This window comes from Triticum aestivum, chromosome 3A (genome assembly GCF_018294505.1).
Source record: "Triticum aestivum cultivar Chinese Spring chromosome 3A, IWGSC CS RefSeq v2.1, whole genome shotgun sequence".
In the NCBI taxonomy this organism is placed as follows: domain Eukaryota; kingdom Viridiplantae; phylum Streptophyta; class Magnoliopsida; order Poales; family Poaceae; genus Triticum; species Triticum aestivum.
Window position 1 is genome coordinate 44,790,472 of NC_057800.1, and position 72,089 is coordinate 44,862,560.

At 45.8% G+C, this 72,089-nt stretch overlaps 2 protein-coding genes and 1 long non-coding RNA gene across 3 annotated transcripts; all 3 read left to right on the forward strand.

Annotated features, from left to right (window-relative positions):
* The first annotated feature begins 21,118 nt into the window (after window positions 1–21,118).
* On the forward strand, window positions 21,119–23,457 carry LOC123060127 (uncharacterized). Its single transcript, XM_044482700.1, has 3 exons — window positions 21,119–22,343; window positions 22,497–22,640; window positions 22,739–23,457. The coding sequence occupies exons 1-3, from the start codon at window positions 21,261–21,263 to the stop codon at window positions 23,171–23,173; spliced, it is 1,662 nt and encodes a 553-aa protein (XP_044338635.1). The 5' UTR covers window positions 21,119–21,260; the 3' UTR covers window positions 23,174–23,457.
* Window positions 23,458–25,278: 1,821 nt separating this feature from the next.
* LOC123056728 (uncharacterized) lies at window positions 25,279–28,166 on the forward strand. The gene is made up of 4 exons (XM_044480020.1): window positions 25,279–25,300; window positions 26,084–26,463; window positions 27,014–27,128; window positions 28,138–28,166. The coding sequence occupies exons 1-4, from the start codon at window positions 25,279–25,281 to the stop codon at window positions 28,164–28,166; spliced, it is 546 nt and encodes a 181-aa protein (XP_044335955.1).
* Window positions 28,167–51,477: 23,311 nt separating this feature from the next.
* LOC123060128 (uncharacterized) lies at window positions 51,478–54,925 on the forward strand. The gene is made up of 3 exons (XR_006427794.1): window positions 51,478–51,602; window positions 51,712–51,865; window positions 52,151–54,925. It is a non-coding gene; the product is annotated as an uncharacterized lncRNA (long non-coding RNA).
* Window positions 54,926–72,089: the final 17,164 nt, after the last annotated feature.

Below are 72,089 nucleotides of genomic sequence, written 5' to 3' on the forward strand. Positions count from 1 at the left end.
GAAATCATCGCCATCATCATCACCAACGCTCCTCTCATCGGGAGAGGGCAATCTCCATCAACATCTTCACCAGCACCATCTCATCTCAAAACCCTAGTTCATCTCTTGTATCCAATTCTTATCTCCAAGTCCGGGATTGGTACTAGTAGGTTGCTAGTAGTGTTGATTACTCCTTGTAGTTGATGCTAGTTGGTTTACTTGGTGGAAGATCATATGTTCATATCCTTTATGCATATTATTACCCCTTTGATTATGAACATGAATATGCTTTGTGAGTAGTTACGTTTGTTCCTGAGGACATGGGAGAAGTCTTGCTATTAGTAGTCATGTGAATTTGGTATTCGTTCGATATTTTGATGAGATGTATGTTGTCTAGCCTCTAGTGGTGTTATGTGAACATCGACTACATAACACTTCACCATTATTTGGGCCTAGAGGAAGGCATTGGGAAGTAATAAGTAGATGATGGGTTGCTAGAGTGACAGAAGCTTAAACCCTAGTTTATGCGTTGCTTCGTAAGGGGCTGATTTGGATCCACATGTTTCATGCTATGGTTAGGTTTACCTTAATACTTTTGTTGTAGTTGCGGATGCTTGCAATAGAGGTTAATCATAAGTGGGATGCTTGTTCAAGTAAGAACAGCACCCAAGCACCGGTCCACCCACATATCAAATTATCAAAGTACCGAACGCGAATCATATGAACGTGATGAAAACTAGCTTGATGATACTCCCATGTGTCCTCGGGAGCGCTTTTCCTTATATAAGAGTTTGTCCAGGCTTGTCCTTTGCTACAAAAAGGATTGGGCCACCTTGCTGCACTTTATTTACTTTTGTTACTTGTTTCTCGTTACAAATTATCTTATCACAAAACTATCTGTTACCACTTATTTCAGTACTTGCAGAGAATACCTTGCTGAAAACCGCTTATCATTTCCTTCTGCTCCTCGTTGGGTTCGACACTCTTACTTATCGAAAGGACTATGATAGATCCCCTATACTTGTGGGTCATCAAGACTCTTTTCTGGCACCGTTGCCGGGGAGTGAAGTGCCTTTGGTAGGTGGAATTTGGTAAGGAAAAATTTATATAGTGTGCTGAAATTTACTGTCACTTGTTACTATGGAAAGTAATCCTCTGAGGGGCTTGTTCGGGGTATCTTCACCCCGACCAGTAGAGCAAAGACTTGCTCCTCAACCTACTGAACCTATTAAAAATGAAATTATTCCCTTTGAAGTTCCTTCGGCTATGATGGAAAAACTGCTAGCTAATGCTTTTACAGGAGATGGAACAAAGCATCCTGATTAACATCTACTCTATGTGGATGAAGTTTGTGGATTATTTAAGCTTGCAGGTATACCCGATGATGTTTGCTACCTCTTGAGCTTGCGTTGGATTTCCCCAAAGAGGAGAGGATGATGCAGCAAAGTAGCGTAAGTATTTCCCTCAGTTTTTGAGAACCAAGGTATCAATCCAGTAGGAGGCTACGCGCGAGTCCCTCGTACCTACACAAAAACAATAGCTCAACGCAACCAACGCGATTAGGGGTTGTCAATCCCTTCACGGTCACTTACTAGAGTGAGATCTGATAGAGATGATAGATAATATTTTTGGTATATTTGGTATAAAGATGCAAAGTAAAATAAAAGGCAAAGTAAAAAAGCAAAGCAGTAATAAAGTGATTGGAGATTGATATGATGAGAATAGACCCGGGGGCCATAGGTTTCACTAGTGGCTTCTCTCAAGAGCATAAGTATTTCTATGGTGGGTGAACAAATTAATGTTGAGCAATTGACAGAATTGAGCATAGTTATGAGAATATCTAGGTATGATCATGTATATAGGCATCACGTCCGAGACAAGTAGACAGACTCCTGCCTGCATCTACTACTATTACTCCACTCATCGACCGCTATCCATCATGCATCTAGAGTATTAAGTTAATGAAAACAGAGTAACGCCTTAAGCAAGATGACATGATGTAGAGGAATAAACTCATGCAATATGATAAATACCCTACCCCATCTTGTTATCCTCGATGGCAACAATACAATACGTGCCTTGCTGCCCCTTCTGTCACTGGGTAAGGACACCGCAAGATTGAACCCAAAGCTAAGCACTTCTCCCATTGCAAGAAAAACCAATCTAGTAGGCCAAACCAAACTGATAATTCAAGAGACTTGCAAAGATAACCAATCATACATAAAAGAATTCAGAGAAGATTCAAATATTGTTCATAGATAATCTTGATCATAAACCCACAATTCATCGGTCTCAACAAACACAGCGCAAAAAGAAGATTACATCGAATAGATCTCCACGAGAGAGGGGGCGAACATTGTATTGAGATCCAAAAAGAGAGAAGAAGCCATCTAGCTACTAACTATGGATCCGAAGGTCTGAGGTAAACTACTCACACTTCATCGGAGAGGCTATGATGATGATGTAGAAGCCCTTCATGATGGATGCCCCCTCCGGTGGAGCTCCGGAACAGGCCCCAAGATGGGATCTCGTGGATACAGAAAGTTGCGGCGGTGGAATTAGGTTTTTGGCTCCGTATATGATCATTTGGGGGTACGTAGGTATATATAGGAGGAAGGAGTACGTCGGTGGAGCTTCGAGGGGCCCACGAGGCAGGGGGGCATGCCCTAGGGGGGGCGCGCCCTCCACCCTCATGACCGCCTCGTGGCTTTCTTGACAGAGGGTCCAAGTCTCCTGGATCATATCTGATGAGAAAATCACGTTCCCGAAGGTTTCATTCCGTTTGGACTCCGTTTGAATTCCGTTTCTTCAAAACACTGAAATAGGCAAAAAAACAGCAATTCTGGGCTGGGCCTCCGGTTAATAGGTTAGTCCCAAAAGTAATATAAAAGTGGAAAATAAAGCCCAATATAGTCCAAAACAGTAGATAATATAGCATGGAGCAACCAAAAATTATAGATACGTTGGAGACGTATCAGGCATCCCCAAGCTTAATTCCTGCTCGTCCTCGAGTAGGTAAATGATAAAAAGAGAATTTTTTATGCGGAGTGCTACTTGGCATAATTTCAATGTAAATCTTCTTAATTGTGGTATGAATATTCAGATCTGAAAGATTCAAGACAAAAGTTCATATTGACATAAAAATAATAATACTTCAAGCATACTAACAAAGCAATTATGTGTTCTCAAAATAACATGGCCAAAGAAAGTTTATCCTTACAAAATCATATAGTCTGGCTATGCTCTATCTTCACCACACAAAGTATTTAAATCATGCACAACCCCGATGACAAGCCAAGCAATTGTTTCATACTTTAACATTTTTCAAAACTTTTTCAATCTTCACGCAATACATGAGCGTGAGCCATGGATATAGCACTATATGTCGAATAGAATGGTGGTTGTGGAGAAGACAAAAAGAGGGGAAGATAGTCTCACATCAACTAGGCGTATCAACGGGCTATGGAGATGCCCATCAATAGATATCAATGTGAGTGAGTAGGGATTGCCATGCAACGGATGCACTAGATCTATAAGTATATGAAAGCTCAACAAAAGAAACTAAGTGGGTGTGCATCCAATTCGCTTGCTCACGAAGACCTAGGGCATTTTGAGGAAGCCCATCATTGGAATATACAAGCCAAGTTCTATAATGAAAAATTCCCACTAGTATATGAAAGTGACAAAATGAGAGACTCTCTATCATGAAGATCATGGTGCTACTTTGAAGCACAAGTGTGGTAAAAGGATAGTAACATTGCCCCTTCTCTCTTTTTCTCTCATTTTTTTTATTTGGGCCTTTTCTCTTTTTTTATGGCCTCTTTTTTTCTCTTTTTTTTCCGTCCGGAGTCTCATCCCGACTTGTGGGGGAATCTTAGTCTCCATCATCCTTTCCTCACTTGGGACAATGCTCTAAAAATGATGATCATCACAGTTTTATTTTTCTTACAACTCAACAATTATAAGTCAATACTTAGAACAAAATATGACTCTATATGAATGCCTCCGACGGTGTACCAGGATATGCAATGAATCAAGAGTGACATGTATGAAAGAATTATGAACGGTGGCTTTGCCACAAATACGATGTCAACTACATGATCATGCTAGCAATATGACAATGGTGGAGTGTGTCATAATAAACGGAACGGTGGAAAGTTGCATGGCAATATATCTCGGAATGGCTATGGAAATGCCATGATAGGTAGGTATGGTGGCTGTTTTGAGGAAGGTATATGGTGGGTGTATGATACCGGCGAAAGGTGCGTGGTATTAGAGAGGCTAGCAATGGTTGAAGGATGGGAAAAGTGCGTATAATCCATGGACTCAACATTAGTCATAAAGAACTCATATACTTATTGCAAAAATCTAGAAGTTATCAAAGCAAAGTATTACGCACATGCTCCTAGGGGGATAGATTGGTAGGAAAAGACAATCGCTCGTCCCTGACCGCCACTCATAAGGAAGACAATCAATAAATAAATCATGCTGCGACTTCATCACATAACGGTTCACCATGCATGCATGCTACAGGAATCACAAACTTTAACACAAGTATTTCTCAAATTCACAACTACTCAACTAGCATGACTCTAATATCACCATCTTCATATCTCAAAACAATTATCAAGAATCAAACTTTTCTTAGTATTCAACGCACTCAAAAGAAACTTTTACAAATCTTGAATACCAAGCATATTATTATTAAGCAATTTACCATGCTATTTAAGACTCTCAAAATAATCTAAGTGAAGCATGAGAGATCAATAGTTTCTTTAAAACAAATCCACCACCGTGCTCTGAAAGATCTAAGTGAAGCACATAGAGCAAAATTATAAAGCTCAAAAGATATAAGTGAAGCACTAGAGCAAAACTATATAGCTCAAAAGGTATAAGTGAAGCACATAGAGTATTCTATCAAATTCCAATTCATGTATGGCTCTCTCAAAAGGTTTGTACAGCAAGGATGATTGTGGTAAACTAAAAAGCAAATACTCAAATAATACGAGACGTCCAAGCAAAACACATATTATGTGGTGAATAAAAATATAGCTCCAAGTAAAATTACCGATGGAAGTAGACGAAAGAGGGGATGCCTTCCAGGGCATCCCCAAGCTTTGACTTTTTGGTGTCCTTGGATTATCTTGGGGGTGCCATGGGCATCCCCAAGCTTAGGCTCTTGCCACTCCTTGTTCCATAATCCATCAAAAGATTTCACCCAAAACTTGAAAACTTCACAACACAAAACTCAACAGAAATCTCGTGAGCTCCGTTAGCGAAAGAAAACAAGAGACCACTTCAAGGTACTGTAATTAAATCATTCTTTATTTATATTGGTGTTAAACCTACTTTATTCCAACTTATCTATGGATTATAAAGTATTTTACTAGCCATAGATTCATCAAAATAAGCAAACAACACACGAAAAACAGAATCTGTCAAAAACAGAACAGTCTGTAGTAATATGTAACTAACACAAACTTCTGGAACTCCAAAAAATCAGCCAAAATAGGAAGACCTAGGCAATTTGTTTATTGATCAGAAGCAATTGGAATAAGTATTTTATCACTTTCTGATGATTTTTAATAATTGTTTTCGTGAACAGAAAGTTTCTGGAAATTACAGCAAGATCAAATAACTATCATCCAAGAAGATCCTATAGGTTTAATTTGGCACAAACACTAATTAAAAGATAAAACCACATCTAAACAGAAGGTAGATGGGTTATTTATTCCTAAACAGAAGCAAAAACAAAAAAACAAAAATAAAATTGGGTTGCCTCCCAACAAGCGCTATCGTTTAACGCCCCTAGCTAGGCATCAAAGTAAGGATAGATCTAGGTATTGCCATCTTTGGTAGGCAATTCTTCAATGAGGCATCTACCTTTCTTAGAGATTTCTTTCTTTCTAGTAATTATCAAACTTTTAGGCACAAGATCGAAAAACTCATTTGTAGCAAATGGTTCCTTATTGATAGCAAAAAGATTGAGATGAATACTTATAGATTTAAGATCCGTGGTTTCCTTACTAGAGGATTCACCCTTATTTTTAGGAACATACATAACCTTGGCAATTTTAGTAGGAGGACTTGGAGTATTCTTTACGGAAGAAAAAGCGGTTCCCAAGTTTGTAATGATACCCTCAAGTTTATCGATTGTAGTGGAATCTAGATTTATTTTCTCATCAACTATGGGTTCCTTTTCCTTAATATTTTTCAAAGTCATTCCTACCTTAGATCCATATTGGCTAATTTGATTGTGGATCTTTTTATCTAGATTTTCAATTAATTCAATGGTAACGACTTTATTTTCAATAATTTCAAGTCTTTGCATAACATGCTCCAAAGTTAACATAGTTCCATTAACCAAAAGAGGTGGTGAGCCAAATAAATCTATCATAGCATTATAAGAATCAAAAGTATGGCTACCCAAGAAATTCCCTCCGGTAATGGTATCAAGGATATATCTATACCAAGGATTAGCACCTACATAAAAATTGCGAATAAGAACTGAAGTAGATTGCTTCCTGGTAGATCTATTTTGCGCATTGCAAATTCTATACCAAGCATCTTTTAGATTTTCTCCCTCCCTTTGCTAAAATTTAGAACTTCATTCTCGGGAGACAACGGAGAAGATATAAGACTAGCCATGACGACAAGGCAAGCGAGGAAAAGGCAAACGGAAAAGAGAGGGCAAATAAAACGACAAGGGTGAAGTGGGGGAGAGGAAAACAAGAGGCAAATGGCAAATAATGTAGTGCGAGAGATAGGGATTGTGATGGGTACTTGGTATGTTGACTTTTGCGTAGACTCCCCGGCAACGGCGCCAGAAATTCTTCTTGCTACCTCTTGAGCTTGCGTTGGATTTCCTCGAAGAGGAGAGGATGATGCATCAAAGTAGCGTAAGTATTTCCCTCAGTTTTTGAGAACCAAGGTATCAATCCAGTAGGAGGCTACGCGCGAGTCCCTACACAAAAACAATAGCTCAACGCAACCAACGCGATTAGGGGTTGTCAACACGGTCACTTACGAGAGTGAGATCTGATAGAGATGATAGATAATATTTTTGGTATTTTTGGTATAAATATGCAAAGTAAAATAAAAGGCAAAGTAAAAAAAAAGCAAAGCAATAATAAAGTGATTGGAGATTGATATGATGAGAATAGACTCGGGGGCCATAGGTTTCACTAGTGGCTTCTCTCAAGAGCATAAGTATTTCTACGGTGGGTGAACAAATTACTGTTGAGCAATTGACAGAATTGAGCATAGTTATGATAATATCTAGGTATGATCATGTATATAGGCATCACGTCCGAGACAAGTAGACCGACTCCTGGCTGCATCTACTACTATTACTCCACTCATCGACCGCTATCCAGCATGCATCTAGAGTATTAAGTTAATGAAAACAGAGTAACGCCTTAAGCAAGATGACATGATGTAGAGGAATAAATTCATGCAATATGATAAATACCCCATCTTGTTATCCTCGATGGCAACAATACAATACATGCCTTGCTGCCCCTTCTGTCACTGGGTAAGGACACCGCAAGATTGAACCCAAAGCTAAGCACTTCTCCCATTGCTAGAAAAACCAATCTAGTAGGCCAAACCAAAATGATAATTCGAAGAGACTTGCAAAGATAACCAATCATGCATAAAAGAATTCAGAGAAGATTCAAATATTGTTCATAGATAATCTTGATCATAAACCCACAATTCATCGGTCTCAACAAACACACCGCAAAAAGAAGATTACATCGAATAGATCTCCACGAGAGAGGGGGGGACATTGTATGGAGATCCAAAAAGAGAGAAGAAGCCATCTAGCTACTAACTATGGACCCGAAGGTCTGAGGTAAACTACTCACACTTCATCAAAGAGGCTCTGAGGTAAACTTTCTTGATGGAGTGTTCCGTTTGGACTCCGTTTGATATTCCGTTTCTTTGAAACACTGAAATAGGCAAAAAACAACAATTTTCGCTTGCGGAAATCCTCCAAGCTGCGCCTCTCATTTTCCAAGGTAATGGCCTTATCCACTAGCGTTTTGAAATCTGGAAAAGTGTGCACAACCAGCTGGCATTTAAGTGCGGGCGCCAGACCGTCTAGGAATTTCTCCATCTTCTTGCTTTCAGTCATACGTTCTTCATTGGCGTAGCGAGACAATAGAGTAAACTGACCGTTGTAGTCTGACACCGTCATGGTCCTTTGTTTGAGGTCATCAAACTCTCTCTTCTTGATTTTCATAATACTTTTAGGAATGTGTGCCCCACGAAAACCTTCCTTGAAGTCCTCCCAGGTTATATCATTTTCGTTGGGGTGCATGTGCAGGAAATTCTCCCACCATGATGCAGCTGCTCCTGTGAGATAGTGCGGAGCATATAGTACTTTCTCGGGGTCTGAACATTTTGCAATAATTAATTTTCTTTCCATGTCTTGAAGCCAGTCCTCGGCCTCAAGAGGTTTGTCAGTATGTGAAAATGTTTGGGGACGCGTCTTCTGTAGTTCAGATAACTTGGATTGCTGCTGGTACTGTCCATGGTGATTTCTCATATTGATGACTTGGTTCATCATTTCCTGATGTTGTTGCTGAGTTTACTCATAAAGGCGGCACATTTGGGAAAATGTTGTTTCACTGTCCTGTTGGCTCGACTGTCCTTGTGTGAAATTGTTGCCCGGTTGAGTGCCATAATTTTCCTCTGGCGGAGTTGGCATGGAGCGCGTCCAAGGACGAGACATTTTTCACTCTGGGGATATATTTTGTAAAACTCATAAGAAAAGGAATTGAGTCGAAAAAATCAATAAACGCACAAAGATGGGAAACAAACTAAGTGCTTCAGGATTTCTCAAGAAAACAAACTGATTGCGCATGGAGAAGGACTGCTCATTACATATCTTACACGCAGGCGGTAATTATACAATACATCACTCAGGATATGCGTACATATTCCTGACATGTTATTTAGGCTAGTGCACTTCTCCCAGTTCCTACATGATGCGCAAACAAGCTACTCCTCACAACTTATGTACATATAAACATATCGTACAAAGCAGTACATCGCATGGCGGCTAAGCGTACTCAGTCGGAGATGTTGACGATCTCCTTTGCCCTGCCGAGGGTGAGGCGCGGTGAGGCTGGGGACTCGACCTCCTCCTCGCTAATAGGCTCCAGACGTGTAGTGCTGCGCCGAGTAGATGGAGCGGGTGCCAGAGGCGGAGCAACACGAACAGGAGTGGGCGCAAAGGGTGGTGCAGTGCAGGCTGGAGTGGGCGCAATGACTTGGTTGAACTCTTCGGTGGTAGGCAGGCGACGAGCAGTGGCGAGAGTGGTAGGTGCATAAGATGCTGAGGACGAGACGAAAGTCAATGGCGGTGCGGTGTGCAGGAGCTCCCTCCTGTTGGCGGCACAGCCATGGACTGAGTCCATGCGGGCAGCCACGAAGTCGTCCACCAGGTTGTCGAAGGCTGCCTCCAGAGCCCGGAGGTACTCAATAAGCATCTCAAAAGCCTCGTCTCGTTCTCCTCTGGGGCAAGAGAACGTGTAGTGACAGGTGTATGGCACATGGCATGGAAGGTAGCGGTAACGACGAGTCTTCATCAAGGGAAGGACATCCCTGAGACGAGCTATCGCCTCGCGGGCTGCCATCTGCATAGCATGCTTCTCCGTAGGCATGGCTCTTCCCAAGTACCAGAAGCGGCGTAACTCAACACGCCCTCCCTTGAATTGCACCGTGGCCTGGTGCATGGTCAGACTGTCGTTGACCTTCTGCTGGTAGAGTGTGAAGACTGGGCGCATAGATGGCCCCATCACGACCTGAACGATGAAGGTGAGGAGCTTGACGAACCCATCGGGCACGTTGGCGAACATCTGAGACTCGCAGCTGTTGTCAGCCATCTACAAAAGTAGGCAAAAATTCTGAATGGTCAGATCATAAATTTATGCTGACTGTCAGAAAAATGACTACATTTGCAAAAATATGAATTAGCTCTATTATGCTAATAACCGATTAGCGATCGCACCTAGTGGCTTCCTACAGTCAGCCTGGCTCTGGTACCAAGCTTGTCACGACCGGTTTTCCAATAAAAATGTTTATTGAGAAACTGATCTTTTGAGTCCAGTATGAGGAAAATCCTCCTTACTGGTAGACAAAATTCTTGATACAGTAAGCCAGTAGCATATAATATATTACAGGGTTGAGCTAAGGCTGCTCAACAAATTATTACAAGCACGCCAATAATTATACATAATGGCGGATATGACACAATGGTGTGGTGGTATACTACTGACTCGAGACAATACTGGTGGTCAAATATCACAGTGGAGTGGATAACACGACTCCTAAACTGGCAGCTCATCGAGCGTCAAGGTGAGGCTCGATGAATTTATTCGAGTAGCGGAAGCGGATATAATACAGAGACCAAATCCAGGGTCGCACGAGACTGACTGGGACTCGTCTAGGCATCGGACTCGCTATCGAACTCTTCATCCATGAGATCGCCTTCGTCAACATCTGGCCAAATCAACAAGCCAGGTGAGTACTTTGAAAGTACTCGCAAGATAGTTCGGACATAAGATATAACAAATGCATGCATGAGTGCGTCATGAGTGATTATTAATGCACATTCAAATTAATAAATATTGGCACAACATGGTAAGTAAAAAGGGAGTCGGGTGGTAGTCTTCCCGAAATCCCAACAAAATAACTGAAAACCGATCGGGTGTCTGGAGCGACGCCTCGAAGGGTGAACAAATAAATAATCATGCCGCAGTCGGGCGTCTAAGCAACACCACGTAAAGGGCTTATATTGAAAAGAAAATGACATGCGTGCCACAGTCGGACGTCTGAGCGACGTCGCAGAAAGGGCTTATATCGAAAGTAAATAACAAGCGTGCCACAGTCGGACGTCTGAGCGACATCACAGAAAGGGCTTATATCAAAAGTAAAGAACAAGTGTGCCACAGTCGGACGTCTGAGCGACATCACAGAAAGGGCTTAAATTTCATTATTCATATCTGTTAAACTCACAAAGGTATAATACTCATAGGAAATATTCAACACATAATAATAAACGGGTTAGTCCATCCACAGGAATAAACATTTAACCGGACTTAACACTCATGTGGTTCACCGGAGTTTTTGTCACTGAGACTGACATTTGACAAGATAAATTGAACACAGTACTTGGACATGGATAAGATGATTCAAGGATTTTTGACTCTGTAGAGTTTGTACTAAAATTTCCCACAGCCAACGGATTTCCGTAGTCACGAAGGACTAGTTCCGTTTACGGTATTTTGGAAGAAACACATCTATCCAGTACACACCCATCCCACCTCACAATGTCAGGAATCACCCTAGACAGCGTTCAAGAAAAACTTTGAGACGGGGAGATCACAATCTCGAATAGCATGGGATCAAATTTATATACGCGCGCTCTAAGGGGTGCCCCCCTCTCGGTCCCAACCGGAAACACCCATGGCCCCTGACCGGATGACTGGCTTTAATCCAGGGACATGGAACCATCATCATGGCCTCTCGATTTGGTGTGTACCAGGAAAGCGGTTTGCAACTTACTAAGCCATATTCCTTGCGGAAAACATGTGGTAGTACAGGAAGGGAAAACGGATGGAAACTGGACTGATTCATGTTGACACTAGAGTCAATTGTCTGGCATAAGACTGGCATGCTACAACACTGCCATCTTACCCATTCTCATGCCAACACATGGCCATGCAAACTCACATCCAACAACTTATGGATTTTCGAAACTCACTTGCCTCAACTTTGCATGTAATATGACATTCATCGATATGCTCATAAACATGCCATGAAACTACTTAATGCAAACATGCCAATGACACTCATCATATCAAAAGTTCAAACATGCTTGCCTGGTTCAGAGTAGTCGGAGCCTAGCTCGGTGAAGTTCGCGGTTCCGTCACCTCCTTCGGTATCTACGGTATAAGGAAACATACGTGCTGACGTAAATACCGTGAGGTGCACAAAAATATTCCAAATATTTTTCAAATAAATCTGATAAAAAAAACTAGACAAAATTTTAAAGAGGACAGAAAAAGAATCAATCAAAAATCATTCTCTGTTTAAAAGTTATAAGGGTTTTAATCCAGGGACCTTTCTGTAATGAAACAGAAACTTCTCAGGGGGCTAAGCAGAATAGTTCAGAAAACGGTTCAGACTGGAAGGCGCATTTGCTAGAATACGCTTTCAGAAAACGGTTCGTTTAATAGAACAGAGAGGCTGACAGGCGGGTCCCACCCGTCAGGTTTGAAAATTCAAACGGGCAGGCAGAGCTCGTCGGCGCCCGAGAGCTGCGGTGGTCGCTGGCAGCGATCCACGGCGAGGCAGGGGGATCGGGTGGTACCTCCGAGCTCAGCGTGTCCTTCCGCGTCGGTGGGTGGTGGTGGTGGTCGCCGACGAGCTCTTCGTCGACGGCGGCCCTTGCTCTGGCAGACGGCGGCTCGGGTGGAGCGGGATCTCGTCGGGGAGGGCTGCGAAGGTCAAATTGACGCTGGGGTTAGCTCACTGGGTGCTAGAGGAGGCTATTGACGAGATTTGGGCGCCGGGGACGGCCTCACCGAAGCGATTCGAGCTGGTGGCCGAGGCGGATCGGGGCGGCCGGAGTTGGGGGAGGAGACCTCCTCGAGGTCCTCCTGGTGGCTTGGCGGGGTCCTGGAGAGGTGCAGTGATGGTGTGTGCTCGTGAGCGAGCTCGGGGCTCCTTTTTATAGGTGATCCGAGGTGGTGGCTGAGAACGGAGATCTCCGGCGATGGTTACGGCGGCGCAGAGCTTGGTCAGGGAGTTTAGGGAGTTGGGCGTCAGCGTGGAGTTCCTCTGGTTCCATTTAGGTGCTAACCAAGCTTGGATTAGGGGCTTTGGGTGGCTTCGACGGAACGGGGCGGCGCAGGCCCGTCGGCGGCAGAGGGCGCGCCCTGTGCTTGTCGGGCCACGGCGACGGTGCTGCGGGGTGCGCTGGCGTGCATGAGGCCATGCGGAGGGCTAGGGAGCGTTGGGCGGCGCCGAACGGTGTTGCGAGCTGGCACGGGCTCCCGCTGGCCGCCACGGGTGGCTTTGCCACCGCAGAAGCTGCCAACTCCGGCGATGCTCGCCGCCACTGACACCTGTGCCCATCCAAGGGGGCGTGCGGTGCTCTGGCCAGGGAGGAGAGGTTGTGCGCAACGCGCCAGGGGGCACTGGTGATGGATGACAAGCCACTGACGAAAAACGACACCGACTGAATTCTGAAACTCTGAATTTTTCTGAAAGTCTACAGAAACAGTGTCGGCCAAGTGTTCAATGAAATGATTTTGGCATGTGGAGAATTTTCCTTGAGCTGATTTTTGGTGGGGTGGCCTCTCATTGCATCTGGGGGCTGCTTGAATTTTGGTAGAATTTTTGGAGAAGAGAAGATATGAATTTCACCAAATTTGACAAATCTGGTCCAAACTTGCAGAGGCTAAAACTTGAAAATTTTGAAAAGAAGAAGAGTGGATCTTGATGGATCTAGGTTGGGGGTGCTAAGGACTATCCAGAGGAGTTGGTTTGAGATCAAAACTCAAAGGAAATTAGGTACTTCCTTTGTAAATCATCTAGGCTTAAAATAATTGACAGAATTGTCTTGGGAAGTAAAAATAAATGAAATAAAATCCAAAAATGGTTTGGACTTGTTGCAGCAGGAAGTTTGAATTGCCCCAAGGTGGTGGGAGGGGTTTTGGGAAGATTTATCACAAGAGGCAAGATAAAACCATGAGTGGTTTCAAAATGAGAGAAGTCCCAAAACTCCTAGGGTTCCCTTTTTAAAAGAAACTAAAACCCAAAAATAAAATTTGGGAAGGGAACAAACAGAAAAAGGTTTTGAAAATAACCAAGCACCAAGGCTGAAGAAGATACCAAAATAAAATCCTTGCCAAGGGGGAAAAGTTTTGAGAGAGAGGTTTTTGGAAGAATTTAAATGACCTTCTTCAAAACCAACAAAGCTTTTGTTGAAAATTAAATAAATTTTTTTTGGAGTGTCACATTACCTTTTTTATCGATTAAATTCTAGAAAGATTATGCAAACATACACACTACTGCTTTCTAGATGGTTATTCTGATTTCTCTCAAATACCTGTGTCGGCTAAAGATCAATCAAAGACTACTTTTACATGCCTTTTTGGTACTTTTGCTTATAGACGTATGCCTTTTGGTTTATGTAATGCACCTGCTACCTTTCAAAGATGCATGATGGCTATATTCTCTGACTTTTGTGAAAAGATTTGTGAGGTTTTCATGGATGACTTTTCCGTCTATGGATCTTCTTTTGATGATTACTTGAGCAATCTTGATCGAGTTTGCAGAGATGTGAAGAAACTAATCTTGTCTTGAATTGGGAAAAGTGCCACTTTATGGTTAATGAAGGTATTGTCTTGGGGCATAATGTTTCTGAAAGAGGTATTGAAGTTGATAAAGCCAAGGTCGATGCTATTGAAAAGATGTCGTGTCCCAAGGACATCAAAGGTATAAGAAGTTTCCTTGGTCACGCCGGTTTTTATAGGAGGTTCATTAAGGACTTCTCAAAAATTTCTCGGCCTCTAACTAGTTTATTACAAAAATATATACCATTTGTCTTTGATGATGATTGTGTATAAGCATTTGAAATACTTAAGAAAGCATTGATTTCTGCACCTATTGTTCAGCCACCTGATTGGAATTTACCCTTTGAAATTACGTGTGATGCTAGTGATTATGATGTAGGTGCTGTTCTAGGGCAAAGAGTTGTTAAGAAATTAAATGTTATCCATTATGCTAGTAAGACTCTAGACAATGCTCAAAGAAATTATGCTACTACTGAAAAGGAACTCTTAGCAGTTGTATTTTCTTGTGATAAGTTCAGACCTTATATTGTTGATTCTAAAGTAACTATTCACACTGATCATGCTGCTATTAAATATCTTATGGAAAACAAAGATGCTAAACCTAGACTTATTAGATGGGTTCTCCTGCTACAAGAATTTGATTTGCATATTGTTGATAGAAAGGGAGCTGAGAACCCCGTTGCAGACAACTTGTCTAGGTTAGAAAATATTCTTGATGACCCACTACCTATTGATGATAGCTTTCCTGATGAGCAATTAAATGTCATAAATACTTCTCGTAGTACTCCATGGTATGTTGATTATGCTAATTACATTGTTGCTAAATTTATACCACCTAGTTTCACATACCAGCAAAAGAAAAAGTTTTTCTATGATTTGAGACATTACTTTTGGGATGACCCACATCTTTATAAAGAAGGAGTAGATGGTGTTATTAGACGTTGTGTACCCGAATATGAATAGGAACAGATCCTACGCAAGTGTCACTCCGAAGCTTATGGAGGACACCACGCTGGAGATAGAACTGCACATAAGGTATTGCATCCGATTTTTATTGGCCTACTCTCTTCAAGGATGCCCATAAGTTTGTCTTGTCATGTGATGAATGTCAAAGAATTGGTAATATTAGTAGACGTCAAGAAAAGCCTATGAATTATTCACTTGTTATTGAACCGTTTGATGTTTGGGGATTTGATTATATGGGACCTTTTCCTGCCTCTAATGGTTATACACATATTTTAGTTGCTGTTGATTACGTTACTAAGGGGGTAGAAGCTATTCCAACTAGTAGTGCTGATCATAACACCTCTATTAAGATGCTTAAAGAAGTTATTTTTCCAAGGTTTGGAGTCCCTAGATATTTAATGACTGATGGTGGTTCACATTTTATTCATGGTGCTTTCCGTAAAATGCTTGCTAAGTATGACGTTAATCATAGAATTGCATCTCCTTATCACCCACAGTCTAGTGGCCAAGTGGAATTGAGTAATAGAGAGCTCAAATTAATTTTGCAAAATAGTGTCACTAGGTCTAGAAAGAATTGGTCTAAGAAACTTGATGATGCATTATGGGCCTATAGAACTACATATAAAAATCCTATGGGTATGTCTCCGTATAAAATGGTTTATGGAAAAGCATGTCACTTACCTCTCGAACTAGAACATAAGGCATACTGGGCTATTAAAGAGCTCAACTATGATTTCAAACTTGCCGGTGAGAAGAGGTTATTTGATATTAGCTCACTTGATGAATGGAGAACCCAAGCTTATGAAAATGCCAAGTTGTTTAAAAAAAAGTTAAGAGATGGCATGACAAAAGGATACAAAAGTGTGAGTTTAACGTAGGTGATTATGTATTGCTATACAACTCTCGTTTAAGATTTTTTGTAGGAAAACTTCTCTCTAAATGGGAAGGCCCCTACGTTATCGAGGAGGTCTATCGTTTCGATGCCATAAAAATCAACAACTTCGAAGGCACGAATCCGAAGGTGGTAAACTGTCAAAGAATCAAACATTATATCTCAGGTAATCCTATAAATGTTGAAACAATGTTATTGAAACCATAACCCCGGAGGAATACATAAGGGACACTTTCCAGAACGTTTCAGACTCCGAAAAGGAATAGGTATGTGGTACGGTAAGTAAACCAACTCCAAAACAATTTTAAGGCAATATTTCTCCGTTTTGGAATATTTAGAAAAATATAAAAATAAGTAGCAGTCTGGGAAGGACACGAGGGCTCCACGAGGGTGGAGGGCGCGCGCTACCCCCCTGGGCGCGCCCCTACCTCGTGGGCACCTCGTGTGCCTTCCGGACTCCGTTTTCCTGCACGATACGTATTTTGGTCGGTAAAAATTCATTATATATTCTCCCGAAAGTTTTGACTCCCGTATCACGCAAACATCCTCTGTTCTTGTTTCAAGCTGTTGCTGCTGCAGATTAGAGCAAGATGTCTTCTCAAGAGTCAGTCGGGGAGAGCCGGGTGTCTCATCCAGCACCGGAACCAAGGGCAAACAGCGACACTGACCACTTTGGGCCAGCAACGGAGGAAGAGTTGGAGGTTGACTTGATGAGGGTAGATGCCATGGAGGATCAAGAAGTCACTTCTCGCTTCCGAGCTGGGTTCACGATGGGGGAACTACAGAGCTCAGCTATTCCAAACTCGGTTATCCCTTCCAATGTTAGATTTCTTTCTTATGAAAATATGAAGAGGAGTTTCACTTGTTCTCCCGCAGCTATGAAACACCCTTGGGTGCAAGGAGCTTTAGCCGTTACAGGAAAGCTTCATAAGGAAATAATGGACCTCAAGCAGCAAGTCAACAAGCTCGAGGAGGAGAATCGTATCCTGAGAGGAATCATCGCCAAGAATATTACACCAACAAGGAGACATAATCACATGGGTATGGGCACTCCCCTTGGCAACTGCCAAGTTTGGGGGAGGTGCCCCAGTATCGTATCATAATCACACTCCTATCTTTATCGTTTTTTCTTAGTTCGATCCTATTAGTAGTATCTTGATCTAGTAGAATAAAGTTTATGGCATGATCTAGTTTTGAGTTTTGCTTTATGATCTCTCAATGTAATCGAGTCCGTGAGCTATATATATATATATATATATATATATATATATATATATATATATATATATATATATATATAAAGATTAGTGTTGAGTCAAGGGCTTGATTATTTCGCCATGATTTTGAGTGAATACAAGAAAAGAAGGAAAAGAATAAAAAGAAACAAAGAGTTCATATTGATCATATTGAGAGTAATGACTTCACATAGAAAGAGTATGATGATTAAAAGTTGTTGGGAGTTGGCAGACATAGCTTTAGTCATCATTGCACTTAATAGGAAGTAATAAGGAAAGAGAGGTTTCCCATATAAATATACTATTATTGACATCTTTTATGATTGGGAGCACTCATTAAAATATGACATGCTAAAGAGTTGATGTTGGACAAGGAAGACAACGTAATGGGTTATGTTTTCTTATATCTAAGATAAAGTATATTGTCATGGATCATCCAACATGTTGAGCTTGCCTTTCCCCCTCATGCTAGCCAAATTCTCAGCACCAAGTAGAGATACTACTTGTGCTTCCAAAACCCTTAAACCAGTTTTGCCATGAGAGTCCACCATATCTACCTATGGATTGAGTAAGATCCTTCAAGTAAGTTGTCATCGGTGCAAAGAAATAAAAATTGCTCTAAATATGTATGATTGATTGGTGTGGGAGAAATAAGCTTTATACGATCTTGTGATGTGGAAGTAATAAAAGCGACGGACTGCATAATAAAGGTTCATATCACAAGTGGCAATATAAAGTGACGTTCTTTCACATTAAGATTTTGTGCATCCAACCATAAAAGCGCATGGCAACCTCTGCTTCCCTCTACGAAGGGCCTATCTTTTATTATTATCTTCTACCTTATGCAAGAGTCATGGTGATCTTCACCTTTTCCTTTTTACATTTTATCCTTTGGCAAGCACAGTATGTTGGAAAGATCTTGATAGATATATCTAATTGGATGTAGGGGAGCATGAGTTATTATTGTTGACATTACCCTTGAGGTAAAAGGTTGGGAGGCGAAACTATAAGCCCCTATCTTTCTCTGTGTCCGATTAAAACTCCGTAACCACAAGTATCGCGTGAGTGTTAGCAATTATGAAAGACTAAATGATAGTTGAGTATGTGGACTTGCTATTAAGCTCTGACATAGACTATTTCTGATGTTATGATAAATTGCAATTGCTTCAATGACTGAGATTATAGTCTGTTGGTTTTCAATAAAGTTTATGATTCGTACCTCTGCATTGTGAATAGATTATTACTTGAGCATAAGAAATCATATAACAAAATCTATATATGTTCCTGTTATGAGAATAATCATGATGCCTTCATGTCCGTATTTTATTTTTTTATCGACACCTCTACCTCTAAACATGGGGACATATTTATCGTTATCGGCTTTCGCTTGAGGACAAGCGAGGTCTAAGCTTGGGGGAGTTGATACGTCCATTTTACATCATGCTTTTATATCGATATTTATTGCACTATGGGCTGTTATTACACATTATGTCACAATACTTATGCCTATTCTCTCTTATTTTACAAGGTTTACATAAGGAGGGAGAATGCCAACAGCTGGAATTCTGGGCTGGAAAAGGAGCAAATATTAGAGACCTATTCTGCACAACTCCAAAAGTCCTGAAACTCCACGAAAGTCATTTTTGGAAATAATAAAAATTATCCAGCGGAAGAAGTTCACCAGAGGGGGCCCCACCTGTCCACGAGGGTGGGGGGCACGCCCCCTACCTCGTGGGCCCCCTGTTGGCTCTCCGATGCCCATCTTCTGCTATATGAGGTCTTTCGATGAGAAAAAAATCATAAGCAACCTTTCGGGACGAGACTCCGCCGTTACGAGGCGGAACCTTGGCAGAACCAATCTAGGGCTCCGGCAGAGCTGTTCTGCCGGGGACACTTCCCTCCGGGAGGGGGAAATCATCGCCATCATCATCACCAACGCTCCTCACATCGGGAGAGGGCAATATCCATCAACATCTTCACCAGCACCATCTCATCTCAAAACCCTAGTTCATCTCTTGTATCCAATTCTTGTCTCCAAGTCCGAGATTTGTACTAGTAGGTTGCTAGTAGTGTTGATTACTCCTTGTAGTTGATGCTAGTTGGTTTACTTGGTGGAAGATCATATGTTCAGATCCTTTATGCATATTATTACCCCTCTGATTATGAACATGAATATGCTTTGTGAGTAGTTACGTTTGTTCCTGAGGACATGGGAGAAATCTTGCTATTAGTAGTCATGTGAATTTGGTATTCGTTCGATATTTTGATGAGATGTATGTTGTCTAGCCTCTAGTGGTGTTATGTGAACATCGACTACATAACACTTCACCATTATTTGGGCCTAGAGGAAGGCATTGGGAAGTAATAAGTAGATGATGGGTTGCTAGAGTGACAGAAGCTTAAACCCTAGTTTATGCGTTGCTTCGTAAGGGGCTGATTTGGATCCACATGTTTCATGCTATGGTTAGGTTTACCTTAATACTTTTGTTGTAGTTGCGGATGCTTGCAATAGAGGTTAATCATAAGTGGGATGCTTGTTCAAGTAAGAACAGCACCCAAGCACCGGTCCACCCACATATCAAATTATCAAAGTACCGAACGCGAATCATATGAACGTGATGAAAACTAGCTTGATGATACTCCCATGTGTCCTCGGGAGCGCTTTTCCTTATATAAGAGTTTGTCCAGGCTTGTCCTTTGCTACAAAAAGGATTGGGCCATCTTGCTGCACTTTATTTACTTTTGTTACTTGTTGCTCGTTACAAATTATCTTATCACAAAACTATCTGTTACCACTTATTTCAGTACTTGTAGAGAATACCTTGCTGAAAACCGCTTATCATTTCCTTCTGCTCCTCGTTGGGTTCGACACTCTTACTTATCGAAAGGACTACGATAGATCCCCTATACTTGTGGGTCATCAGTCCACCTGCCCCGGAGGGCCACATGGGCTGAGAAGGGCGGCGCACCAGCCCCTAGTGGGCTGGGCGCCTCAACCCCCTAGGGCCCATGCGCCAAGGGTGGGAAGGGAAACCCTAGAGGGGGAGCCCCCCATGCTTGGCGGGCACTCTACCCCCCTAGGGGCCTCCGATCCCTCCTTGTAGGAGGGGCTAGGGCCAGTGCCCCTCCCCCTTGCCCTATATATAGTGGGGGGAGGGGAGGGCAGTCGCATCCCATGCCTTGGCGCAACCCTCCCCCTCTCATACTCCCCCTCCTCCCGGTAGCGCTTGGCGAAGCCCTGCTGGATCACCGAGTGCTCCATCAATACCACGCTGTCGTGCTGCCGGAGATCCCATCTACTTCTCCTCCCCCCTTGCTGGATCAAGAAGGAGGAGACGTCCCCGAGCCGCACGTGTGCTGAACGCGGAGGTGCCGTACGTTCGGTGCTTCGTCGGATCGGGTCGCGATTTGGATCCATGATAAAAGTCCCAATCTCAGGTTTAAGCTAAAACATCCATGATACAAAAAAAATGATCTCGAACCCACAATTTCATTTTCATTAAACTCGGTAACAGATGGAGTAGGTGCTTCCCTCATTTGACAAACTAAAGAGGCATTGAGTTGAGCTTGCCTTCAATTTCAAATTAAATGGAGGCACCAAGTAGGAGCGTGTGATGGGCCCTGGAACAAACATTTGGCCCAGCTACACAAGCCAGCCGACAAGGAAGGAACCAAAACCCTAGCTCAATCATTCACAAAGACCAAAGCAGCCGCCTCGCCTCCACTCCACTTTCCCCATTCCCACCAGCTCCACCGCCGCCGCGCCCTCAATTCCGCCTCCGCCTCCGCCTCCGGCGTCCGTCCTTTGGCCTCACCATGGAGGACGTAGCCGGGATGATTTTCTCTGGCCCCGAGTTCAAGAAGATGGACGAGAACATGCGAATGCTGACGGTGGACGTCTTCAAGGCCATCCCCAGGCCGACCGTCTCCACGGCCGCGCCCCTCGCCAGCGCCGCCGCCGCCGCCGCCGCGCGGGACGGCGTCGACCGCATCAGCCGCCTCCCCGTCGGGATCCTCCGCAACATCGTCTCCCGCCTCCCCGCCAAGGACGCCGCGCGCACCACCGCGCTGGCCAAGCGCTGGCGCCGCGTCTGGCACTCGGTGCCGCTCGTCCTCGTCGACGCGCACCTCCTCTCCGACCGCAGCGTCGTGGGGCGCGGCCGCGGCTCCACCCAGTTCCGCGAGATGGGCCTCGACTCCTGGTACGCCGGCCTGTTTCGCATCCTGGACGCCATGGGCACCCTCGCAGACAACGTGTCCCACGTCCTCGCCGCGCACCCGGGCCCCTTCGCCTTCGTCTACCTCGCCGGCAACAACATGTTGTATCACCCGGACAAGTTGGAGCTCTGGCTCAAACTCCTCGCCGCCAAGGGCGTCAAAGAACTCGTCTTTGTGAACCTCGCATCCAAGTTCGACGACCAGCTGCCCATACCCGCCGAGCTCTTCAACTGCACCGCCCTCACCAAGCTCTACATCGGCACCTGGTGCTTCCCGGACACAAGCACATCCCACCTCCCGCCTACTGCCGCGTTCCCCTACCTCCGGGAGCTTGGCCTCTGCAACCTCCTCATCAAGGACGAGGACCTCGCCTTCCTGCTGGACAGATGCCCCGTCCTGGAGAAGCTCATGATCGCCAGAGCCCGGTGGCCAGTGTGCCTCCGCATCCACAGCCGCAGTCTACGAAGCGTTCAGGTGTGCATGGCTATCGTGCCAGAAATCAATGTGGTGCGCGCTACACGCCTGGAGAGGCTCTTTCTGTGGGAAGCTTGGGGTTGGGGCGACCGTGATCTCACCAACATGTCCTCCAAAGTCAAGATCGGCCATGCACCCAAGCTGCGCTTCCTGGGATTCTTGGTGCCTGGAATGCACCAACTTGAGATTGGCAACACAGCCATCATGGTCCGTGCTTTAATACTCTTCTTAATAACTATACTATGAATCTTCTTTAATTCCGAATCACCATGCATGTTTTAATAATTTCTAAGTTCCATCCTTTAATTTGTAGTATATATAGCAGTATTACCACAAAATGCATCATTAATTAATTTGCAGGCTAACACCAAGGCAAGTCCAAACACCACTGTCCCAAGCGTTCAGATGCTGGGAGTTCAAGTGAAACTTGGAACCCACTTTGAAGCCAGGATGCTGCCTAGTTTCCTCAGATGCTTTCCTAACATCGAGACGCTCTATGTCCAGGTATAATTTGACCTGAGTGACTACTCATGTTTGTGTCTGCCTGCACCAAATGAGACTGCTACTCATGACGTGCCTCTATTTGATTTATTAATTTGCAGTCCGAGAATGATGACTTCAAGTTCTGGGGACCTAAAACTGGTGGCACAAGCAAAGCCATCAACCTCAAGTTCTGGAAGGATGCTGGTCCTATTGAATGCATCCAGAGGCACATCAAGAAGTTGGTTCTCCGTGAGTTCCGGGGGAGGAAAAGCGAGCTTGACTTCCTCAAGTACATTGCCGAGCATGCGCAAGTTCTGGAGGAGATGGTGATTGTGATGACCCATGGGCATTTGCCGTCAGATAATTTGGGTGCCAAGCTGAGGATCTTCATGGCTTCTGCAAAATGGGCTAATGGATGCTGCAAGATGATGGTCTTCAAGAGTCCATTTGAGCAAGAAGGTACAGCGTGGTGCTACCTAAGAGGATTTGATTTTTCTATTGAGGATCCTTTCGATGTCTCAAAATGCCGCGAAGACAAATGTGCTGCCCATTAGTTTTCTGTTTAAGCATCTATAACGTACTGCCTTAGACTGTTGGTAATGTGTTTTCTCTGGTCTGGGATTTGGGAAGGATCCTACTTGCTTGGCTTCAGTGACTATTAAGTGCCCAAGTTTTTTAGCACTATCATTTCTCTTGCAGAAGACTATTGTTAGTTAAATGAGTAGAAATGCTGTTTCCAGGATTCAGTTTACATTGCAGGAGTTTGTCTAAATGTATGGCTGGATATTGATGGGAAAGTTTTATCCATCGCTTACTATCTAAGAATGTTCCTCAAGAATTGCTCCTTTTGGCATCGTGCTTCAGTTTTTGCAAATTCTCTATGGTGCTTGGTTGCTTATTTACATATTTACACCAAATTACCTCCGTAGCTATTTACGGTGTTTCTAATTTTTGTTCTGCCTATCCATTTTACCATGCACTTATGGAATATGGGGCTAAATTTACTATTGATTGTTGCTTCAACTGGGTCTGGGTGACACTTATTTATAAATAATTACATTTATAATAGGGACATAAGTCTAGGCTTCATTTTACCTTAAACATATATATATCTTGGTCAGTCTGGTTCTACCATGTGCTCTGGCATTTTGTTTTGAAATGATGGACCATATTTTTTTAGGCACCGTTAAGTCCAATTTATCACTATGCCACATGCACTGCACTGTCTGAAGATGAAATAGGTATCTTGCACAAAGGTAAGTAACAGCTTAAGCAACTCAGAGGGAAACAAATGCTAAAATAAAATAGTTCTTTTGGTGATTTCAAATGCTAGGTTTGAATTCTTGGTGCCATGCTTTCATTTAAACTGTGAATTAAGGTCCTTTCTACCTAGAAGAATGGACTTTAGGTGTGCCATTATCAGTTTATTACTCCCTCCGTTTGGAATTACTTGACTTCATTTGTATACAAATTTGTACTAGCTTAGCTCTCTCTCCAAGTCATCTAATTCCGAACGGAGGGAGTATAACAGAAAATCCTATGTGCAGGGAATTTGGGTTAGAGAGCAATACATAATTCATTTCTGTTATTTCATAACCCATGACCGCCTGGGCCTACCCGTCAGCCACTCGGAAGCGGCCTGATATAAAGCGCCGGACCGGAGTCTCCCGAACAGTGCATCTCATTTCGTCTTCTCTTCCTCACGCCCCTACGCTGCGCTTGCTCTCGCCCCAGCGCCACCGCACCGTACGCGTCTTGCCGACGACAATGGGGAAGGAGAAGACAGCGGCTCTGGAGCGGGCAAAGAAGGCGACATCGAGGTCGAAGGGGAAGGCGACCAGCCGGGGCGGATCTTCCTCGCGGTCCGGCCTGCCGAGGGGCTGGATCCAGGGCGACTGGATCCACTCGAGGATCTCCCAAGAAGATCTCGATGACTTGGCTGAAGGGGGGCTGATCCCCTATGACTCGGCGTGGCTTCCGGGGAAGGAATCTGAGCCGCAGCCTCGGGAGGGTGAGCGTGTCCTTCTTGCCACCCACGTTGATCGTGGATTTTCCTTGCCCCCTCACCCCTTCTTCCGAGGGTTTCTGAACTTCTTTGGGGCACAACTCCATCATTTTACCCCCAACTCAATCGTTTATCTTGCCGCTTTCGTTTCTTTGTGTGAGAACTTCCTGGGTTGTTGGCCTCACTGAGGTCTCTTCAAGCATATTTTCACTTGTCGCTCCCAGACAGTGAAAAAGGCTAATCCGAGTGACGAGAGGACCCAAGTGATCCAGATGTGTGGGGGTCTTGGCATCCAGATGAGAGGGAAAAGCTCCTTCCCGGCCATGATTCTTCCCGACTCAGTTCGTGGATGGCAGTCGACCTGGTTTTACTGTAAAGACCAGTCGACGCCAGGGCAATCGACTGGCCTCCCTCCCTTTACCATGGACCGAGTGGAAAAACCCTCCCCTTTGAAGGTGCTCTCGGAGGAGAAGGCGCACGTGAAGGTGTTGGTCGACTGAGTGGTCCAGCTTATTTGTGACGGGGTCACTGGTATGGATCTCTTGGAGGTCTTCCTTCAGCGGCGCATCCAGCCTCTCCAAGCTCGAGACCATCCGATGTGGATGTATTCGGGTCTTGAAGACTCCACTCGGATCCACCCGGAGGAGGTCGACAATGACACACTGGAGAATTGGCTGTCTGGCATTACCGGGAATAAGGACAATCCCAGGGGAGCCAGGAGAGTCCCTCCATTCGACCAGTCCCACGCACCAGAGCAGGTCTGATTCTGAGTTTTTGCTTGTAATCTGAATTCACTCGCGTAGCTGCCTATATTGCTTCGAGTGACTTTGATCTACCTGCTTTCTTTCAGGCCATTATTGAAATGTATTCAATTCCCAACGGGGAGCAAGAGCAAGCTCTGGAAGGCGAGACGAGTGGCGGCGAAAGTGGCGAGTGGACTTCCGATGGTGAAGGGGATGGAGGAAGCGACGACTCAAGCGGTGGAGAAGAAGTCGAGTCGCCTCCTCGCAGGGAGAGGCGATCCAAGCTTGACCAAGAACGGCCGAGTGCCCGTGACAAGGCAACTGCTCCGGCTGGTCAGTCTTCGAAGCGCCCTCGGATCTCTTCACCAACCCCGACTGAGAAGGCACCAAAGCACCCCAGAGTTGTAGAGCTGAAGACTCGGAAGGCGTTGCCCAAAATCAAGATTGATATCCCCGTCGCTTCCGCGTGAGTGCCTCTCTTTGCATTCACTCGACGCTCCGTGCTGTTTGTTTTTCTTGTTTTAACTGGACGAACTTTGGAACTGTCAGCCCTGCTACCTCCGGGACCTCAGCTTACAGGGACGAAGATGAGGTGATGGAGGATGCGGTCACTTCTAATCCGGGTATGATCCCTGCCATACTGTCTTTATTTTGGTCGATTCAACTGCAACGCGTACCATTGGGTGATGTGACTTTGACGATTGAACTTTGCATAGCTCCCAACGCTATTGACCTCCCTGATGATGATGAAGAGCCCGAGAGGCCTTCGACGAGGAAAAATAGGCGAGCTCCTGCAAGCGAGGCGCTACAGACGACGCCGAGGGCGGAACCAGTTGTTCAGGACACTGGCGACGTCAATCGGGGTTTTGTTACCTTCGCTGAGCCACTGTCGAGTGCCTTGCCTTCTTCGTCGACTGCTCAGGCCCCTGTCGACCCGCCTTCAGTTTTTGCGACCCATCATGTCCCAGAGGACAAGGTGAATGCTGCTAAGGAAGCCATACGCCAGGCGGGCATTATGATGGAGAAGATGAAGACGGTGCGGGACGCCAGCCAAGCCGCCTATGATGCCAGCTCGGCTCTCCAGAGCAACGTTCAGGTTAGTTGGTCGCCGCTTGTTCTGTTAGGATATGCTACCTGAAGATTCTTTCCGAAAACCTTTGCATCTGTACACCCACTGGGTGTGTCGATTGAATTTTTGGACTAGTGGGGGCACGCTGAGTGCACCCACTGGGTGTAGTCCCTGAGACTACGGTGGACTGCTGGCAGTCGACTGTAGTCTTTGTATTTTGCCGAATGTATAAACCGAACTGGTAGTTTATCTCTTCCACTCGATCTGGTCGAGTGGGATCAGAACCGGTGGGGGCACGCCAAGTGCACCCATTGGGTGTAGTCCCCGAGACCGCGGTCGACTTCTGGCAGTCGATTGTGGTCTGAGTTCTACTTTCTCTCTTTCTTTTTTTTACTCCCTCCACTCGACTCCAGCGGACTGGTCGAGTGGGATCAGAACCGGTGGGGGCACGCTAAGTGCACCCACTGGGTGTAGTCCCCGAGACTATGGTGGACTGCGGGCAGTCGACCGTAGTCTTAGTATTTATTGGCTTTGTTGTTTTTTTGCTGTAAAAATAACTTCTCCCCTTTGATTTCAGAAATCTTGTGATCTTGGAGCTCGCTTTGCTGACTTGGAGAAGCAGCAGATTCAACTGAACCTTTACTTGGAGCTGGCCAGGATAGAGCTGCAAAATGTCGGAGACGACGCCGCAGGTAAGACGAGTTTGTCAACTAGTCAGTTTTAGGCTTGGGTACCCTTCTGCTATTTCTGAATCAATCATCATTTCTTTGCAGAAAAACTGAGAGAAGCTCTGGCGAAGAAGGATCAGGATTTGGCTGCTCCTCGTAAGGAGGCTGACGACAAGACCGCTCTGGCCGAACAGAAGCTGGCTTCGGTAGGCCAGTTGGAAGAAGAGAATACCAGGCTGAAGACCGCTCTGAATGACTCCAACAAGGAGTGCTCGCGCTGGAAGAAGGAGAATCTCGTCCAGGGCGAGAAAATGGGAGGCATTGCTCGCAGGAGGGATGATCTGGAGAGTTATCTGAGAAGTCTTGCCAAGAAGCTGTTCATCAAGCTCGAAGGTGCACATTCTGTTCCGACTGACTTTTTTTTTGAGTCGACTCGTTGTACGAAAATTGACTTATCGTTGGATCGTGAATGCAGAGTTTTGCCAGAACTTTGAAGAGGAGACTGGGAGGATCGAGCCTGGTTTGGATCCAATCAACTCTCCCGTGAAAGATGAAACTGCCATGAATCTGCTCCGTCTGGAATCTCGCATCGACAGTGCCGTGGACTACTTGGCTCGACTGAAGGTCGCCATGTCGCGGATTGATCCGGCACTTTGGCCAGAGGCTGTGCTCCAAAATGATATCGAGTCCCTGATGACTCGACTAAATGAAATCCCCGACCGAGTGCAGGAGTGGAAGAAGTCTGCTGCTCGGTGTGGCACTGACGTGGCTCTGTCTTTGGTTCGTGTCCACTGCAAGGAGGTGCGACAGGACAAACTGGCAGCAATCAAGGTCGCCAACACCCAGAAGCATGACTTCCGAACCTTTATGGAGACTTTCATCGCTGCAGCCACTCGGATAGCTGACGGCGTCGACCTGGATGAGTTCGTCGAGCCTGCCAGCCCTCCTCCCGCGGAGTGAACAAACTCTTACGTCCCACCTTAAATTTGCCTCGGAATGCCGAGTGGTTTTTGTAACCGTTAAACTTTTTCAGGCTGCATGTCTGAGTACTTCGATCTATGATTTGGAACCTTTGGAATTTACCCGAACTTGGTTTACCGTTGAATATCTTTATGAATCTCCTGCTGAGTGAACCCATTCTTCATTCGAGACAACTTTTGCATTCGCAGCGCAGCTCCGAAGCAGAGGGAAGCAGTCGACCTATGTCTTGTATTTGTGGTGAAGCTCCCCAGGAGAAGGCGGCGGTCGACCCACACCCTGTTACTACAGAGTGGGACGGAGCGCACATTGTATTTGTGGCGAAGCTCCCCAGGAGAAGGTGGCAGTCATCTTGCCCCTCGTCGTCCTTGAGGAATGAGATGTGTTTCGTACTTAGGCGAGTATTGGACTGCAGGTAAGCCCCCGAGTGGGAGGATTGCTCTCCACTCGGTAGGATTTTTTCAAACTTAGGCGAGTGCCGGACTGCAGCTAAGTCTCTAAGTGAGAGAACTTAGGCAAGTGCTGGACTGCAGCTAAGCCCCGAGTGGGAGGATTGCTCTCCACTCGGTAGGATTTTTTCAAACTTAGGTGAGTGCCGGACTGCAGCTAAGTCTCTAAGTGAGAGAACTTAGGCGAGTGCTGGACTGCAGCTAAGCCCTCGAGTGGGAGGATTGCTCTCCACTCGGTAGGATTTTTTCAAACTTAGGCGAGTGCCGGACCGCAGCTAAGTCTCTAAGTGAGAGAACTTAGGCGAGTACTGGACTGCAGCTAAGCCCCCGAGTGGGAGGATTGCTCTCCACTCGGTAGGATTTTTTCAAACTTATGCGAGTGCCGGACTGCAGCTAAGTCTCTAAGTGAGAGAATTTAGGCGAGTGTTGGACTGCAGCTAAGCCCCCGAGTGGAAGGATTGCTCTCCACTCAGTAGGATTTTTTCAAACTTAGGCGAGTGCCGGACTACAGCTAAGTCTCTAAGTGAGAGAACTTAGGCGAGTGCTGGACTGCAGCTAAGCCCCCGAGTGGGAGGATTGCTCTCCACTCGGTATGATTTTTTCAAACTTAGGCGAGTGCCGGACTGCAGCTAAGTCTCTAAGTGAGAGAACTTAGGCGAGTGCTGGACTGCAGCTAAGCCCCCGAGTGGGAGGATTGCTCTCCACTCGGTAGGATTTTTTCAAACTTAGGCGAGTGCCGGACTGCAGCTAAGTCTCTAAGTGAGGGAACTTAGGCGAGTACTAGACTGCAGCTAAGCCCCCGAGTGGGAGGATTGCTCTCCACTCGGTAGGATTTTTTCAAACTTAGGCGAGTGTCGGACTGCAGCTAAGTCTCTAAGTGAGAGAACTTAGGCGAGTACAGGACTGCAGCTAAGCCCCCGAGTGGGAGGATTGCTCTCCACTCGGTAGGATTTTTTCAAACTTAGGTGAAACGGATTCGCAGCTAAGTCACCCACTGGGGGATTTCTTACGCAAACAAAAAAACAATAATAATCACTGGGAAAATTATAATGCTCTTGTCTTTGATAAATAAACTTCAGGAGTTTTTTTATTACATCTCATCCGAGTGAGAATTTAAGTATAAAAGGGGCAGAGTAGCTCCGCATTCCAGGCTCGTGGCTCATCAATCTGGCGATCGACATTGTAGAGGTGGTATGCTCCATTGCGGAGGACTCTGGTGACTATGAAGGGGCCTTCCCAAGTAGGAGCGAGCTTGTGTGGTTTCTGCTGATCCACTCGGAGGACTAAGTCTCCTTCTTGGAAGGCTCGGCTCTTCACGTTTCTGGCATGGAATCGACGCAAGTCTTGCTGATAGATGGTCGATCGAATCAAGGCCATTTCTCTTTCTTCTTCTAGGAGGTCGACTGCGTCCTGCCGGGCTTGTTCTGCTTCATCTTCTGAGTAGAGCTCGACTCTGGGAGCGTTGTGAAGCAGGTCACTCGGTAAGACTGCCTCGGCTCCATAGACCAAAAAGAATGGGGTTCTTCCGGTCAATCGATTCGGGATTGTCCTCAATCCCCAAAGGACTGATGGAAGCTCATCGACCCATGCACCTGCTGCGTGCTTGAGATCGCGCATCAATCGGGGTTTCAGTCCTTTGAGAATTAGGCCGTTTGCCCTTTCTGCTTGCCCATTCGACTGAGGGTGAGCGACCGAAGCATAGTCGACCCGAGTGCCCTGAGAAGCGCAAAAGGCCCTGAATTTGTCGGAATCGAAGTTTGACCTGTTGTCGGTGATGATGCTATGCGGAACTCCATATCTGAATATCAACTCTCTGATGAAATTGATAGCGGTGCAAGCATCAAGATTCTTGATAGGCTTGGCCTCAATCCATTTGGTGAACTTGTCGACTGCTACCAGCACATGAGTGAAGCCACTCCTGCCTGTTCTCAGTGGTCCAACCATGTCCAACCCCCAAACAGCGAAGGGCCAGACGAGTGGAATGGTTTTCAGGGCCGACGCGGGCTTGTGTGGCATGTTGGAGTAATACTGACATCCTTCACATTTGTCGACTATCTCTTTGGCCATCTCATTGGCTCTTGGCCAGTAGAACCTCGCTCGGTATGCTTTAGCCACAATGGTCCGAGAGGACGCATGATGGCCACAGGTCCCCGAGTGGATATCGTTAAGGATCATCTGACCTTCTTCTGGTGTAATACACTTCTGGCCGACCCCAGCCGCGCTTTCTCTATATAACTGTCCCTTTATGACTGTAAAGGCCTTGGATCGACAAACGATCTGTCGAGCTTCTTCTTCGTCTTCTGGGAGTTCTTTCCTTAGGATGTACGCGATGTACGGTTCTGTCCAGACGGGAGTGATAACCAAGACTTCCATGATCAAGTCGACCACAGCTGGTACTTTGACTTCAGTCGGATCCGTGGCACTTTTTGGCTGCGGGACCTCTTCAGTGAAGGGATCCTCCTGGACTGATGGTGTGTGGATGTGTTCCAGAAACACATTGCTGGGAATGGCTTCTCTTTTGGAACCTATTTTTTCCAGATCATCAGCTGCTTGATTTTTCAGTCGGGGTATGTGATGAAGCTCTAACCCCTCGAATTTCTTCTCCAGTTTTCTCACTGCATTGCAATAACCAGTCATGGCTGGACTTCTGACATCCCATTCCTTCATCACTTGATTGATCACCAAATCTGAGTCGCCATAGACCATGAGGCGACGGACGCCGAGTGAAATGGCCATGCGCAACCCATATAAAAGTGCTTCTTATTCTACCTCGTTGTTAGAGGAATCAAAGTGGATTTGAAGAACATATCTGAGTTTATCTCCTCTGGGAGAGACCAACACCACTCCGGCTCCGGAACCATTTATCATCTTGGAACCATCAAAGAACATGGTCCAATGCTCCGAGTGGACCTGAGTCGGCAGTTGCTGTTCAATCCACTCGGCGACGAAATCCGCGATTGCCTGGGACTTGATAGCTTTCTTTGCCTCAAACTTGATATCTAGAGGAAGGAGTTCAATCGCCCATTTTTCCACTCGACCAGTTGCGTCCCTGTTATGCAAGATCTCTGACAACGGAGCGTCGCTGACGACTGTAATGGAATGATCAGAGAAGTAGTGGGCAACTTTCTTTATGGTCATACAAATCCCATATACGAGCTTCTGATAATGAGGATACCTTTGCTTCGATGGGGTCAAGACTTCAGAAATATAATACACTGGGCGCTGAACTTTGAAGGTTTTCCCTTCTTCTTCCCGCTCGACCGTGAGTACCGTACTGACGACTTGTCCTGTGGATGCAATGTAAAGCAGCAAAGGCTCCTTGTTGATTGGGGCAGCAAGCACCGGCTGGGTAGAGAGCAGAGCTTTGAGTTCTGCGAACGCTGCGTTAGCTTCAGGAGTCCACTCGAACTTGTCAGACTTCTTCATCAATCGGTAAAGAGGTAATGCCTTTTCACCGAGACGAGATATGAATCGACTTAGGGCGGCCAAGCAACCAGTAAGCTTCTGAACATCGTGCACTCGCACAGGACTTTTCATTCAGAGTATAGTACCAACTTTTTCTGTATTGGTGTCGATTCCCCGTTCGGAAATGAGAAAACCGAGTAACTTTCCGCCAGGAACCCCGAATGTGCATTTTGATGGATTAAGCTTGATATCAAACCTTCTAAGGTTGGCAAAGGTTTCGGCAAGGTCAGTCAGCAGGTCGGAACCCTTCCGTGACTTGACCACAATATCATCCATGTACGCCTCCACATTCCAACTGATTTGGGTGAGAAAACACTTCTGAATCATCCTCATGAATGTGGCTCCGGCATTCTTGAGGCCGAATGGCATGGTAACATAACAGAAGCACCCGAATGGAGTGATGAAAGCTGTTTTGATCTCGTCAGGTCCATACAGACGGATCTGATGGTACCCGGAATAGGGGTCTAAAAAAGACAGTCGCTCACATCCCGCAGTCGAGTCGACTATCTGGTCGATGCGGGGGAGAGGAAAATGGTCTTTCGGGCAGGCCCGATTGATATGTTTAAAGTCAATGCACATGCGAAGCGACTTGTCCTTCTTGGGGACCATGACAACATTGGCGAGCCACTCGGAGTGGTAGATTTCTCGGATGAACTCTGCCGCTAAGAGCCAAGCTACCTCTTCGCCAATGGCCTTTCTCTTCTGGACGGCGGACCGTCGGAGATGTTCCTTGACATGTTTTATTTTTGAGTCGACTCTTAGGCGGTGCTTAGCCAGCTCCCTGGGAACACCCGGCATGTTAGAGGGCTTCCATGCGAAAATGTCCCAGTTCTCACGGAGGAACTGGATGAGCGCTTCTTCCTATTTGGAGTCGAGAGTTGTCGAGATATGAGTTGGAGCAGCGCTGGGGTCGGTCGGGTGGATATGAGCTGTCTTTGTATCACCAGTCGACTGAAAAGCTGACTCTGTAGTGGGCTTCTTGGCTCGCAACAAATCACTCGGGTCTGCAGTCTTCTGGTATTCCCACAACTCCACCGCTGCCATCTAAGCGTCGGCGATCTTCGAACCTTTCTGAAAACATTCTTCCACTTTCTTCCGATTGCCCGTAATAGTGATCACACCTTTGGGACCAGGCATCTTCAATTTAAGATACACATAACACGGTCGGGCCATGAAGCGTGCATAAGCCGGCCTGCCCAAAATAGCGTGGTAGGCACTCTGGAAGTCTACAACTTCAAATGTCAACCTTTCTTTGCGGTAATTCTTAGAATCACCAAAAACCACATCAAGAGTAATCTGGCCGAGTGATTCAGCCTTCTTCCCAGGAATGACTCCGTGGAAACTCATGTTGCTGGCGCTGAGTCTGGACATCGGAATGCCCATCCCTTTCAATGTCTCGGCATACAATATGTTCAAACCACTGCCACCATCCATCAAGACTTTGGTCAGTCGAGTGCCTTCAACCACTGGGTTGACCACCAGAGCTTGCCTCCCAAGGGTGGCAATATGCGTTGGGTGATCGGACTAGTCGAACGCGATGGCAGTCTGGGACCATTTCAAATAACTTGGTGTCGCCGGGGCAACCATATTCACCTCTCGGTTTATGATTTTCAGTCGACTTTTGCTCTCAACATCAGCAAAAATCATCAAGGTGGAATTGACTTGAGGGTATCCGTCGTCACTGTCCTCTTTGTCCTCGACCTTATCCGACTCCTTTTCCTTACCTTTGGGCTGTTTGCCCTGGAACTGCTGGATCAAGAGTCGACACTGTCGAGTGGTATGTTTCGGGTAAATGAAATTACCCTCTTCATCTTTCTTTGTGTGGATGAGACATGGCAAGTCCAACACATCATTTCCGTCCTGGTCTTTAACCTTTTTAGGGTTCTAAGGCCCTTTAGGTTTCCCTTTAAACTTTCCTTGGGTTAAAGCCAAGGCTTCCCCGGGAGCCGCTGGCTCGGCTTTCCGCTTCTGTTTCCGATTGGAATTGCCCCCGGGTTCTTGGGCGACTGACTTGAGTTTGCCACTCCTGAGCCGATCTTCATCTTCGCCATTAGCGTACTTGGTGGCAATCTCCATCATCCGATTCAGGGACATATCTCCGGTTCGACCGAATTTTAAATTCAGTTCTCTATACTTGACACCCTCCTTGAAGGCACAAACTGCTTGGTGGTCAGGCACATTCTCCACCGAGTGATGTAACGTGATCCACCTCTGGATGTAATCCCTCAAAGTTTCATTTGGCTTCTGTACACAAGACCGCAGTTCCGTCAGCCCTGTCGGCCGCTTGCACATACCTTCAAATGTGGTGACGAACACTCGGGAGAGATCCTCCCAAGTGTAAATGCTGCTAGGTGCTAACTGATTCAGCCACGCTCTGGCCGAGCCCTCCAACATGAGAGGAAGGTGCTTCATGGCCACTTCATCATTGCTGCCGCCGATCTGGACGGCCACTCGGTAATCTTCAAGCCAAGTATCGGGCTTGGACTCGCCAGTGAACTTACTGACTCCAGTCGCCAACCTGAAGTTGGGAGGAATCGCAGCGGCCCTGATAGCTCTACTAAAGCATTCTGGCCCCGAAACGTGTACTCTGCTGCTGGTAGGTGCATCTCTGTCGTGACCTTCTCGGTGAGCCCTGTTCCTGTCGACCAAACCCTGGACGAGAATGGATCTTGCGTCAAAGCCTGGCCCTCTGGGGTCGACTGGAATCCTTCGCCCACCACTATGAGGGCGCTTGTCATCCTGCTGGCGAGGCACATACGACCCGCTCCTCGGGGGAGGCGTGGGCACTCGATGTCGACCATCACGATCGACTCGGTGATCATACTGCTCATGGTTCCCATACTGGTCACGCCGGTCTCCACGTCCCTCACGCCTCGGGGGCAATCTCGGGATGTGAGCCGACTGGACTGTGTCCGCGGCAACGGATCTGCTGTGAATCCTGTTCCGCGACTGAGAAACAGCGGAATTCTGATCTCCTGCTGCCCGGAGTAACGCTCTGATCTGCAGCAAGCCTCTGCCAGCCTCCGACTGGGAAGGTTGAATCGACTCCGCTATACGGGACGCAGCTGCTAAATTCTGAACCAGAGTTCGATATACCCGCGGGGGCGGGAAGAGCTGACGTCGACTGGATTCGGGAATCCATTGTCGCGCATGCTCGTCGAGTGCTCGCTGGAGGTTCTCCAGTCGAGTGCGCTCGGCCAAGTTTGCCAGGCGCGCGTCCTCCAAGGCGTGAGCCTCGGGGGTCTCTCCGACGATAGGAGTGTGCAGTGCATCCATGTTCCGGCGGCGAAGTTCTTCTCTCTGCAGCGATGTGAGAGGCTCGGGAAGATACTCCTCATGGAGACGCGACGGGTCGCCTCCACCCGCGCCTCCGTCGGTACGGGGAAAACCGGGAGGACTGGGCGGTCCATCGACCATCAGAACTGAAAGTGCAACTATCCCTAGGTGGTTTTGGTAATTCATAACAACATATAGCTCATTGAGCTAATGCTATTCCAAGATGATTATTTCAGGAAAGCTCAATGATTGGCATGGCATGGATGTGAAAGTGGAACCCTCAAGATGCTAAGGACAAAGGATTGGCTCAAGCTCAAAAGCTCAAGACTCTTCATTTTATATTTTAGTGATCCAAGATCACATTGAGTCTTTAGGAAAAGCCAATATTATCAAGGAGGGATGAGGTGTTGCTTAATGAGCCTCTTGCTTCATGTGCTTAGTGATATGCTCCAAAACTCTCAACTACTTTCCCCATATCCACATATGACCTAAACCCTAAGCCAAACTCGGTCCTACCGATTCTTCCTATCCGGCGCCACCGAGTTTCACTTGTCATAAGCCACTGCCAAACCCTAGCAATTCGGTTCTACCGATAGGGATCTCGGTCTCACCGAGATGGGATTGCAAACTCTCTGTTTCCCTTTCGTAACTTTTCGGTCTCACCGAAAGAGCGAATCGGTCCCACCGAGATTTCAATGTAAATTCAGCGTTTCCCTTTTGTAACTTTTCGGTCTCACCGAAAGAGCAAATCGGTCCCACCGAGTTTGCCTGACCAACTCTCTGGTTAGCTAATTACCAAATTCGGTCTCACCGAGTTTGTGTAATCGGTCTCACCAAGATTACGTTATGCCCAAACCCTAACCATATCGGTCCTACCGAGTTGCATGTCAGTCCCACCGAAAATCTCTAACGGTCACTAGGTTTACATTTTTGGTCCGACCGAGTTTGTTGATTCGGTCCCACCGAGATTGGAAAACTGTGTGTAACGGTTGGATTTTGTGTGGAGGCTATATATATACCCCTCCACCTCCTCTTCATTCGTAGAGAGAGCCATCAGAACACACACACAATTCCAACTCATATGTTCTGAGAGAGAACCACCTACTCATGTGTTGAGACCAAGATATTCCATTCCTACCATATGAATCTTGATCTCTAGCCTTCCCCAAGTTGCTTTCCACTCAAATCTTCTTTCCACAAAATCCAAATCCTATGAGAGAGAGTTGAGTGTTGGGGAGACTATCATTTGAAGCACAAGAGCAAGGAGTTCATTACCTACACACCATTTGTTACTTCTTGGAGAGTGGTGTCTCCTAGATTGGCTAGGTGTCACTTGGGAGCGTCCGACAAGATTGTGGAGTTGAACCAAGGAGTTTGTAAGGGCAAGGAGATCGCCTACTTCGTGAAGATCTACCGTTAGTGAGGCAAGTCCTTTGTGGGCGATGGCCATGGTGGGATAGACAAGGTTGCTTCTTCGTGGACCCTTTGTGGGTGGTTGCTTCTTCGTGGACCCTTCGTGGGTGGAGCCCTCCGTGGACTCGCGCAACCGTTACCCTTTGTGGGTGGAGCCCTTCGTGGACTCGCGCAACCGTTACCCTTTGTGGGTTGAAGTCTCCATCAACGTGGATGTAGGATAGCACCACCTATCCGAACCACGGGAAAAACATCCGTGTCTCCAATTGCGTTTGAATTCTCCAAACCCTTCCCTTTACATTCTTGCAAGTTGCATGCTTTACTTTCCGCTGCCAATATACTCTTTGCATGCTTGCTTGAATTGTGTGATGATTGCTTGACTTGTCCTACAATAGCTAAAATCTGCCAAGAACTAAAATTGGGAAAAGGTTAAGTTTTTATTTGGTCAAGTAGTCTAATCACCCCCCTCTAGACATACTTTCGATCCTACAAGTGGTATCAGAGCTTTGGTCTCCATTTGCTTTGATCTCCATAGCTTTTGGTGGTCATAGCCTTGGTTTCACAACCTAGGAGAGTATGGCGTCTAGCGAGGGAAATTATCACCGTAGAGGTCCTTACTTTGATGGTACTAATTTTGCTAGTTGGAAGCATAAAATGAAAATGCATATTCTTGGACATAACCCCGCCGTTTGGGCTATTGTGTGTGTTGGTTTGCAAGGTGACTTCTTTGATGGGAAAGAACCAAACCGTGAAGCTACCGCGGATGAGTTGAAGATGTTGCAATACAATGCTCAAGCTTGTGATATTCTCTTCAACGGATTGTGCCCCGAAGAATTCAACAAAATCAGCCGTCTTGAGAATGCAAAGGAAATTTGGGACACTTTGATTGATATGCACGAAGGTACCGACTCCGTCAAGGAATCCAAGTTGGATGTGCTTCAAAGTCAACTTGACAAGTTCAAAATGAAGGATGGTGAAGGTGTCGCTGAAATGTACTCTAGGCTTGCTCTCATCACAAATGAGATTGCCGGCTTAGGAAGTGAAGAGATGACCGATAGATTCATCATCAAGAAGATTCTAAGAGCCTTGGATGGAAAATATGATACCGTGTGCACATTGATCCAAATGATGCCCAATTACAAAGATCTCAAGCCAACGGAGGTGATTGGAAGAATTGTTGCTCATGAGATGTCACTTAAGGATAAAGAGGAACTTCACAACAAATCAAGTGGTGCCTACAAAGCCTCATGTGAAGCCCCTACATCATCAAGTGAGAAACAAGACTTCAATGAAGAATTGAGCTTAATGGTGAAGAACTTCAACAAGTTCTACAAGAGTAGAAGCAAAGATAGAAGCTTCAAGTCAAGGTCCTACAATGACAAAAGATCTTCTAGTCGAGAGCGAAACTGCTACAGTTGTGGAAGACCCGGACACTATTCCAATGAGTGTACGGCTCCCTACAAGAGAAGAGAAGATTCTCCAAAAAGAAGAAGCAAAGAATCACCACCAAGAGAGAGAAGGAGTAGAGATGATCGTTATGAACGAAGATACTCACGGAGAAGCAAGGATTCGGAAAGGAAGGAAAAATCATCAAGGAGCTACACAAAACGAAGACATCAAGCTCATGTTGGTGAATGGGTATCCGGCTCCGACTCCGACAGCCACTCCGAGAGAAGTTATCACTCCGACTCCGAAGATACTCAAGATGAAGGTGTTGCCGGTCTAGCACTTGTGTCAACCAACTCCTACGACATATTTGACTCACCAAATGAAGGAATTGGAAGATGCTTCATGGCCAAAGGTCCTAAGGTAACACACCCCGAGTATGTTGATTTCAATAGTGATGAAGATGACTTGTTAGGTGATGATTTGCTTGTTGACAACTCTAGTGATGAATACTATGATGAAACGTCAATTAATCATGCTAATCAAGATAAAACGAATGACAATGATAAGGAGAAGATTGAGGCTCTAACTAAAGAACTAAACACTCTTAAGTTAGCTCATGAAACTATCTTCGAAGATCATCGAGAACTTTTAAGAGCTCATGAGAAATTACGCTTTGAAAAGCTCAATCTTGAGCAAGAGCATGAGTTCTTAAAAGCAATCAATGATGATCTCCGCAAGAAAAGTTCTTCTTACATTGCCAAGCGTTTACTCTTATCCACTTACATGCCTCAAGTCAAGTCTAGTAACAAGAACAAGAAAGATTCTTCCTCTAGCAGTAACAATGATCATGCTAAATCCAATATTGTTGCTTCTAGTAGTTCTCTTGATTCCACTAATGATTCTCTTAGCCAAGTTACACTTGAGCAAGAAAATAGCTTATTGAAGGGAATTATAGAGAAAGGAGTGTACAAAAGCCTTGCCGGGAGTAAGCAATTCGAGGAAATTGTGCGCAAGCAAGGAATGCACCGGAAGAATCAAGGTGTTGGTTTTGAACGAAAGTTCAATGCCAATGGAGTTGAGTGGGAAGAAGATCAATACCCCAAGACAAAGTTTGTTCCTCAACAAGAGAAGTATGATACTTCTTTCAAGGGGACACAAGCTCAAGATGATCTTCCACCACAAGACTACAAGCAAAAAGGCAAGGACAAGCTTCAAGAGGAAATTGATGCATTTGAAGAAGCTCCTAAGACCTTAGTCAAGTGGATTCCCAAGACTACTTCAAGTTCCACTTCATCAAGTACGACTACAACTCCAAGGATTCCCATCAAGATGGTGTGGATCCAAAAGAAGAAGAACTAGAGAGTTCTTGAGGGTGACTCCGCCAACATACTTCACTCTTATCATTTTGGCAAGAACAAGTGCAATCAACTTCCACATCTTGCACTAGTTCAAGGAGTCACAAACCCTCTTGTTGGTAAGACAAGGGACAAGGTAACCTAAAAGTTTTCATGGACATCATCTTGTGTGTGCATCACTCTATGTCTATGGATATCCTTGTTTGTTCCTTGTGGGACTAACCCATGTAGGTATTGAAAGTGCAATTCACTCAAATGGATAGCTCCAAGTGATCTACATCAACATTGAGCATCCACATCTTCAACATCTACATGAAGTCATCATCGACAAAACCCGAGGTTAGTTCATCCCTCTAAGGGGGGATATCACATCTAGGGGGAGCTTTACTCTAAGACTTGAGCTAAAGCAACTCTAAAGATGTGAACACAACAATGCTTTATGTAAAAGTGGTAACCCCACTTGAGCTTAAACGATGAGTATGACCTATGATCAAGTGTTCTCACTTGACTCCTAAGTCAATATACTCATATATAGATGACCTTGTCATCGCAAATTGCTTGATAGATGCTAGAATTGGTTGTGCATGCCTTGTCACATATTTCATTTGCCATCTTATTGTGTGAGCATGCTGGTTGCATATTTTACTCATTCGAGGACATCCACTTGTTGTTTTGATTGTTTGGTTTTATTTCCTTTTGCCAAGTGGATGGACAAGAATGCCTAAGAACCTCCTCTAGCTATCTATGCTTTTCTCGTCTCAAACTCTATTCATGCTACATCACAAAATTTGATCAAGTCAGATTCGAACCACTCTGTGTGAGGAGCGCTCGGAGTCCCCGATTCGTCATAGACTTAAACTTCCAAAACCTCTTTATGATTCTCGGTCTGACCGATACCCCACTTTCGGTCCTACCGAGATCATTAAGTTGATCTAGGTTTTCGATCTCGGTGCAACCGATTTGAACCTTTCGGTCACACCGAGTTTCAGTAACTGCTTGCAGTTATGAATCTCGGTGCCACCGAGTTGTTCCACTCGGTCACACCGACAGGGTCGGGCTATATATAGTCACGGGCAAAAATTTGGAAATTTCTCCGAACCCCTTCGCCCGCGCGATAGCCTGCTCTGCCAACTTGGTCTCCGGATCGTCTCCTCGCCGCCAGCCGCCTCCAGTCGCTGGTCTCCATCGCCGTCAACGGAATTCTACCCCGCCGTTGCCGCCGTAGCGAGTCTCCGCCGAACTAGGGTATGGACTCGATCTTTGTGCTATTCTCCAATCCGATTCTTAGCACATTGTGATCATCATGATTCTTGCCACGATTGAAACACTCCTATCCAGTCAATGCGCTCGTAGATTAGGTTTGATTCGAAAATTTTAGGGTTAGGTTTCCGCCGAAACCATCTCGGACCCACCAAGTTGAAAAACTCGGTCCCACCGATTTGGCTTATGCCATTGCACAAGTGAGACTCGGTCTGACCGGGAATTACTTATCGGTGTGACCGATTTTGGAACTTTGTGAAACCCTAGCAGTCTCGGTGCCACCGAACTGTGACTCGGTCCAACCGAGTTCACTAGTTTAGGTTCCAAAACTGCTTCGGTATCACCGAGTTTAAAAATCAGTAGATCCGAGATGATTTCAGTGGGAAACTAAAACTAAGTTTTTGGATCATTCTTTTGCAAAAATCTCTGCTTTTGTGATGCTCATCCACTCTACCTCATCTATAAACTATTCACGGGGTCAGCAGACAGCTTTTGCAACATGTCAGATCAGAGTGACAGCCAGAATGTGTCAGAACAGCAAGTGCACATGAGTGAGGGCACTAGTCCCTCAAGCTCTTCAGATGATGGCAGCAGAAGTACTCCTAGCAATTTGCCCAAAGCTGCCACCAGACAGAGGAAGAAGAGAACTTTAGATTCTGAGGATGAAGATTATGTGGCAGAAGAGGAAGCCACATCAAAGAGAGTTGAGCCAGCTCAAGGCATAAAGCCAGGGATGAAAGTCAAAAGGCCAGCAGGCAGGCAGCCTATGTCAAAGGCCAGAGCTTCAACTAAGAAGCCCACACCCAAAGAGCCAGTTGCTGCTGAAGGCAAGAAGAGGAAGGAAAGGGTCAAGAAGACCGTAGCCAGAGTGCTTGGAAAGGCTTCCATCATGGAAGAAGAGGAAGAAGAAAAGGTTGCTGCACCAGCACCTAAAGCACCTAAGCTTATGGGTGATGCTATCAGGACAGGGGCTGCTGCATCCAAGCCCAAAGAAGCACCCAAAGCTGCCTCCAAGCCCAAGTCTACACCAAAGAGAAATACAAGGAGCATCCCAGCTACTGAGAAGAACAAGGCCCCAGTGCCTGAAGCTGCAGAAGAAGAGGAAGAGAATGTTCTTAGAAAACTCAAGCCCAAGATCCCAGACCACAACGATGCTCATCCTGTGGCTGAGGATATGAAGCTCAGGAGAGACTCAGGGCTAAAGAAGTGGAGAGAAGCAGATCCGTATGCTTCAAGGAGAAGGACTGCTGTGGATTACACATTTCACACCAAGGAACAGCAGGACTTCTATGAGACAGTTTTGCTTGATAAGAAGCCAATAGTCTGTAACATGAGATGGGTTGATTGGGAGTACATCAAGGACAATGAAGAGTACTACCCTGGAGTGTATGACAGCTTCAATGCTTGTGGAGTTGCAGACTTTGTTGGGCAGAAGCTCACAAAGTGGAACGAGGAGCTCATCATGCAATTCTACTCCACAGCACACTTCTATCCAGATGGTAGGATCACATGGATGTCTGAAGGTACGAGGTACCAATCAACTGTTGAGGAATGGGAAAAGTTGATCAATGCCCCAGAGGAGCAAGCAGATGACTTGGACATTTATGCCAAGAAGAAGATGGACCACAACTCTATGTCCAATATGTACAAGGAAATTCCCAATGAAGCTCTTGAAACTTTCAAATATGGCTCAGTACATTATCTTCTGTCAGGGCTGCCAACCATTAATTGGATTTTGAGGCACACCTTGTTGCCCAAGTCAGGTGATCACAAGATAATCAGAGGCCAAGCAATCAATTTGCTTCATGTATTTGATGTACCTCAGAAATTCAAAGTCATGAGCCTCATAGTGGAAACTATCAAGAGGACAACAGCTGATCAGAAGAGGAGCTGTGGATATGCCCCACAGATTCAGGAGCTCATTAACTCCAAGATGGGCACGGGCATATACTTATTGGACAAGGAACACCTGCCCATCCATCCAGATTTTGAGGACAATCAAGTTGTGATGACTGAGAATGAGCCATCGTCTGCACAAGCACAAGCAAAGAAGGAGAAGGCAAGGAAGGAGAAAGCTGCCAAGATGCCAACTCAAGAGGAGGCATCTGAGTATTTCTTGAAAACCAAACAAGAGCAGCTTGGTTACCTGATTGCATCCACCCTGCGGATTGAGAAAGGACTAGCCACCCTAACTCAGAACCAGGCAAGCCTAGAGAGAATCATGGAACAAAAGTTCTATGACTTGGATGTCAAGGTGACAGAGATTCAGACTGTAGTGGAGCAGCTCCAAGATGACATGCAGGAGAGGAGAGGCAGGACTACAACTGATGCCTTTGCCAGAGTGCCACGAGGTCCGAGGTCGTCTGCAGTGCCAGTTGCTGACACCAGAGCCACCACGTCTGCACCAGCTACAGCCTCAGTTCCACCAGCTCCAGCATCTACTTCAGCTCTAACTCCAGCGTCTACTTCAGCGTCTACAGAATCCTTCGTCCTTGGAGTGCTCCGGACTCCACCACCACCTGAAGATCAAGCCTGAGCGTCGATCTAGCACTATGCATTTTCTAGGAACTTTTTGGTAACTTGTTGCCAAAGGGGGAGAAAAATGTATAGATCATAGGCTTCGAGAGAGAGAGAGAGAGAGTGTTGCTTTTTTCTCTCTTGCTTTATTTGGTGGTTTTTCGAACTTTGTTTGCTTTTGAGTGCTTGAGATACCACGTCATTATCTGTGAGACATTGATGATCATGTGTTTGATCATAAGCTACACTTAATGTTTGCTTAATGCTATTATCTTATCTATCTTATGTGATCATTCACTATTCTTGGTGATGAGTGCATGTATTTCATTCTTATCATTTTAAGCGCTCCACCAAGATGTATGTGACATGGAAGAGTAACCCATGACTCTAACTCCTTGTGCATTTGCAGTCCAAAGCAAATTTTAAATATGCACAAATTTAGGGGGAGCTCTTACTTATCACATACTTCTCAAAGCGACGATATATTTCATGCTTATTATCATTTGTCGAAGCTTTGATCTATATGTTGTCATCAATTACCAAAAAGGGGGAGATTGAAAGTGCAACTATCCCTAGGTGGTTTTGGTAATTCATAACAACATATAGCTCATTGAGCTAATGCTATTCCAAGATGATTATTTCAGGAAAGCTCAATGATTGGCATGGCATGGATGTGAAAGTGGAACCCTCAAAATGCTAAGGACAAAGGATTGGCTCAAGCTCAAAAGCTCAAGACTCTTCATTTTATATTTTAGTGATCCAAGATCACATTGAGTCTTTAGGAAAAGCCAATACTATCAAGGAGGGATGAGGTGTTGCTTAATGAGCCTCTTGCTTCATGTGCTTAGTGATATGCTCCAAAACCCTCAACTACTTTCCCATATCCACATATGACCTAAACCCTAAGCCAAACTCGGTCCTACCGATTCTTTCTATCCGGCGCCACCGAGTTTCACTTGTCATAAGCCACTGCCAAACCCTAGCAATTCGGTTCTACCGATAGGGATCTCGGTCTCACCGAGATGGGATTGCAAACTCTCTGTTTCCCTTTCGTAACTTTTCGGTCTCACCGAAAGAGCGAATCGGTCCCACCGAGATTGCAATGTAAATTCAGTGTTTCCTTTTTGTAACTTTTCGGTCTCACCGAAAGAGCAAATCGGTCCCACCGAGTTTGCCTGACCAACTCTCTGGTTAGCTAATTACCAAATTCGGTCTCACCGAGTTTGTGTAATCGGTCTCACCGAGATTACGTTATGCCCAAACCCTAACCATATCGGTCCTACCGAGTTGCATGTCAGTCCCACCGAAAATCTCTAACGGTCACTAGGTTTACCTTTTCGGTCCGACCGAGTTTGTTGATTCGGTCCCACCGAGATTGGAAAACTGTGTGTAACGGTTGGATTTTGTGTGGAGGCTATATATACCCCTCCACCTCCTCTTCATTCGTGGAGAGAGCCATCAGAACACATACACAATTCCAACTCATATGTTCTGAGAGAGAACCACCTACTCATGTGTTGAGACCAAGATATTCCATTCCTACCATATGAATCTTGATCTCTAGCCTTCCCCAAGTTGCTTTCCACTCAAATCTTCTTTCCACAAAATCCAAATCCTATGAGAGAGAGTTGAGTGTTGGGGAGACTATCATTTGAAGCACAAGAGCAAGGAGTTCATTACCTACACACCATTTGTTACTTCTTGGAGAGTGGTGTCTCCTAGATTGGCTAGGTGTCACTTGGGAGCCTCCGACAAGATTGTGGAGTTGAACCAAGGAGTTTGTAAGGGCAAGGAGATCGCCTACTTCGTGAAGATCTACCGCTAGTGAGGCAAGTCCTTTGTGGGCGATGGCCATGGTGGGATAGACAAGGTTGCTTCTTCGTGGACCCTTTGTGGGTGGTTGCTTCTTCGTGGACCCTTCGTGGGTGGAGCCCTCCGTGGACTCGCGCAACCGTTACCCTTTGTGGGTGGAGCCCTCCGTGGACTCGCGCAACCGTTACCCTTTGTGGGTTGAAGTCTCCATCAACGTGGATGTAGGATAGCACCACCTATCCGAACCACGGGAAAAACATCCGTGTCTCCAATTGCGTTTGAATTCTCCAAACCCTTCCCTTTACTTTCTTGCAAGTTGCATGCTTTACTTTCCGCTGCCAATATACTCTTTGCATGCTTGCTTGAATTGTGTGATGATTGCTTGACTTGTCCTACAATAGCAAAAATCTGCCAAGAACTAAAATTGGGAAAAGGTTAAGTTTTTATTTGGTCAAGTAGTCTAATCACCCCCCCCCCTCTAGACATACTTTCGATCCTACAAGAACCTCCACCGCCGGATCGCTGCTGTCGCACTCGGATGCGGTCTCTGCGGAGCCAGTCGACATGTCGAACATGCCGTAGAGGGATTCGTCGGGCTCGATCGCCGCGACCTGGGGAGTGGCCGACTGACGCGCCACCGCGTGCCTCACCCACCGCTGAAGTCTCGACCGACCGGAACGCTTGCGCCGATGGGAAACAGGGAGTGAGGACAACACAGGAGCTGACCGATAGGGGGTCGACGGTTGCCGCAGGAGAATGCCGCAGACGCACGCACTAAAGTGCGTTGCCCCACGAGCAGGGAGTGTGTCCACGTCGAGCGGAGCCTCCTGGAGCCAAGCAGAGTCATCGATGATGAACGTGAGCGCGCCGAGACAGATCTCGCGGCCCTCCATCGAAACTCTGCCGAAAACCATGATGATTCGGGTCGGAAAAAAGTCGCAACTTCTCCAACAAACGCTAAAACACCTGCCCCACGGTGGGCGCCAACTATCGTGGTTCTAAGTCTGACAGTAGTGTAGGGGGTAAGTATAGAGAGGCAAGATCTTAGCTGTGGAGAAGTTGTAAGCACGCAAGGTTTACGAGTTCAGGCCCTTCTCGGAGGAAGTAATAGCCCTACGTCTTGGAGCCCAGAGGCGGTCGACTGGATTATATGAATATGGGTTACAGAGGTGCGAACCCTTGTCTCGGAGGAGGGGGTGGCTTATATAGAGTGCGCCAGGACCCCGGCTAGCCCATGTTACAAAGGGTTCAATGTACATTAAGGCAGGGCGTTACCGGTAATGCTAGTAATAAAGTGCTATGATGACCATAAAAGCTACTTAATGACCGACCGTTAGCGTGCGGAGTGACTTCAGGTCTCCTGGACGTCGAGTGATTGGATCTTGGTCGAGTGATTGCTTCTTGGTCGAGCGTCTTCGAGCCTGTCGAGTGGAACACCTCCAAGTCGATTGAAAGGTGGTTTCTTCTAGAGATGTCCTTGGGTAGGGCAGTTAGGACAGGTCCATGATCCTACCCTAGGTACATAGCTTCATCAAATGCAACCGACGTACAGATTACAATGGGAGGATTATCTCTTTAATTAACCTATTAATTTTAATCCTAATAAGCATCAGTCAGCCGAAGCTGGTTACTACTAATCGGTTTAGCCGAAACCAATTAGTAGTAATCAGCTTCGCCGAAACCGATTAGTTCAAATCGGCTTAGGCAAACTCGACAGCTGCATGAGACCAAAATTTTCAAGCAACGGCTGCATGGAACCATATTTTCGACCGTAATTTTATCCCGCCACCCTTTCCCTAGTTAGCCGCAATTTCCCGCAACCTTTCCCTCCATATGTTCCGGCATTATCCTTCCTGCCAACCCTTTGTCGTCATTCTTTCCCGCCAACCCTTTCCCTCCATTCTCTGTGAACATCACCTTCCCGAGAAGTGATACTCCAACGTATCTACTTTCCCAAACACTTTTGCCATTGTTTTGGCCCCTAATTTGCATGATTTGAATTGAACTAATCCGGACTAACGTTGTTTTCAGCAGAATTGCGATGATGTTGTTTTTGTGCAGAAATAAAAATTCTCAGAATTGGACGAAACTTTCGGGAGAATTTTTATATAATATATAAAAATACTGGAGCGAAGAACCACCGGAGAGGGGCCACCCTGGGTCCACAAGACACCAGGGCGCGCCCCAGGTGCCAGGCGCGCCCTGGTGGCTTGTGGGGCCCTCGTGGCTCCGCCGACCCTAATTCCTGGACTATAAATTCCTATTTCCGGAGAAAAAATAAGAGAGAAAGTTTCACTGTGTTTCACGAGACACAGCCGCCGCCACCTCCTGTTCTTCATCGGGAGGCCTGATCTAGAGTCCGTTCGGGGCTCCGGAGAGGGGGATTCGTCGCCGTCGTCATCATCAACCCTTCTTCATCGCCAATCTCATGATGCTCACCACCGGGCGTGAGTAAATTCCTTCGTAGGCTTGCTGGACGATGATGGGTTGGATGATATCTATCATGTAATCAAGTTAGTTTTGTTAGGATTTGATCCCTAGTATCCACTATGTTCTGAGATTGATGTTGCTATGACTTTGCTATGCTTAATGCTTGTCACTAGGGCCCGGGTGCCATGATTTCAGATCTGAACCGTTTATGTTTTCATGATTATATCTATGTTCTTGATCTGATCTTGCAAGTTATATTCACCTATTACGTGTTATGATCCGCATACCCCAAAGTGACAATAATCGGGATTCTTTCCGGTGATTACCGTAGTTTGAGGAGTTCATGTATTCACTATGTGTTAATGCTTTGTTCCGGTTCTCTATTAAAAGGAGGCCTTAATATCCCTTAGTTTCCGTATGGACCCGCTGCCACGGGAGGGTAGGGTAAAAGATGTCATGCAAATTCTTATCGCAAGCATGTATGACTATATACGAAATACATGCCTACGTTACATCGATGAACTGGAGCTAGTTTTGTGTCGCCCTAGGTTATAACTGTTACATGATAAATGTCATCCATCATATGTCACCGATCCAATGCCTACGAGTTTTTCCTATATTGATCTGTGCTAAGTTACTACTGTTGCTGCTGCCGTTACAACTGCTACAAAATCACTGTTGTCATTGTTACTACTGATGCTATTGTTTGCTACTGCTATCAGACCATCATATTACCGTGCCACTGATCACTCTGATGCAGATATTAAGTTTCCAGGTGTGGTTGAATTGACAACTCAACTGCTAATACTCACAAATATTCTTTGGCCCCCCATGTGTCGAATCAATAAATTAGGGTTGAATACTCTACCCTCGAAAACTGTTGCGATCCCCTATACTTGTGGGTTATCAATAAGCCACAGTAGGTATGTCTCCAGGCTTCGAGTGATCTGTGTCGCAATCAAGGGGACTTATGGATACCCCGGGAACTTCTAGATCTGTAGTCAGTAAGTAAATAGAGACAGTTAGTAAATAGAGAAGGCATATGTAGAACCAGATGCATGACAAATAAAAATATGAGGCTGGTGAACTAACCTAGAAATGGAGCAACCAGTCAAACTTAGGTCCGTAAGGCTCCGAGACTAAGGCCGGAGCATCAGGGTAAACATCTCGGAAACGTTGTGCAATTTCCTGCTCCCAAGCAGTCGGTGCCTCCAACGGTCCTATGGCATGACCCGCCAAGGAGAGTCCCAACAAAAGTGACACGTCCTCTAGAGTAGTTGCCATCTCTCCTCAACGGAAGTGAAACATGTGGGTCTCGGGCCTCCATCGGTCCACTAAGCACGTGAGCAAAGATGCGTCAATGGCGAGGCGTGTAGAGATATCTGTGGCCGCAACCAGACGCGCGAGGCGTGCAGCATGACAAACTAAAAATATTCACACACCTAAATATTTGACATCTGAATATATTACGGAATATTACCGGACCAACTAAAAATATTCACAGACCAAAATATTGGACATCTGGCTCAACAGCCTTCCAGAGAACTCCGTTGGCAGCTGGGAAGACCTGGAAGACGCCTTTCGCGATAACTTCCAAGGTACATATGTCCGGCTACCAGATACCGATGACTTAAGTCACATCATCCAGCAGCCCGGAGAGTCAGCCAGGAAGCTCTGGACTAGATTCCTAATTAAGAAGAACCAAATTGTCGATTGTCCGGACGCCGAAGCTCTCGCGGCCTTCAAACACAATGTCCGGGATGAGTGGCTCACCCGCCGCCTTGGTCAAGAAAAACCAAAGTCCATGACAGCCCTTACCGCTCTAATGACCCGCTTTTTCGCAGGAGAAGACAACTGACTCGCTCGTAGAAGCAACATCACCAGTGATCCAGGCGTGGTGGTGGCGTGCACGACATGGAGATGCAACAATATGCAGGTATCTGGTCATTGGCTCCACAAACACGATACACATTTAATAAGGATTACATACGAGAACCAAGAATTGTGTTTTCGTACAATTAAGTAACATAAGAACTAGTGTTGAATCTTGAAAGCCCTATTGCAATTTCCATCATTTCCATTACTCTTTTGTTCCAAGTTACTATATATTTTGGCACACTTTAATTCTTGTTCACACACTCTTGCAATACTTCGACTTCCGCATTGCTTTTGCTTGGTATCTAAAAAAATGTACGCACATTCCGACAAAACCTCTACAAGAGGCAAAATATCATTTCCTCATCTCACCATGGGATCGATACTCTTACTTTAAAATAGATAAACCCATGCACTTGCAAGACACTACGGGTGCATCCAACTTGCTTGATCATGAAGGCCGAAAGCATTTTAGGAAGCCCATCACTGCAATATATAAGCCAAATTTTATAATGTAAAGTCCCCCTAGTATATAAAACATGAAGATCATGATTTTTTTTTATTATAATGCAATAATGGTACAATGGAGCACTTTAGAACTTTTACTAAGAATTGGTACTACTTTGAAGCACTTAGTGCATACTAAAACGGATCATGGTGTTGCTCCCTCTCATCCTTTTTTTGGACACCTTCATGGTGTTTTTTGTGTTTGATCTCTCTTCTTTCCTATTACTTTTTTGGTAAGAGCAACACCGTACATGAATGATCAACACACTTTTGAATGTACTCATAACTCAATGAATCAAATGATAAAAAAAACTATATGAAAATGGAGAAAAATGGATATGTCATATATAAATATCATGCTAGCTATATATATGATCACGCAAAGCGTATGAGAATATGGACCACATCTCTGTGACGCCGGATTTTTAACCAGGGTAAATAATTTCATGTTTTTCATGTCTGACTTGTCAATTGCTGATTCACTATAATTGCCATGGAAAATGTTTGATTTTTCATGGTCAAAAAAAATCTGACGTTTGATTTGTCATTGCGTCATTCGTTTTGTTGAGGCACGGACAGAAAATCTTCTTTCCATGATGCATACGCTGCGCTACCTTTGTAAGTGCATTTTCTTTCCATGTATAGCTGATCACCTCGTCCTCTTTCTTTTCAGAATAGTTTAGACTCTTATTATATTTTCTGTACCTCGAACTTCTGTTTCTGGGATTTTTCTGTGAATGATTGAAAGCAGCGCCCACATGTTGTGTTTTATCAAATAAAACTGTTACAGTGATTGGCAATTTTAGGGACCGTCCATTCACTACGATCAAACGGTGCAGAAATAAAAGTTACGAGACTAAAATTACATGAAATTACAAATAATAATGGGACCATTACAAAATTATGGTGGGGCTAGTCATTTTCTAAAAGGGTAGATCCGTCCAATGTCAGTCAATGCTGATCGACTGTTCCCCTATCTGTCCGAAGCATTAGGGTAGGATAGGAGTTGCCGATGACCCCGACGGTGGCGGCGGCAGAGGCGGTCGGCGAGGATGGCCGCTGGGGCGAGGAGGTGGAGCCGATGACCCCGGCGGTGGCGGCGGCGGAGGGGTCCCGGGGGCTCGAGGACCGACGTCTGATGCGGTCGTGGTTCCTCGCCGTCAAGAACTAGATCGAGCGCACGTCGGCGGTAGCCGTCCAGAGGAAGAGGAGGAGCACCCTGCGCCGGTTCGGCGGCCGTGGAACGGAGGAGAGGGAGAGAAAGGCCACCGGTGGCCCCATGAAGGCTGAGGAGGTCGCGCGATGGTGGACCGATGGGCGTCCAAGAGGCAGTTGACCGCCGAGGCATCCCTGGTTCTCATACAGCGCCGGTTCGGCGGCCGCTCCGGCAAGCTTAGGCCGTCCCAGCGGCAGGTTGAAGAAACGATGGCTCCCCGCCTGGAATACTCCCCTCCAGCAACCTCCCCGGCTACCTCCCGCAGCGCTCCGGCCATGTTCCTCCCCGTCGCAGCGCCCAATCCTCTTCCTCATTGCTGCAGCGTCCATCGCCCAAATGTCGCCCCTAGTCGTCCATCAGGCGAGCGCATCCCTCCTTGCGATTTCCCAGCCTGGTTTGAATCGTGGAGTTCTTGACCCTTTTTCTCTCTGCATCAGGTGTAGGAGATTCAGATTTTGTATCCTCTGAATCATGCGTGGAACACAAGGTCCTTTGATTATTGCTTCTCACTACAGATCATAGTTGGTTTCAGCAGCCTTTGGCGTAATGTTGCCAGGTAGGAAGAGATGATCCAGAGTTACTGAAGCAAGAAGAGATCTAGCAGAAATAGTGATTTAACTTGCAATCACTCACGAAGTTTTATTTTACTACTGCTTTTGTTTCAGGTATCTGAGTCCATTGTCAGCTGCTCCTTTGACAGGGTAGTTGGCTTTGGACTTTATGAACGGGGTTTTCCATCGATATGATTTGAGCATTTTGTCTGCACTGGATATTTGTGTACGCATACATACTCCTTATGCTTGAACTACAAATACGCAGGTAAGTGTGTTGAGATTGGTCTGCCTGAACTAATTCTCTTGGTTAGCTTGTTTTTTGCTTAGTGTACCCGAGGTTCATCTCGGGATTCCTGATCCGCATGTCGATCTCGCATATACACTTGTTGCGTATGTGTTGCATTGCATCAATTAATTGGCTAAATGCTATTGTGAATATAATTAATTCTTCCTCGCCTAAATTTTTTGTTTTCTTAAGCTTACTAATACATGATAGTGTTGTGAAGTACTCCCTCCGTAATATTTTTTATTTTTTGTCTATTCCATGAAGAGTGCCTACTGAGGTTACAGAACTGGATAGAAGTTCATTATGATAGTTCATACAGAGAGTTCATTATGAGAGTTCATACAGAGAGCATCAGGTACTTGTTTTTGCTTAATATTACTACCGAACTGTTCACACGGAGTGTAGTTTAGAAATTTGATATCCCATATTTGTTCTGTTGTGAAGATGGTGTTTGCTATTTCTTGGTACAAAAAAATTTCCTCAACTAATCTTTCAGTACAAGGAGAGTAGGTGACACACTGACACTTCAGAATATTGACATCGTTACTGAAGTTTGGTAGTGCTGTTTTCATGTTTTTTTTAGAGTCAATTACACTAGTGGTGCTACAACTTGGCATAAACGATCACTTTGGTGCTAGAAGTTGCGGGGTACATTGAAGTGGTGCAAAAACTTGACATTGGCATGCAAATACAATGCTTATCTCGTTTGTATACGTAGTCATTGTTGACTAGGCATATGGGGCCTGCTGTCAGCCACTAGACCAGAGAGAAGGGGCTTATGGCCTGATTTTTTTGAAAAACACCCTCGAGATAAAAATTTCACAAAAGAGCCCCTGTTGACATTGTAGAGGTGGCCTTTTTCTCACCGACCAGTGGGTCCCGCCTGTCATCAGAGATTGAAAATTAAACTAAATTAAAACTAAGGATGGCAGGTATCGAACCCTAGAACAAATCTGTTAAACCAATACAGCTAACCAACACACCTTTACGTTGGCTTGTTTAGCACGGGTAACAAGCTTGTATATATATTAACTTTTTTTTTGAGGGGGTATATATATTAACTTGGCTGCATGCGGAGCTTATATGGGCCGCAGATAGTTCGGCCCATTATGCACCTGTTCTTTTTTTAAAAATATTTGTAAAATGTAATTAATAAAAATTATATGTATGATACACAGACGTGGGAGAGGTAGCATTTAAATATACATCCGTGTATGATATAAAAAGTATTTAGTTAATACAGACATTTAATAAAAATTAAAATGTTTAATGAATACATAATATTACACAATCGAGTCTTATATTTAAAATATACAATTTTTTAATATAATTATTGAAAAATGTTGAATAACTAAAATAATATTTTGAAATTGTAATTTATCTTTTTATTATAAATTATGCAAACATTTATATAATTAGTAAATTATTATTATGAGTATTTTAACTTAATAGGTGAACAATGTTTTAAAATAATTTATTATTTTTATTACTGAGATTATAATTTGGAATTTTAAGGCAAATATAATTTAGATACTTTCTACAGTTATTTTTAACTAATAGGTGCCAACTGGGCCGGAAGATCTGCAGCCCATTTAACCTCCTCCAGCACCGAGGTCAAATACATAAAATGTTGTTATCCGGTTTGTGCCGATAGAACATTATGTTTGGAGTGGTTTGCCGGCTCCAGTTCCTGGTTGAGGTGTTGTGTTCGAGACTTGGCGCTGCAATTGTCTTTTAGTTTTCGCCTCTTAGGTTACAGGCGGACCCACTTCTCATATTGAGTTTACAAAATTTCCACGTCAATTGGTATTTTTTTAAAGAAAATAATATTTCAAGGATGTTTTTGAAAAAATCAGCCCACACGTCCCTTTTCTCTGGTCAAGTGTTCTCCCAGTATTTGAAAAAAGAACTTCAGCCTCTCTCTGAACTAGGAACCGATGGATAGTTATCAACAAAAATATGGACTATAGTACAGATTAAAGAATTGATGGAAGAACCAGTTGCTGGTTCCAGCTCATGACAAATCATATATATCAAGTTTCCTCGTTTAGCTACAGAATACTGATAGGGAAATGCATATGTACAGTAACTTTTTTTAGACAAAATATAGTAACTACAAAGTAGACGAGTCTTTTCCTTGCCAACCCATCTCTCTCCATTGTTCAGATATTATTCCCAGAAGCTCAGTTCCAGGAAAGGAAGCACACCATAGGGCCTTCAGTTCGTCCTGATAGAGTAAAAAATAAGATGACACCTAATTAATTAGATCCAATTTATGAAGTGACATCTTGTATCAAAGCTTGCAAAAAATAGCACATCAACTTGATTAAGAAAAAGAGTCAATTACATTGTTGGTGCTACAACTTGGCATAAACGGTCACTTTGGTGCTAGAAGTTGTGGCGTACATCGAAGTGGTGCAAAAACTTGGCATTGACGTGCAAATACGGTGTTTATCTCGTTTATATACGGAGTCGGTGCTGACCAGACGCATGGGGCCAGCTGTCAGCGACTAGACCAGAGAAAAGGGACGTGTGGGCTGATTTTTTCAAAAACACCCTCGAAATATTATTTTCTTTTAAAAAATACCAATTGACATGGAAATTTTGTAACCTCAATATGAGAAGTGGGTCCGCCTGTAACGTAAGAGGCGAAAACTAAAAGACAATTGCACGTCAATGCCAAGTTTTTGCACCACTTCGATGTACGCCACAACTTCTAGCACCAAAGTGACCGTTTATGCCAAGTTGTAGCACCAATAGTGTAATTGACTCTTTTTTTTAATCAAGTTGGTGTGCTATTTTTTGCAAGCTTTGATACAAGATGCCACTTCATAAATTGGATCTAATTAATTAGGTATCATCTTATTTTTTGCCCTATGGTGTGCTTCCTTTCCTGGAACTGAGCTTCTGGTTATAATATCTGAATAATGGAGAGAGATGGATTGGCAAGGAAAAGACTCGTCTACTTTGCAGTTACTATATTTTGTCTAAAAAAAGTTATTGTACATATGCATTTCCCTATCAGTATTTTGTAGCTAAACGAGGAAACTTGATATATATATATATATATATATATATATATATATATATATATATATATGTGATTTGTCATGAGCTGGAACCAGCAACTGGTTCTTCCATCAATTCTTTAATCTGTACTGTAGTCCATATTTTTGTTGATAACTATCCATCGGTTCCTAGTTGAGAGAGAGGCTGAAGTTCTTTTTTCAAATATTTGGAGAACACTTGTGATGCAGTGGCAACTTGTGGGGCGTAAATAATGTATGAAATCACCTAAAATAGGTACAACAACTCAAAGTGGTATTATCGACACTTATGGGCCCGAACGACTAAGACTATTGAGACTGATACTTGTGAGCCCGAACTAGTAATATTCGTACTTGTGAGCCCGAATGCCTCAAAGCGGTACTTGCAACCCTGGACGATGTAGAGCTGTACTTGTGAGTCCGGACGACTAAGGGCAGTACTTTGACCTCGGATAACTACGACCGGTACTTGTGAGCTTGGCGACTCAGAGTGACTAGTAGTGGTATTGGTTTCCCGGATGCCGTAGAGGGGCACGGTATGGTATTGATGTCCCGGATGCCGTAGAGGGGCACGAGATGGTATTGGTGTCCGGATGCCGTAGAGGGGCACGGGATGGTATTGGTGGCCCGGACGAGCCATAATGGTACTTGTAGGCACACAACTAGAACTATGGGTCGTTTCAGGGCATTTTCAGCCGTTGGCCCCCCAGGAGGGGCAAAAAATCGCCCCCGGGGCGCACCGGCGCTAAACCGCGCACTGGGGGCGTGATGCCCCCCAGTCGCGCCCCCCCACGGGTTTTTAAAATGTTCAAATTCGGCGCAAACACAACGCAAACACGGGCGAGTTCGTTCAAATTTAAACATATTTTTACAAAAAAAGAGGAAAAAAACTACCGCGGGCTACCCCCGCCGTCTCCCCGCCGTCCGCCTCGCCGCCCGCCCACGCGGTTCTACATCCCGAGGAGGCTGTAGAACCGTGTGTAGTCACCGCCGTCGTCGTCGTCGCCCCCGCCTACGCCTCCGCCGGCCCTGCTGCATCCCTCCGCCGGTTGGCGCGGTGGGTTGGACGGTCCAGGGGCGTCGTCGTCGTCGCTATCGAGGACGACGACGCCGTCCTCGTCCTCGCGCCCACGTTTGCGGGCGGCGATCTCCTCCAGGGCCCGACGCTGCCAGACCATCTCCTCGCGCAGGTAGTCGTCGCGTGACCACCGCATGGCGTCCTCGTCGGAGAAGCCGCGCCGGGCTATCTCCTCGTACTCCGGGGGGAGGTTGGACTCCACCTTGGGCTCGACGAGGGCGCCAGAGCTGCGGGTACGCGCGCTGACAGGCGTGTCCTGGGGCTCCGGCTTGACGGGGCGGAGGTGGAGGCAGGGAGAGCCGCCGGACGAGGAGGAGGACACCCCGGTCTCCATGCGCCTCGGCGTCCAGGAGCTTCCCCGGCGGCGTGAGAAGGACGGAGGAGCGGGGTACTCGAGGCGCGACGTGTTGCCGCCCTCGATGTACTCGAGGACGGACTCCAACGTGCGCCCGGGCATGCCCCACCACCGACGCCGGTCGTCGGCGTTGAACCTGCCGGAGGGCACGACGCCGTTGGTGGCCTCGAGCTGCTCGTCGTGCCGGCGGCGGAAGTACGGCTCCCAGATTGGCTGTCGGGGACGTACCGAGGCCCCTCCCTCGCCGCACGCGGCAGGGACGAGCGGATGCGTGCGATCTCCGCACGCCGTGCCACGCTGGTGGGTACTAGGGGCACCGGCACGCCGCCGGCGCTGATCCTCCACGCCCCGGGCACCCGCATGTCCGGCTGGACCGGGTACTCGGCCTCGAAAAGGAGGCGAGCCTCGTCCTCGTGCAGATGACGGCGCCCGAATCCGTTCGCCGCCGCGCCGTCGCCTGGAAAACGCTCGGCCATGCTTTCTCAACTGGTGACGGCGAGAGGAGGAAAGGGGGAGAAATGAGCGCGTCATCGGTGGATGATCGAGGTGAGTCTCTCCGGCGCGCTTGCAGTCGGCTTTTATAGGCGGAGCCTGTTACGCGTGGCGTGATTGCGTGGCGGCCGAAGGACGTGTCGCCCAGCCTTCAGTGCGCCGCCCGTCAGGCATCAATGGAGGCTGACCAGGGCGGCAGCGCGCGGCAGCTTTGGCATTGATTCGCCGCGGGAAACGAGGCGATGAGGACGATGAAGGGGCGAGAAGAGAGTAGAGTCGCTGACGCGGCGGGCCCACGGCTCTTCGCGCCAAAAACGATTCGCCCGGCGCCCCCGAGCGACCCCCAGCATGCCGGGTTCGGGTTGGGTCCACCGGCGCCAATTTCGGCCCGAGCCGACGAAAACTGGGCTCTTGGGGGCGCGACTGGGCCGATTTTTTGGCGCCGGCGGACGAAAAAACGCCTGGGGGGGCTTCTGGGGGCGCAGCTGGTGATGCTCTCAATCCCACTACTAGCACTATGAGTCTTTCGATCCCACAAGTAACACCATATGGGTCGTCTGAACCCAAAACTACAAGTATGTATCGTCTGAGTCAACAATCACCACTATGGGTCGTCCGGTCCCACAACTAACACTATGGGTCGCCCTATCCCACTACTAGCACTATGGGTCCTCCTAACGAAGAACTACAAGTATGGGTTGTCCGGACCCACAAGTAGCATTACCAGTCATCTAAAAGAGAGAAGTGCATATTTCAACCTCGAACTCTTGCCCTGGTCTAATTTACAACCCCAAACTCCAATGCCGTCTAAATTACAACCCCCAACTCTCAAAACCGGCTAGGATTCAACCCTCTCCTCTCCGTTGACCGGTTTTGACCATTCAACAGGTCCAGTCAGCATGCCACGTCAGCAAAAAAATTTAAATCTGTAAAATCAAAAAAATCCAGGAAAAGAAATAAAAAATTTCAAATTTTCAGGAAAAAATCAGGGAAAAATAAAAAACGAATTTCTGAAAAACAAAATTATCAATGTTTTCATGAAAAACCAAAAATACTTAAAATAAAAAAAACTCCAGTGAAAAATTTCAAATTCCCAAGAAAAATATTTAAAAATGTAAAATATAAAAGTTAAAATTTCTAGAAAAAGTAATTTCCAAAAAATATATTATTTTTATTTTTTTCCCGAAAATTACAGGAAAAAGTTCTTGAATTTTTTTCGCAAACTTTTTCCCCGGGAAATTTTATTTCGGATTTTTTCTCGATCTTACAGATTTTTAATTATATTTTCTTGAAATTTTGAATTTTTTTCTAATGTGGCATGCTGATTGGACCCGTTGACTGGTCAAAACTGGTCGCCCCTGGTCAAAACCAGTCAACAAGGAGGGGAGGGTTGAATCCTGACTGGATTTGAGAGTTGAGGATTGTAATTTAGATGGTATTGAAGTTCAGGGTTGTAAATTAGACTAGAGCAAGAGTTCGGGGTTGAAAAATGCACTTCTCTCCATCTAAAACCACAACTACCTTAACAGGTAGTCTCGACACACTATGATTGATACTTGTGAGAGCGGACGAGTAAGTGCGGTGCTTGTGGGCATGAATGATTAAGAGTGGTACTTGTGGGGCCGTATGAGTAAGACCAGTACTCGTGGACCCGAAATACTAAGAGCAATGCTTGTGGGCCTGAAGAACTAAGATCTGTTCTTGTGAACCCAGACGACTAAGATCGGTACTAGTGAGCCTGAGCGAGTATGATCATTCTGCACGCAGCGAGAACTTAAGAACGAGGATGATGTTAAATGGTTCGTTAGTAGGCCTTTTGTCTTCCATCTTCGCGCGGGTCGGGATGAAAGGTATCCTTAGTGACATTCACTTCAAGTTTTGTTATCCAAAGGATGGAGTGATGTGATAATTATTTTTATCTATGTTTCATATCATTGGATTATAATTTCCAATATATCTTCAGTTCCAACCTTCTCTTGAACTGAATCATTTGTGAATACTGGTTTTCTCTTCAAATTTCCTCGTAAAAATGGTGCTCCTTGCACAAACATGTCATTTACACTATACTGGAACATGCGCGTCTCCAACAGTGATTTTACATTAAACTGTAGTTTTTTTTCTGATATGATAGTGTTAGTTTTAGTAAACTATAGGTTGGAAGTATGACGGTAATTTAGTAAAACTTCTAGTGACGATCGTTACCAATTAACTCCACACCTGTTCCTTTGTGCAGCTAGCCGTTCTCTCTCAAGTCTGTCAGGATAGGACCGAAGCACACACCGAAGTAACCTGAACCTTAAACATCCTGCAGATCGTCGGTCCACTCAATCTGCTCATCACGAAGCAGTAAATCATTTCCTGCTCATCATGAAGTAGCAAACCAGTTCTGTGCTAGACCACCCATCGCGTGCATGTACTCATGGCTCACAAAAATATAAATAGAAGTTGGTAATGTAGCTTCCTTTTCTAGACCTCCAGATTCCATCTAACACATACATTTGTTGGCTTTTCTTGCCAAGAAAACTGCAGAGAGGTGAAGGCTGGTGAAAATCGAGACATGAAGCCTTTTTGTCAGCTAAGTTTAAGTTATTTGTTGGCTTTTCTTGCCAAGAAAACTGCAGAGAGGTGAAGGCTGGTGAAAATCGAGACATGAAGCCTTTTTGTCAGCTAAGTTTAAGTTGATTCAGACAACGCACGCGACAAAGGGAGAGGGTGAACAATGATTGCAATATGTACTCTTTTCCATCCATGGAGATGATATGAGAGCAATGTGGGTATTCATGCCCCCATTTTTCCCCTAGCTTTAAACTGCGCACAGAGAAGTAAAATTGTGCAAAGGACTGCCACTGGTCATTGTTGTCTGAAAACACGGAAGAGAGATCAGAGTTCGGAGAACATCGTCATGACCTGCAAAGGACAGAGGATAATTAGGATCGATCGACTATGTCTTCCTGCATATAACATACAAATAAGTAAATTGGGGTCAATCATGTGGTGGATTAAAAATGAACTCTCTTTTGCTGAATTTCAATCATGTCGATGGTAAAGTGTAACAACTAAAATCAGGTAGAGAAGACAATGAATCACATAATAGCGAACTCATGCACAACTTATTTGCGCAATAGCCCTATCCAGAAACAATAAGATCCTTTTCTTGTTTTATGGTATTAATAGTTGCTTTATAAAAAATACCAGTAGTTAAATATTCTTGAAAATTCCTTATGTTAGAGTGGAAAGCCCTGGAAAGTTAGGACTGAGGAGCCAGGCGAAGGGGAAACTAAAGTATTTGAGAGGTGCTGTGCTATACACACGACAAATTTGCACGATAGGTAGACGACGATGGAATCCAGCCGGACATGCATATGACTGAGAACAGCAATAGCCACTGGATTTGCTTGTCGTGCACAGGTCGGGCACAAGTATCATGCGTGAAGCTGTTTCGAAAGTATTTTAACTGGGCAGATAAAAGATAAACTGTGCATAGTTTTCTATTGGCTGGACAGTCTGACAAATTAGGGTAATTTCAGGTCAACCTCATCCTTGTGGAAGTCAGTTGCGGGGAGGTCCAGATCCTGTTGCTCCCAAAGCATGTGCATGAAGACATAGTGTGTGTCATTAAGCTAACCATATGTTGCAGTCCCTGACTAATGTCCAGTTGCATCTTTGCTCGCCCACCGCAGCACTGACAACTGCGGCTCCTTCATCCTTCATCCTGCATGTCCTCATATCTCTTGATTAGTTGGGAACTTGGGATCTGCAGAGAGTATTGATATGATATAGAGACGGCAGATGCAAACAATATAATTTCTTTACTAAAACCAGAAGCGCAATACCTAAACGGATCGATTTAGAAGAGAAGACCAAACTTGAGGCTCTGGCGGCCGGAGTTATGTTGCAGATGAACCAGTAGGGTCATTCCATGCGCAGGGAGTCTCCTTCCACCCCGCCCTTGCCGTTGTACTCAACCATGTGCTCCTCCGCGTCCCCGAGCCCGAGGAATCTCCACCGGGCGGCATGCACGGCCGTGGATGCAACCTCGGAGCCGTCTCATGAGTCACGAGGGACCCGGCCGGAGTGGGAGCGGAGATTAATCCGAGAGCCAAGGATGAGACCTCCTGGGGAAGGAGCGCTGATGGCGGGAGAAACTGGAATTCATGGTCGGAGCCGGTGGCAGGCGATGTGGCGGCGGCCGCCGGTGGCGCTAGGGTTAGCATCGCCCGCGAAAGAGGGTAAGAGGAATGAGAGATGGAATGTGTGGCTCTGTCTTGGGCCTCCCTGGGCCTGCGCACCTTGTTGCGTCAAATCGCGGGACAGATAGGACTATTATACCCTTACTAGTTGGATGCATGTGCGTTGCCACGGGACAGAAACATTTATAAAGGCAATAAGCGATCAAATTACAACAATAGTAAATGCTCAATGCATCTCCGGCTATACGCATCATGTGCCATCTTCTCTTAAACTCGGCTCCCAAGCGAGTATTGAGTTAGGAGACAAACAATATGGTCATGTACTAAGAACCTCACATTAACATGGATAATGAAGGGTTAGACATCCAGCGGCAACATCTGCCGGTTGGTAGCAGTGGCCATGATAAACAAAATATGGAAATCATGCTTGGGTTCTTCCCTGTTACTCAAACCACATATCTATCTTTCGTAATACATTCCACTCGAGCAAAAAAAAAGAATACCTGTAGTTGTTCTCTTTGTATCATGTACATCAAATACAAGAAAATTGTCTAATGAGGATTAATCTAAGTGATATGCAACAAAGATCACGCAACAAAATGAGTCACTAATACACAAACTCTTTATCTGAAATATGGCTTTATTTCAACAATATAAAAAGGCAATTGCAAGATTACATCCAGCTGGCTACAACTAAAAAATAAAACAAAATAAAAAAATGCATGGAAAGTCCACAACTTACAAGTTCATTTCGAACAGAGTTGATTTCCCCTCCGATAAAACTATCTGTTAGCACAAGCTTGAGCATCACCACTTTCAAAAACCAGAATAGAGAGGACCAAGTGTTGTCATATATATATATAAAAGAGCCCTTGTTTCCTGTCTCCTATGAATTCCAAAAGAAGGGAGGAATTTGACCATGCCCCCCACACCCTGAACCTCTAACCGGAATATCAACCATTGCCGTTCTCCGGCTGCCTTCCCACGCTCGACCTTGCGAGCTTGCCTGACCTTTTCTCTAGTGCATCTTTGTAGCCATACTAACCTTGCTGTATCAACATGTAATTGCGGCCATGCCGCTAAATGGAGTGTAGTAGGGAAAGGACATCATGTCGATGTCTGACGCGACCTTGGTATCCGAGAAATGATGATGTATTCCCTGTAGGTTCTCCTGCCTGTTAGAGTCATCCACCTTCCGGTCCCTTGCTACTATTCGTCCAATGTGTCAATCGGTGCACTTGCACTCTTGATTGGTGTCACTGAGTATCACTCTTTTTGTCTAGCTGCGAGTGTAGCAAAGGTGAAATATGTTAGATTGACGTTGTTTGAAATTAAATGGAAAATAAGAAAACCACGTCGGTGTGTGACAAATAGCTAATAAATACATGTTGGAATCCTTCGAGGAACATGGGATGAATTGGGAGGACCATTTGTTCGAGGAATTGGAGTCGAGTGAATTGTTTTAGTTCGGCAAGTGTTTTTTTAAACTTGTAGTCATGCAAGTAGCTGACCAAAGGTCCATATAGCAAATTCCAGAATTTATGTCACCTCAAAGTCAAAATCATCAATTTTCAAAATCTGTGATGCATCACAATAATTCATATTATACATAAATAGAGCTTTGAAATATGACGAGCCTGCTTTGTAAAAAAGCCTATTACATTTTGAAACTTCTAATATATTTTAACATAAGCTGTGTATGGCGGCGCAAATCATTGTGAACCCGATATATAACAGATACAACAAGGAAACATGTGATAATGTAAGTTACCTTGTGAGAGAAACAACCTTCATGTTGACTTCTGCGCACATCAGTATTTTCCTGTAGGTTAGGAAAGTGCCTCTAGAAATGGTCAACTACACTGCATAACAGAATAATCAAGACTCAAGAGCATCAGTTGTGAATATTGCAAGATAGACAAAATTATACGGAGAAAAAGGATATATCACAGAAACCTAGCATATAGAAAGCTTTTTTTTTCAAGAGTCGTTCATGTAATCCTTCTGAGGCTGAGGGTGGTATTAAAATATCTCCCTAAATATAAGTCCCTTGATGTCTTTGTTGGTAAACTTTTCCTTGTTCAAGATCAAACATAATTTTTCAAAATTGGTTACATGATGGTATTCCCTCCACTTCCGCTAGGCCATGAAAATAGGGTGAAACCATGAATATATGATTTTGTAATGTAAATACAAATGGCGGCGAACTGGTCGGATCACTTAAAACATGACTGTGAAAATTGGATGCGTACCACTTGTGTGCTTGCTCGACCCCGCAACCTGAAGCATCATTCTCGCTTGCGTGCCACTAGCCCTGAGCTATAAGCCACCACCATGCAGCGGTCATAGACATGTGCAACGGTACAACAACACCGCATCCCCGTTCCGATATTCGTGACACACCAGCTCACGCCAACTGGTACCAGCGGGCATCCTATCTATTGGGATACCCCTCATAACCTGCAAAATCTGTAATTTAAATCTTAATGTGATTATAGAAATTCGAATATTCCATACATCTAGAGTAAGCTACAGTTGAACAAGCAACTAGAAGACGCAATTTACACTTCAATGCCTAATTATCCGGATTGGAAAATAAGATCGAAATAGTTATAAGGCAGTAAAATTCCCTCACCATTTCTGAAGTCCAGGTCTTGCGCTCTCTATATCAGCAATCATGCTTTGATTGTAACTCAAACTGCTGACGCTGCAGTATCAATATCTATCTCATTCCCATCTTCATAAAAAGGTAACACCATATCAATGTCAAAACCTCTAAGCAAGAGAATACTCCAGTTTAAGAAAAATGTGTCAGTTTAAAAAAATGTGTGTAAAGATTACACTCACTGGTAGAAAAAGAGGCTTCCGTCCAGCCCCATTAGTCGCGAAACTGTAGGAACCGTGACTAATGAAGTCTTTAGTCGCGGTTCGGCAGACGAACCGCGACCAAAGGCCTGGGCCCAGGGCGCTCGGTGGCCAGCTGGTGCACGTGAGGGGCTTTAGTCGCGGTTGGCCAGGCCAACCGCGACTAAAGGTGCGCAAAGGCCTTTAGTCGCGGTTGGCCAGGCCAACCGCGACTAAAGCTCCTCCCCTATATATACCAGTTCAGCACGCTCACTTAGCCATTTGGTGCCACTTCTCTTCACAAGCTTCACAAGGGGGTGTAGGTTTGCTTTTGGTTCCTCTTATGCACACAAGGTGTTTGATGAAATGCCCTAAGAGGGTGAAACAAACATGATATGAAGTGTTGGAGCCACACTTGAGGTTCCTCATTTATTTTTTCCTCCTCGATCGCGGTTAGCAACTTGAACCTTTCATGCATGTGTGTCATTGATAAAATATGCATGTGTGCAGTTCATTGTTTAATTTATATTGTTTGTAGCTAGTTAGTTTAACAAATGCATGATGGTTAATTATATATTTTATATTATAATAATGCAGATGAATCGGCAATGGATGTACGGTAACCGACTCTCCGGCGAGTTCACTACGGGTTTGAAAGATTTCCTCGTAGTGGCTAATGCGAACAAGCAGGGGGGTTTTGTTATCTGTCCATGTGTTATCTGTAAGAATCAGAAGGGTTACTCTTCCTCAAGAGATGTTCACATGCATCTGCTTCGGCACGGTTTCATGCCAAGCTATAATTGTTGGACCAAGCATGGAGAAAGAGGGGTTATAATGGAAGAAGATGAAGAAGGGGATGATTTCATCGATGAAAGCTATCTTGCTCATTTCGGTGATACTTTCATGGAGGATGCTGAAGGTGAAGGGGAAGGTGAAGAAGAGGCACGTGATGATCCCGTTGATGATCTTGGTCGGACCATTGCTGATGCACGGAGACGCTGCGAAACTGAAAAGGAGAGGGAGAATTTGGATCGCATGTTAGAGGATCACAGAAAGGCGCTGTACCCCGGATGCGATGATGGTCTGAAAAAGCTGGGCTGCACACTGGATTTGCTGAAATGGAAGGCAGAGGCAGGTGTAGCTGACTCGGCATTTGAAAACTTGCTGAAAATGTTGAAGAATATGTTTCCAAAGGATAACGAGTTGCCCGCCAGTACGTACGAAGCAAAGAAGGTTGTCTGCCCTCTAGGTTTAGAGGTTCTGAAGATACATGCATGCATCAACGACTGCATCCTCTACCGCGGTGAATACGAGAATTTGAATGAATGCCCGGTATGCACTGCATTGCGTTATAAGATCAGAGGCGATGACCCTGGTGACGATGTTGAGGGCCAGAAACCCAGGAAGAGGGTTCCCGCCAAGGTGATGTGGTATGCTCCTATAATACCACGGTTGAAACGTCTGTTCAGGAACAAAGAGCATGCCAAGTTGTTGCGATGGCACAAAGAGGACCGTAAGTCGGACGGGGAGTTGAGACACACCGCAGATGGAACGCAATGGAGAAAGATCGACAGATGGTTCAAAGATTTTGCAGCTGACGCAAGGAACATAAGATTTGCTCTAAGTACGGATGGCATGAATCCTTTTGGCGAGCAGAGCTCCAGCCATAGCACCTGGCCCGTGACTCTATGCATCTACAACCTTCCTCCTTGGTTGTGCATGAAGCGGAAGTTCATTATGATGCCAGTGCTCATCGAAGGTCCGAAGCAACCCGGCAACGACATCGATGTGTACCTAAGGCCATTAGTTGATGAACTTTTACAGCTGTGGGGTGGTGTCCGTGTGTGGGATGAGCACAAACAAGAGGAATTTGACCTACGAGCGTTGCTTTTCGTAACCATCAACGATTGGCCTGCTCTTAGTAACCTTTCGGGACTGTCAAATAAGGGATACAATGCATGCACGCACTGCTTACATGAGACTGAAAGTGTACATTTGCCAAATTGTAAGAAGAACGTGTACCTTGGGCATCGTCGATTTCTTCCGAAAATTCATCCAGTAAGAAAGAAAGGCAAGCATTACAACGGCAAGGCAGATCACCGGCCGAAGCCTGCGGAACGCACTGGTGCTGAGGTATTTGATATGGTCAAGGATTTGAAAGTCATCTTTGGAAAGGGTCCTGGCGGACAATCAGTTCCGAAGGGAGCTGACGGGCACGCAGCCATGTGGAAGAAGAAATCTATATTCTGGGAGCTAGAATATTGGAAAGTCCTAGATGTCCGCTCTGCAATCGACGTGATGCACGTTACGAAGAATATTTGCGTGAACCTCCTAAGCTTCTTGGGCGTGTATGGGAAGACAAATGATACAAAGGAAGCACGGCAGGACCAGCAACGTTTGAAAGACCCTGATGACCGGCATCCGGAATGGTTTCAAGGTCGTGCCAGCTACGCTCTGACCAAAGAAGAGAAGGTCATCTTTTTTGAATGCCTGAGCAGTATGAAGGTCCCGTCTGGATTCTCGTCCAATATAAAGGGAATAATAAACATGGCGGAGAAAAAGTTCCAAAACCTGAAGTCTCACGACTGCCACGTGATTATGACGCAATTGCTTCCGATTGCTTTGAGGGGGCTCCTGCCGGAAAATGTTCGAGTAGCCATTGTGAAGCTATGTGCATTCCTCAATGCAATCTCTCAGAAGGTAATCAATCCAGAAGTTCTACCACGGTTACAGAACGATGTGATCCAATGTCTTGTCAGTTTCGAGTTGGTGTTCCCGCCATCCTTCTTCAATATTATGACGCACCTCCTGGTTCACCTAGTCGAAGAGATTTTCGTTCTCGGTCCTGTATTTCTACACAATATGTTCCCCTTCGAGAGGTTCATGGGAGTATTAAAGAAATATGTTCGTAACCGTGCTAGGCCAGAAGGAAGCATCGCCAAGGGCTATGGAAATGAGGAGGTAATTGAGTTTTGTGTTGACTTTGTTCCTGACCTTAAGCCGATTGGTCTTCCTCGATCGCGGCACGAGGGGAGACTAAGTGGAAAAGGCACGATCGGAAGGAAATCAACGATATGTATGGACGGCCATTCTCTGACTGAAGCACACCACACTGTACTGACCAATTCCAGCTTGGTGGCTCCGTACTTTGAGAAACACAAGAATATTTTACGCTCGGACAACCCGGGGAAGCCTGAATCCTGGATTAGGAAGGCCCACATGGAGACTTTCGGCAGTTGGTTGAGAAAACATTTAATGAATGACAATGATGTTGTAGATCAGCTGTACATGTTGGCCAAGACACCATCTTCGACTATAACGACTTTCCAAGGGTACGAGATAAATGGGAATACATTTTACACGATCGCCCAAGATAAAAAGAGCACCAACCAAAACAGTGGTGTCCGCTTTGATGCAGCAACCGAGAATGGGCAAAAGGTCACATATTATGGTTACATAGAGGAGATATGGGAACTTGACTATGGACCCTCCTTTAAGGTCCCTTTGTTCCGGTGCAAATGGTTCAAGCTAACAGGAGGTGGGGTAAAGGTGGACCAGCAATACGGAATGACAATGGTGGATTTCAACAATCTTGGTTACCTTGACGAACCATTCGTCCTAGCGAAAGATGTCGCTCAGGTTTTCTATGTGAAGGACATGAGTAGCAAACCGAGGAAACGGAAAGATAAGAAAACGATCAGTGCATCATGCGATGATCCAAAGCGCCACATTGTTCTTTCAGGGAAAAGAAACATCGTGGGAGTGGAGGACAAGACAGACATGTCAGAAGATTATAATATGTTTGCTGAAATTCCGCCCTTCAAAGTGAACACCGACCCAAGCATTAAGTTAAATGATGAGGATGCTCCATGGATACGGCACAATCGTAAGCAAGCAGGGACACAAGGGAAGAAATGATGTGTAATAATTTATTGTATCAAACCTTTTGTCAAACCTTCAAGGGGTTTTAAAATGAATTAGTTTTATTTTTCTGATTTTTTTGATATATAATTGTATTTTTAAGATTTTAAAATGAATTAGTTTTATTTTTCTGATTTTAAAAGGAAAAAGGAAGAAGAAGAAAGAAGGAAAAAGGAAGAAAAAAACAGAAGAAAAAAACAGAAGAAAAAAGGAAAAACAGAAGAAAAAAACAAACAGAAGAAAAACATAAAAAAAACAGAAGAAAAAACAGAAGAAAAAAGGAAAAAGGAAAAAAGGAAGAAAAAAAGAAAATATGCCACCTACTGGGCCACCACGGCCTGAATACGACTAGAAACCCATTAAAGGGCCAGGATTCAGGCCCGCAGAAGGCCGAGTAGGCCCACAGGCACATAGTGACAGAATAGGCCCGTAAGCCTGCATTTGAGAGGAGCTCGAAGTGGTGAGCGCAGCCGCGCTTATAAACCACTGTCGAAGCCTCTCGGCTAGCGAGGTGGGACTAAACATCCCACCGCACCGCGCCAGTTCTAGCACAGACCTTTAGTCGCGGTTGGGGAGGCGGACCGCGACTAAAGGGTACCCTTTAGTCACGGTTGTTGTCCCCAACCGCGACTAAAGGGTCTTTCTGCGCGGGAACGGAGGCGGCGCCAAAACCCTTTAGTCGCGGTTGGGGAGGCGGACCGCGACTAAAGGGTACCCTTTAGTCGCGGTTGGGGTGGCGGGCCACGACTAAAGGGTACCTTTAGTCGCGGTCCGCCTCTCCAACCGCGACTAAAGGTGCGTCTATAAATACTGCACTTAGCAGTTTTGCCACTTCCCATTCTCCTCTCTCTCGACGCCGAAGCGCTGCCCCGGCCGACGCCGACGCCGAAGCCCTGCCCCGACGCCGACGCCGAAGCCCTGCCCCGACGCCGACGCCGACGCCGAAGCCCTGCGCGCCGCCGCCCCCGTCCCCAGTGAGCGCCGCCTCCGCCCGTGCCCTGCCCTTGCCCGCCGCCCGTGCCTTGCGCCCTTGCCCGCCGCCCGCCGCCCGCCGCCCGCCGCCCGCCGCCCTGCCGCCCGCCGCCCGCTGGCCCTGCCTGCCGTCCTCCGGCCCTTGCCCGCCGCCCGCTGGCCCTGCCCTTGCCCGCCGCCCATCGTGGGAGAAGAAGAAGGAAGAAGAAAAAGGAAGAAGAAGAAGAAAGAAAAAGGAAAAAGGAAGAAGAAGAAAGAAGGAAGAAGAAAACAAAAGAAAAACAGAAGAAAAACAAGAAAAAGGAAGAAAAAGGAAAAAGGAAGAAAAAAAGAAAAAGGAAGAAAACAACAGAAGAAAAAAGAAAGAAGAAAAAAAGGAAGAAGAAAAAAGAAAGAATTTTTAAAATTAAATACGTGAAAATACGTGAAAGAATTTTTTGTGTCTAATAAAATCAATTTTTTGAAATACACGAATAAAAGAGGAGAATGTGTTGGGGGGGCGGCGATGCGCGCGGTGTTTTTTTAGGGATCGAGAGGGGACGGCGAGGGTTATAAATGTGTTGTCCTCGCCTCCCCTCTCCGTGACGCCGTCGTCTGCCGCCCCGTCTCGCGCTCTACCGCGACACCCTCTCCCACCCCTTCCTCGCCCCCTCCTTTCGCCACCGCCCTTTCGCCACCGCCACCGCCACCGCCCCCCTTCTTCACTTAATTAATTTGTTTTTACTACATGTTTTCAGGACTGACATAATGGCGGACGATAGAGCTGACCCGATTATGGACAACTATGATCCGGACGGTGAAGCACATATGTTCGGCATCATAAACGGCGATATTCTATATGTGCCGACCGGAGAAGAAGAAGATGATATCTCTTCTTATCTGAACCTTGACGGTGAAGATGAAGGGCGCCGTCAGCAAGATGATGCCGAACAAACGTCGATAAACGACGATCTTCAAATGGAAGTAGCAACCACCTCCGGCGCCGAGGTATATATATACATTGAGCCTCTGGTGATACAAACTAACTGATTTGAATAAATATGTGTGTACTAACGCGCGCGACTCTTTCTTATTTTAGCCCTCGGCCGGATCGTCGAAACAATCGAGTACGTCGTCAAAGCGTGGCGCAACCAAGACGATGAAACAAGGAGAAACATGCACCATCGAGGTTGTCGACAGTGCAACCGGCAGGCCGCTGGAGCCCCGCAAGAACGCCACCAAGTTTGTCAGCCAATGCGGAGCCATTGTTAAAGACAACGTCTCGATCACCGTCCAGGAGTGGAATGAGCCAAAGAAGGCACGAATTGATGGTTTCACTTTTGTCGATAAGAGAACAAAAAAAGATTGCTTCAAGAAGCTTATGGAACATTTCGTTCTACCTCCGGAATACAACAAATTCGATGAGGAGGGTAACAAGATTGAGGAAAACAAGGAGAGGAGGAGGCTAGTCAAACAGTTCGCTCTTCATAAGATGGCCGACGCATTCCGGAAATTCAAGCAAAATCTAGCCCATGACTTTGTCAAGCAGAACAAGACTCTGGATTTCAAAGGACAATATGAGAAACTGAAACATGATTGGCCAGAATTTGTGAAGCAAAAGAAATCGGAGCAGTTCATTCAAATATCAAAAAAAATAAGGAAAATGCGGCTAAGAAGGAGTACAATCATGTTATGGGGCCAGGAGGGTATCGCCTTTGGGAGCCTAGGTGGGAGAAGATGGAGAACGAGCTGAGGGCGCGAGGAATCCGTCCAGGTACGGAGGGATGGGACCCAAGGGCCAAAAGCTGGTGGTACGGGCATGGGGGAACGCTGAACCCGGAGACAGGGGAGTGTGTTTACCGGGGCAAATTAATTAAACCCACCCAAGCCCTTATTAACGCAATGAGGGATGCTCAACAGGGGAAGATCAAGTTCAACAGAGAGAACGACGCGCTGACAAAAGCCCTCGGGAATCCTGAACACGGAGGACGTGTACGAGGCATGGGGCACATTCCGTGGAAAATAGGGTTCCCCCAGAACGATGACCCGTACGGTTACAGAAGCCGTAAGAGAAAGATGGATCGGGAAGCAGATGTTGTGGCGCGGTTGGCATCGGAAATTGATGTGATGAAGAAAACCATGAGTGTACTAGTAGCCGAAAGAGATGCAGCTCGGGTGCAGCATGAAGATCATCCAGCGGATCTCGGAAGCCAGCAGCGGAGAAGCAGCGTGGCTTCCACGGAGGCCCCACCGGCTGGTGCAGATGCACCGACGATCGAAATTACTGCACCGGAGCCTCTGGTGGTCCAAATTACTGCACCGGAGCCTCTGGTGGTCGAAATTACTTCACCGGAGCCTCCTCGCTACCCCGTGGACGATATAAAGGAGATGAAAGAATGTCATCTGTATTATCCTATCGGGAACATGTCCATGAAGGTAGCCATCGGCAGTGCTTTACCATGTTTACCTGGAGCACTCCACCACAACAACCCCATTCAAGATGGCTATGCTCGTGTCACGGTGGAGGACATAGTCCAAGGGTTTGAGGACCTGGAGATTGACATTGCTACACCTGAAGGGGAGAAAAGACTTGGAGATGTCAAGCGCCATTTCATTCTATGGCAAAAGAAGTTTATCAAGTTTCCAGGCGAGGCGCCAAGGACAACAAGTCCACCCCCCTACGGTGGTGGTGGTGGCGGTGGCGGTGGTGGTGGTGGTGGTGGTGGTGGTGGTGGTGGCGGTTCACCTACACCTCCGTCACGTCAGCCGACGCCGCCCCCCAGTCCACAACGTCCGGCGGGTGATCAGCCGCCGCCCCCCAGTCCTCGTCCGGCGGGTGATCAGACGCCGCCCCCCAATCCACCTCCGGCAAAGAAGCAGAAGCAGTCCTGGATTATTAACCCGGACCCTTATGTACCTAAGACCACAAAGGTACCGGAGCCATCACTGAAGCCTCTCCCCACAAGGCCTTGGGAACGTAGTGCCGAGGAAGTCGACGCGGCCGCGGCTGCTGATTTGGAGAAATGGAAGGCGGACTGCAAGAAGAAAAGAGAGCCCGAGCCCAAGCCAGTATTTTCTGATGAGCAAAAGAAGTGGGCTAAGTCATTTTTGAGCACACCGTCCCAAGCCGCGAAGAATCTGCCTAACGACTATGCACGTGAACTTCGCAGGCAGGCACTCATGTTCAAGGAGAACAAAGAGCGGGAGAAGGCCGAAAGTAAAAAAAGCGGGAAACAAGTTGCCCAGCTCGGGGAACAAAGTAAACAATCGATTGCCCCGCTTATAGTGGAAGCCTTCTGTCCGGATGCCCCCGAGATCATACAAG

Bases quoted from the DNA above. Each gene is read 5' to 3' on its own strand.
- LOC123056728 (XM_044480020.1), top strand. From the start codon at position 25,279: ATGACACACTGGAGAATTGGCT. The intron at 25,301-26,083 runs GTCTGGCATTAC...AACTTTGCATAG, and splicing joins GACACACTGGAGAATTGGCT to CTCCCAACGCTATTGACCTC. The intron at 26,464-27,013 runs GTTAGTTGGTCG...CTTTGATTTCAG, and splicing joins CTCTCCAGAGCAACGTTCAG to AAATCTTGTGATCTTGGAGC.
- LOC123060127 (XM_044482700.1), top strand. From the start codon at position 21,261: ATGGAGGACGTAGCCGGGATGATTTTCTCTGGCCCCGAGTTCAAGAAG. The intron at 22,344-22,496 runs GTCCGTGCTTTA...ATTAATTTGCAG, and splicing joins TTGGCAACACAGCCATCATG to GCTAACACCAAGGCAAGTCC. The intron at 22,641-22,738 runs GTATAATTTGAC...ATTAATTTGCAG, and splicing joins TCGAGACGCTCTATGTCCAG to TCCGAGAATGATGACTTCAA.